The 60,948-nt window shown below is 40.4% G+C and overlaps 1 protein-coding gene across 1 annotated transcript; it reads right to left on the bottom strand.

Moving 5' to 3' along the window:
* Positions 1 to 741: 741 nt before the first annotated feature.
* Positions 742 to 15,710, bottom strand: LOC133648049 (NK1 transcription factor-related protein 1-like). Its single transcript, XM_062043828.1, has 3 exons — positions 15,142 to 15,710; positions 12,620 to 12,839; positions 742 to 1,623 (listed from the first exon to the last, which is right to left on the bottom strand). Exons 1-3 carry the CDS (start codon positions 15,421 to 15,423, stop codon positions 884 to 886), a joined length of 1,242 nt encoding a protein of 413 aa, XP_061899812.1. The 5' UTR covers positions 15,424 to 15,710; the 3' UTR covers positions 742 to 883.
* Positions 15,711 to 60,948: the final 45,238 nt, after the last annotated feature.

Here is a 60,948-nt window from a genome sequence, read left to right as displayed (position 1 = left end):
CTTCGCCCGAATGTAGCTGGGATAGGTTCCAGCCACCTGGAGAGAGACAACTGCTTGAAAATGGATGGAAGAATGGAGTTAGAGTGTCCGCCCTGAGATCGGTAGGTCGTGAGTTCAAACGCCAAAGACTATACAAATGGGATCCATTACCTCCCTACTTGGCACTCAGCATCAAGGGTTGGAATTGGGGGTTAAATCACCAAACTGATTCCCGGGCGCGGCCACCGCTGCTGCTCACTACTCCCCTCACCTCCCAGGGGGTGAACAAGGGGATGGGTCAAATGCAGAAGTTGATTTCACCACACCTAGTGTGTGTGTGACAATCATTAAAAAAAAAGAAAAGAGAGGTTGTAGGCCATTTTGGTTATGGAGTCTCATTTTTCAGGGAGATTGGACCAGATTATTTTTTCCATATTTGTTTTTGTTATGTTCTACTCCTGGACGTGTTTACTTCATCTTTAGAATGTGTTGCGGACCAATTAAAATCGAGCTGCAGGCCACGCTTTGGACAATACTGCTTTTGAACATCCTTGGCATTCGGTGTACTTTTAGAAGGTTGATGAAAAACACACATGCATCTTTTGTCGTTATCTTTGTTTATTATCAAAGATCAGTCGATCCTAACTTCATGTCAACAACTTGAAAAACAGAAAGGTGAAAGGAAAACACTGCTGAAGCAACACGGTATTTTTAATAATAGATCATTCCGTATCTAACATTTTATATTTTGTCACTATGGCAATCCAATATGTACAATATTCACATTCAGTCCAAACAATCAAAATTAAAGCTTTGTCTTAAAAAGGAGCTGAATCAGCATTTGTTGGTTGGCTGAAACACGTCAGTCCCTCGGCTCAGAGAGTCCTCGTGCATGTGCGTCTACCTACAGGTGTGAGCTGTAGAAGGCAGGTGCAGCGTAGCTCTGCGTCCCCAGCATGAAAGGAGACAGAACATGGCTGGTGGTGAGGAAAGGAAGTTGGACCAGGCTGCCCGCAGGAGGGTGATGGTGTCCAGTTGCGTAGCCGGTATGTAAGGCCAGGTGCCCGCTGATTGGGGGAGACGGACTTAGCGGGCTGAGGCCGCCCAGAGCGCCGCCCATTCCTCCCCCGCCTGCTCCGCCTCCTGCACTGGTAGGAGCCGAAGTGTCTGCGCCGGGGTTCTGTTTCTTCCACTTGGTCCGGCGGTTCTGGAACCAGATCTTGACCTGGGTCTCGGTGAGGGACAGCGACAGCGCCAGGTTGAGCCGCTCGCAAACAGACAAGTAGCGAGTGGACTTGAACTTGTTCTCCAGCGCCACCAGCTGCTCGTAGGTGAAGGCAGTGCGTGCTCGGCGGGGTTTGCCCGACTTGGAGTCCGTGCCTGAGCGTTTCCGTTTAGGTTTTCCTTGCCCACCGTGGCCCCCGTTAGGCTGCACGCTGATGAGCTGACCCGCAGAGCCTCTTCTGGGGCTTTTTGAGTCTTTGCTGGAGTCCTGAGGGCTCTGCTGGCCAACATCTCTGTCCCCGCTGAAATGCAGAGCCGAACTGCTTTCCTCGCTGCTGTAAAGCCCATCTGGTGCGTCGGAGTCTGGAGTACCAGCTTCGTTGTAGACGTCCTCATCTGGACTTCTGTAGCCAAAGTTTTCTGCAACGTAAGACAATGAAGATGAGACATTCCATATCTACACCAGTAGTAAAGAACACATTTAATCTGTAACACTCATCAACTGGAACAATTTATTCAGATTGTTTTGCATGTTTTTACAAAATGTACTTGTTGGTCGAAAGTTGATTGCCTCCAAAACATTAGTGGACATTTATCAGTCCCTCCGGGGATTTTTGTGATTGTTGTGGCCTAAAATGCTTGAATTTGCAGCAGCTTTTTTAGAAAGTTGTGTTAAAAGTTGCAATGTTTTGACGCTATTTAACATTGTATCAACTTGTGATTTCATGAATTTGCAATCATTGTTTTAATTATTCCTCGTAATTTAACCTAAAAAAAAACCAATTAGTGTATATATCAATAAATATAAATACTGTAGAAGGTGAAGTGAAGAAGAAGGGAAAGGTGACAGGAATTTGGTGCATGTGAACGACCTGGAAATTCATTTCTAAACAAATATTGGCCTACCTGAAGAAATTCTTCTTTTTTCTGATATTATTAGTGTCAGCGTCACTTACACACTTTCTGATGAAAAAAATCAGCTTGTTTTAATTTCAAAAAGCAAAAAACAATACCTCTACTTCAAAAGGTTGAAAGACAGAGTTTCATATACAATTACTTTGAGATAAGAGCGCTCTCTCGACTTCTTGTCATGCTTTAAGTTGCGAGCGTTTTCACCACTACTTGAAGTAATATTTGTAACAGGGTTGTGACGTTTGGGCAATAAGGAGTTAATGTATTGTTACACATTGTTGCTCCTGCTTTGTTTGCGCAAGAAGCAAACATATGTTTTGATTAGACGGTTGACATGCATGTTTAAACGCCGCTGGGAGATCGACATCCTGACCACTAACAATCGGAAGTAAGAAAGTTAGTGTGATGGTGAAGAAGCGGACCACAAAATTTGGCGTAATAAGCCAAGAGTGTCTAAACTCATAATAGGGACAAAATGTAGACTATAATATTCAATATAATATTGCAGACTTCATCCAAGTCTTGGTCCAAGAAATCGGAACTTGCAGGAGGTTCATTTAACCCTTCAATAATTACAGACAAATGTAAATCAGAATCACGCTGACTGAGTGACCGTGGCAAAGCTCCGAGTTCTGACCTCAGTCCAAACACTTCCTTCTGTGAGCAGAGCTCTGACTATGCTGTGTGCAGGTCAGCTGAGTGACACTTTTCTTTCTTATTGGATGTCTCCACCTTTTGGAGGGGAGACAAGCAGTATGCGCTCTTAAGCGGAAGGCATCGTTTTCTAGAGCTGCTGTGTGCAAAACAGCAAGCTTGGTCAAAAACAAACATACCAATGCATCAGGTGTGCACGTTTTGCATCTCTCCAAATGTTCAACAGAGATGTTATGTCTTTGTCACACTGACTGACTGGCATTGAAAACACTTAAAGGTGGAACTGCACTTTTTTGGGAATTTTGCCTATCGTTCACAATCATTATGAAGGACATGACGACGGATGGATTGTTTTAATAATGCATTCTAACTTGTAAATAAACATAAATAAAAGTCGGCTCTATTTGGCCCCTAAAACCCAATTGAAAAACATCCAAAAAGCGCCAACAATACTCCATTTACATTTCCTGATTTGAATATTAACCAAGTATTAGTGGTAATGTTATTAGAAGCGCTAACGCAGACAAACTATTTATAGCAGCGCGGTGATCACAAGCTTGTGTGCCTATGTTTACATCATCGAGTGGTCTGCTGCTTCCTCGTTTCCTTGCTCGTCAAACTTTATTGTAGATCTTAAATCATGCCTCTCACCTGGATTGGAGAAGGACTAGGATGTAATCTGACAAGTCGGTACACTTTGACAGCCAATTTAGACCCGGAAATGGCGAGAACGACACAAAAATATGCTTGTTTCTTCGCGAGGATTATGAGTCATTCTTCATCTAAACGGGAATATATGAACATCCTGTCAGGCGGCATCCTAATGACAGACGACATTGTACAGTAAGTGATGATTTATTATGTTTGTTGGCTCTCATAAAGTCTGCAGTGAGTAATAATCAGTGATGTTGTTAAAAAAAGCGAAGGTTGTAATGCGTTTTTAAAATGAATGCGCTGCGTACTGTATGCCTAAAATTATAAAAATATGTAAATATTAAATGTTGTGCATGAGCCTGTTACTACATTACATATATACTTACATCATGTATATAAAATCTTAATGGAAGTGTTTGTATGTTTCTAAGGGCTTTATAGGCAGAATAGGGCGGCTCCCATTGGAAGCAGACTTTTGATCGCATTTGTTTAATATTTAGAACACTATCCATCCATTTTCTACCGCTTGTCCCTTTTGGGGTAGCGGGGGGTGCTGGAGCCTATCTCAGGTGCATTCGGGCCGAAGGCGGGGTACACCCTGGACAAGTCGCCACCTCATCACAGGGCCAACACAGATAGACAGACAACATTCACACTCACATTCACACACTAGGGCCAATTTAGTGATGCCAATCAACCTATCCCCAGGTGCATGTCTTTGGAGGTGAGAGGAAGCCGGAGTACCCGGAGGGAACCCACGCAGTCACGGGGAGAACATGCAAACTCCACACAGAAAGATCTCGAGCCTGGGATTGAACTCAGGACTACTCAGGACCTTCGTATTGTGAGGCACATGCACTAACCCCTGTGCCACCGTGTTAACCCCTATTTAGAACACATTAAAAATAAATACATGTCCTTCATAATGATTGTGAACGATTGGCAAAATTCCCCCCCAAAAAGTGCAGTTCCCCTTTAAGTATTCAGTAAAGAAATTAATTGCTTTGCATGGACACAGTCCATACTTTAACCCAACCTGCTTGTTTAGAATAACAATTGAAAGAGTGTTATTGTTGGGAAAATATGCATGTTTTCTAGTCAAAAACACACTGAACAAGACTATGAAGATAATAAATTGAGCATTTAGTCTCTTAAGAAAGAGAAATGATTTACAGAGGAAACCAGTCTGAAAGTAAAGGCTTAAAAAGTAAGTGACAATATTAACATGTGGACGTTCAGTTCTTGTAAAGTAAGGTTAAAGTAAGTAATGTACATTAATGACGACAGGCTCTTCCTCGAGCTAAACACTGAGAACATTGATTGATTGATTGAGACTTTTATTAGTAGGTTGCACAGTGAAGTACATATTCCGTACAATTGACCACTAAATGGTAACACCCGAATAAGTTTTTCAACTTGTTTAAGTCGGGGTCCACTTAAATTGATTCATGACATCACAAATTCAAACGTCTTTCAAAAGTTATCATAATAATAATAGTTATTATTATTAATATTATTATAACATGGTAGCTAGACACCACAGGTGGCTATTGGATGAATAGTAGTGTGGGGTCAGATGCCCAGAGGTGGGGCATCGGAGCAACATCCCCTCCGTTACTACATTTGCTTAAGTCTTCGTTTGGATAAATTTGACTAGTCAGAGTAGTTTTAATGCAACAAACTTTTAATTTTTACATTAATATTTTTGTGAAAAAAAACATTACTTTTACTCCGTTACATTGACTTTCTTTTATATCAAATTATTAATGTATAACCTATTTAATACTGCTTGGAAAGACGCATTCATTTAGCTTGTTAGAGAGATTTCTTTGTGCGAACACGGTCACATGACTCTATTTCACCAATCAAACATAAGCACTAGTGACGTTTACTTTTTTTCATGTTTTAGCCCTGTTGTAGCGTCATAAGTGACTGTAAAATGAGCATCTTTTGTTGTACAGAACATGCTGTAGTAGGATTTCTGTCTCCCTCACAAATTGTACACAAACACATGCACACACACACACACACACACACACACACACACACACACACACACACACACACACACACACACACACGCACACACACACACACACACACACACACATACACACACACGCACACAAACACACTCACACACACACACCAACTACAAGTGTAGTGCAAGTACCATTAGAAATAGCTACTAAATAAATCAGAACTTACTCACCAGTAATCAGTACTTAAGCCGTTTTTCACTGAATATTCACTCCATTCAAGTAATTATTTGCATGACTACAATGCATTTTACTTTTACTTGAGTCATATTACTGTCTCAAAAAACTGTTAGACTCGGTGGACGACATTGGGCTAAATTAATTTGGCCGGGGGCAAGGCTGTACATACATACATATATATGTGTGTGTATATATATATATATATATATATATATATATATATATATATATATATATATATATATATATATATATATATATATATATATATATCCATCCATCCATCCATATATATATATATATATATATATATATATATATATATATATATATATATATATATATATATATATATATATATATATATATATATATATATATATATATATATATATATATATATATATATATATATTAATTGTACACATATATTGATTGTACATATATATATATATATAAATATATGAGTATATATATATATGTATTTATATATGCGTATAAGTGTATATTTATACATGTATAAACACACACACACACAGGACACACAGGTGAAACTAAATTTTTTTTGATATCATGCAATGGTTTGTTTATTTCAGTTATCCTAAAGATATTTCCAACCTTCTTTTGATAGAATCTCAGAAAATTTGGGGTTTACAAAAACAGTAAGCGTTGGATTGTTCACATTGTTTTTGACTCAATTTGTCCAATGGATTATTGTCGGGCCGTGATCTGTTAAAACATCTGGTCCGTATGGGCCGCATTTGTGCTCAGTTGTAGTCTACAAAATTAAATTCCTTATAGGTTAAACATACTTGTCCAATAAATCTGATTCTGATTCTGACTCTCTTTCCCACTATTTATGGCAGTAATGTGTCAGTCGGTTGACTGAGTGACGCATGACAAGCTCAAACAATAAGAAGAAGTCTGGAGCAAAAGTCATTGATAAATTCATTAAAGGGGAACATCACTTTTTTTTAAATGTTGCCTATCGTTCACAATCATTATAAGAGACAAGAACACACGTCTTTTTTTGGAGTGGAGGGGATTTTAAAGATGATAAAAGACGCTTGGAAGATGCGGCTAATGGGAGTCACTGTTGTAGCTTTCAAAGCCCTCTAAAACAACTTCAAAACCCTCCATCAACGTTTTATATACACACTGCAAGTATATATATATATATATATATATATATATATATATATATATATATATATATATATATATATATATATATATATATATATATATATATATATATTTATATATATATATATATATAAAGTGTAGTAACAGACGCGTTCATAACAATATGTAATATGTACAATATTTACCGTAATTTGGTCATTTTAATCATTGCCGTAACTAGTTCTGCGGCGCAATTATTTCCATTTCCATAGCAGCGCATTTCTGACATCTGGCAATAACCCCTGCCGGATAACAACACGCAAGTGTGTTCTAACCATGGCAGACTTGGTGACAAACAACAAAGACAACTACTGTTGGACAAATGAGGATTCACAACCTTATCTTTTTGAATCTTTATGGAGGATGAACTACTGCTTCTGGAAACCAGTGCGAAGGGAGAGTGAGACGTTGGATCAGACGGAAGCCGAGAGAATGAGGTGAAAGTGAATCAAAGCTGCAAAATGTGGAACTTGAAGCCAAGCTATTTTGACATAAATGGAGTGATTGCCCATAATTAACTGGAAAAAACGTCCCTGGCTAGCTGGACCAAAAAGACAACTGTCCATCGAGTGAGTCACACTTTATATTGATCATAATACACGCAGCAGGTCATGGATGTATCATGACAGACAGCATACACTGTCTGGCTAGCTATATACAAACAAAACATTAAATGTTGGCTAATACTTTACAGTTACTGTAATATGATTGTTCATGTTTTTCAGTCAGTACAGATTGGTGTTATATCAAATTGTGTTGTGCATTACAAACTCAAATGTGTTTCGTGCTGACGTAGTAGCTAACTTATCTCTTACCGTAGTTGGCTTCTACGGCTAATAGCGAAACACGCCGATGTATTACTACGCTGGAAAGAGAGTTCCTCAGTGTTCGCTCTTAAAATAACAATGTCGCTACAGTTTGGTTATTACACAGGTTCCGGAACGTAAATGAAGTATTGTTGACGGTTTTTGAAAGCATTTTTAAAGTGATTTAGTGGTAGAAGTGATTGCTCCCATTAGCCCATTAGCTGAATTGCTAGCCACCAAGAACGAGCCGATTTTTATATGTTAGAAAGCGAAAAAAAACTAAAAACTTTTGTCTTCTGGTCTCTTATAAGGATTGTGAACTATATGCAAAATTTCAAAAGAAGTGCAGTTTCACTTACAAAAAATTATAAATAATAATTTATGTAAATGTATTTTCATCAATTTTGTAAGAGTCCCTTTGTTTACAGTTTATTTGATCACTATTTATTTTGGTGTTCAATAAATAATAATCTTTGTGATAAACACATGCTTTCATATAATTTCTAAATGAAGACACCTGTTCAACGGTAAGTAGTTTAAATACTTTAAACAGATTCCTAAAAACAGCAGAGTGCTCCTGTCATATGGATAATCTTTGACTCATGTGTTTTTAAAATAGGTACTTAAAAATAAAAACAGCACAGTACTCTTGTCATAGAGAGGATAATTGAAAAGCGTAAAATATGACTATTTGTGACTATATTGTCCATTTGTCTTTTGACTGCCACTACTAAATAAATGAATGTATGGGAAACACAATACAAAAGTACTTTCATGACATATTTGGTTTAAGGATATATGAAATAATAAATTCTCTTTTCTTTGATAAATTGTCTTTTGACTCAGTATTTATCAAACACTTAACAAATATATCTCCAGTATACAAATAGTTTTGTTTATGTATAAAAGTGCCGTATGGGGCATGCCTGTGTTACAAAGGTAATTGATAAATACAAATAAACACATATCTAAGAAAGTTATTTCAAAACCCAATCAAAATAATTTGATGAAATCAGAAGACAATTTAAAGTACAAACATTGTAATATGTAAAAGCAGTAAGATGTCAGAGAGCAGCATATGTCTTGTATAATTACATAAATAAAACAATAATGCAACAAAGTTAGTAGTGTTTGAAAGCTAACACTGATACAAGTATCATTCCTTTACCACAAAAACTCACTTTTATTCTTATTCATTAGTCAATATATGTACTTTTTCATATCTACACTGAACCATCAAATTATTTACTTTCATACCAACATCATCATTTACATATTGTTTACTAAAAGACTATTCATTTGATATTTAAAAAAAAAAAAAGGTTCAGGCTTTAAGAAGTTGTTGTTTTTTGTTTGATGTAAGAATTGTTGCATACGTATGATTGGTACATGTGTACACCAATCAAATACCTTTACAGTACACCTTATTATTTATTTTAGTTGCCTGCCTCCTTACTTAAAGTACTGTTGCATCATTGACTGTATACATTATATGTTGCACCAAGATTGTACTGAATATTGTAGTACCCTCAAAGTGTCTTCATTGTACATGAGGGACATTTTCTTCTCAACTTATTTGTTTATTTAGGCTGAAGGTACTGAATACTGTATAGTACGTTTTATAGATAAGGTATACAAAATATTATTTGTATTTACCCAACAAAAACATTGTAATAAAAAGTGTTCTACAACTTTGAGCATCAAGTTCCTTAGTGAAGAAACATTTAGGAGTGCTCGTCATGTTACAGTTATATAAGGAGGGATATAACAATTACCGGTGTTAATGATAAACTGTGGTAAAACTTCCAGTGATTAATATTAATGTTTCATATGTTAATTACAATAATTTTGTGATCGATTTCCGCAGTTCGATAAACTCACAACACGGTGAAACAGCTCATTTCCAGAAGCAGCCAGCAAGCTAACAGCCAACATGCTGATCAGTACTGTAGCTAGCAGCTGACGCACTGATTAATAGCTAGCAGCTAGCACGCTGTTCAGTAGCTACCAGCTAGCCCACTGATTGGTAGCTAGTAGTTAGCGCCCTAATTGCTACCTGGCAACTACCGTGCTAATCGCTAGCTATGTTAAAAGCTAACAGTATCAATCAATCAATCAATCAATCAATCAATCAATCAATCAATCAATCAATCAATGTTTATTTATATAGCCCTGAATCACAAGTGTCTCAAAGGGCTGACAGTACAAAAGACATTAATGACTTTCCCCATTACAAACTTTATACCCCAATCTAAACTAGTAAAAACACATTGCTGTCTGAGCAACTAAACTATTCAATAACAATAATAATAATAGATTTTATTTGTATTGCACTTAACATTTGAATGACAAATATTTTGTGCAGATTGAACCCACTTAGCACAGAGCAATAAATATGAACAGGATTCCTTGAGCATTAAAATAAACCACACTCTAAAAACTTTACAAAAAATAAAATGGAAGAAGATAATTATATTTAAACACTACAACAATATGTATTTTAAGAACAATATTTTATGTTTATTCTGCTGAGGAAAGTCTTTGTGTCTTTTAATTTATTAGAAAATAAAATAAAGCTTGGTTAAAAGATTTCAGTGTGTGCATGTGTACTATATTTAAAATTACTATTATATAAACTTTTTAATCTACACATTTATAGAAAACAAGTTACAAAAATATCACTATGTTTAACGATTAAATTATTGAAAGTCTGATGTGACAACTTCATCACAATAACAAAAATGCAAATAATACACCAATAAATGTCAATGTTTCAGTGATTTGACATCAATATATGTTCTTTTTCAATTCAAAATACATTTGCACTGCATTAAAACATGTCAAATTATACATTTATCATGAACAATGTTGCATACTATATGTAACATATTTCACATCAATTAGTAATATTTTATGAAATCGTTATCATCATTATTTTACTTTAAATGAATGTGGATTCTAACGGGTCACATGACATGTTCAACACAAATTTCTGAACCTTTAATATTTTCTAACACATAATGGTAGATTCACTTTAACGCTACTCATGATGACAACCATCTTTTAATTGCAATTGAAAATGCAGCGGTGCCATCACGACTATTAAAATAGGACCGTCTACTAAGTTGTTCAAGTACTGGACATATAACAGTATATTAGTTATTCAAGTGCTAAAAATGTGACATTATGTAATTAATGCTATTCAAGTGTTGTACTTAAAATATGACCATATAAATTATGTATAACTTTATATCCTTTACATTATATGTTATTCAAGTACAACAATTGTGACAATATACAGTATGATATTCAAGTACAGAAAATGTGAGAGTACATTGCCGTTATTAAAGTAGTGTAGGCCTAGTTGAAATATGACCAGATATCACATATGTTATTATGTTATTCAAGTACTGCTAATGGCCCTGCGATGAGGTGGCGACTTGTCCAGGGTGTACCCCGCCTTCCGCCCGATTGTAGCTGAGATAGGCTCCAGCACCCCCCGCGACCCCGAAGGGAATAAGCGATAGAAAATGGATGGATGGATGGGGAAGTACTGCAAAAGTAATAGTATATCAAATACTATAAGTACTGCAGACAGTGTATTGCATACGTATATGTTATTCAAATATTACAATGTGACAGTATATTACTGTTATTTAACAACTGTACTTAAAATATTATATGTGACAGTATTTTGCATACTGTAAGTAGTAGAGAGGTGAATATATGTTAGTTAAAAAAGATGAATCATTCATTTGAGTTGAGTTTATTACAGCAATTGTTGTATTTTTTGTTAAAGACAAAATAAAGACTTGTTTGCGCAAATGATTTCCATACTGACAAATCAAAAAGATGTGTAAACCATTCTAATATTTGTTTTAAAGTTGTGCTAATGACTAATATATATATATAAAAAAACCAGTCTGCAAGTATACGTAACAATTGTATTATTAGTAACATTTCAACAGTTCTCCCTATATTATGTTTTTGCTTTTTTTCACACTTTTGCTGTATTTTTGTGTTAATATTCCTGTTTATTGTATTTTTAGACTATGCATTACAACGTGCACAAAAATAAAACAGCTGCAGTCCACAAATGGTCCCCACATTGCACTTTGGACGCGTTTGCCTTTCGTTATTGCTTTTAATTGAGGTTTTTAAAAAAAGTGTTTACAAGAAAATATCAACTAAGTTATGTTTGAATATTTGCACAATTGTGTTCTTCTAATTATATTGTTTTGTATTTGGTAATTTTCTGAAGTATTTTCATTGTATTTATTTTCCTCAAATATATCCCGCTTGTCCCGAAATAGATGGATGGAAGATTAAAAATGAAACCTGTCAAAATTGGCAGGACAATAATTGTTCATTAATATTTAACAAATTCATTTGTACTTAAAAGTAAACAAATGTGTGTTGTAGGCCCTACAGTTAAATTAATATAATGTTCTTCAAAATTACATGAAACATGAATTACTTAACAATACTGAATTGTCTGCGCTATTATCAATAAACGGCATCATAGAAGGGAATCAATTACTCCGAGTCAAATAAATTATATTTGAGATATATAATTAAATAAATGAATTAAATTGTGTACTTTCATACATGCATTCATCTACCACCGTTTTTAGTATTGCGGAATTGGGAAAGGCCGACGCAAATTGACTGCGTTTATTCTTTTTTTATTTTTAATTTTTAATATTGTCTGAAGACCGAACGAGAAAAAAACGGTTATCATTTTTACTGAGTACCAATAAAACGAAACTATCAATTAACTCATGCTGGTGTGGTGTCATTAGATGATTTAGAGGAGGCCTCATATAATATCATATATAATAGTGTTATTATATTTCACTGCCAGGAAAAGTACAATTTTTAAAATAATACTTTTATATTTCATTATTACATTAAACGAAAAAATATATAAGAATGATGGAATTATGTTGCGTTAATGTCATAAACGATTAAATCAATGTGACTTACTGTGATAACCCTGCGAATATGCGTCGCCGTTGGGCTCCAGGCCCGCTTCGCATCCTCCACTGGATCCTCCTGTGGATCCTCCACTGGATCCTCCACTGGATCCTCTCCGGTTTTCCTGGCCTTGCTCACCGCGGTGGTTGTCATGTCGCCGACTAGTGAACTTGTTTGGGTCCAGAATGTCCAGAACAGAGAAAGAGGTAGTCCGGTGACCGGCAGGACCCTAAAAAAGACTTTTTTTTTTATTTAAAAAAAACCCCCAAAACTTTTACGAAGCTTTTTATATCCACAACAAAAACTGTCGCCTGGTTAGATATGACACATGAATAAGTTCATATTCACTAGATATATTATCATTCGTAAAATTCAGATGAAAAGTTTCAATGCGGCCCGCAGCCTGTTTCTTATTGGCTCGCGGCTTACTTTAACATTCTAACCTAACACGAAAAACTAAAAAAAACAAAAACAAAAAAACAACAGCAGCTAAAATGGTGGGAAATGAGCAGTAATAATTATGAATAGTTGTAATTTTATTAGTATGGACTTGGTTTCATATGTATAATTAGTGTATGTGTCATTTGTTTAATGACTTGCAAGGAAGCTACAACTAAATGATTTCTCTAGATAGATAGATATAATATATAACATCTATATATAACATTAATTATTTATGACTCAGTATGTCTAAACTTAGTGAACAATAATATGGGAGTTGGATCATTTTCATTTTTGTCATTTAGTTGTTGTTTTTAAGTCTAAGAAATACATTTTATATATTTCAATGCAAATTTGAATTAAATAAGTCAAAGTGTATGTCAAGTGTCTTATTATTATTACTATTATTATTATTAGCATGTCTATTTTTTCTCCTCACATGACACCTTTTTGCTCTTTTTCCCAGTTGTGTTATTTAATTTTTTTTTACTCATATTAATAATAATAAAATGGGCTGCGCACCGCAAATGACCCTCAAGCCACACATTGGACACCCCTTACCTTATCTCCTATTGTATTATAAATACAGTACATTATACAGCGATCTCTAATGGACAAATCCATAATTATAACAAACATAATGAAATCATTGCATCATTAAATGATTAAAATAGAAGTTTGTATAATATATGCATCGTTATATGTACAAACTACTCACAAAGTAGCAGCAAATGCATGATCAACACATAATACTTTCACGATCGAATATGTTCATTTGCATTATAGGGACAATTTATAAATTAGGAGGCATATTGTCACTGTTTTTTATTCGTTTTCATTATTAGCATATTTCACGATGTGTCATTTGAGTCATGTATACATATATGTACTTAGTAAGTACAATTGGTGTGCATATATAATTATAACTAGCATACATTTGAACAATTGCACATTTATTGCACGATATTGATGAATAACACACACACGCACACACAGACACACACGTTTATTTTTTGCATTACTCTAAATTTCTTTCCTAAAATAGGACTTAAATGTAAGAATGCCTCGCATCCCTTTAATTGTTTGTTTTTCTATAGTTATTATATATTAATAGTAATATGTATTTATTTCTGTATTAGTTTTTTTTAATTGATGTTACCTGCATGAGGACAGCATATGTAAATCCGCAGTTGTGCTATAAACTGCCATATTTACACCTGTATCGTTGCAGATGTTCATTAATATGCACCAACCCTAAAAAATAAATGAATGAATTAAATAGTAATTATAATTATAAATATTACTCAATGATTCCCGTTATTTGTATTTTCGTTTCTAACAAACAAAACACCCGTCCTGCTCATTTGAATGTTTTAGTCATGTTTACATAATGTATTGTCGGTGTATTTTCAGGAATACTGAATAAGAATCAAGGGGGCAACATCTGAAAGAATGAATGTGCTTCACGACATGGAAAATTAATAGAATACGTTTTTTTATTATTATTGCGTCACACACAGGCTGGACTGTAAATTAACATAACTATTATAGACAGAGACTTCCCTTTATTGTCAGTCAAATTTGAACTTTACAGCACAGATAAGAAACGAAATTACATTGCGTTAGCTCGTTGTAGTGCAGGTATAAAAGAGCAATAAGGTGCAGATATAAATAAATAGATTACTGTAGAGATAAATATATTGCACTTTTGCATATGCATCCACGTTTATGGATGTCTTGTTATATTGTATTTATATTACAGCGAGTTTATTATATATACTTATTTTCTTGATAAGAAAAAAATATCTCCTTTCAAATATTTTCTTTATTAATTATTATTATTTTTCGTGGCTTCCACGTTGAACACTTGCGTGCTGTGGTAACACACACATTATTATTATTATTATTATTATTATAATTATTATTATTAATTGTGTGTGTTTTCCTCCGTTTCATACAAACGTGAATATTATTCCAGTTATTTTTTATTATGATTATTGATTTAATTGAATGCAGGTGTGTAGTATCCAGCTAATAAGATAAGAGGAGATAAGATAAACTAAAATACGATAAGATCTCTGAGGTCGTACCTGCAGCGGCGGTACCGGTACCGGGTTCGTGGGAGGAGGCTCCTGGTGGTTCTCGGCATGAGAGTCTCTAATCCCAGCCGCCGTGGAGAAGATGAGTTTGTCCCCAGAAGGAGCTTCTCTAGTCCGTGCGGGCTCCAAAGTGTCCATGAGCGGCACCAGCGGGTCCTGCTTGAAGGAGTGTATGTCTTCCGTGTCCAGGGAGGAGGACAGTGTCCCGGCGTGTGCCGCCGCCACGTCACTGCCCATGCCGCTACTCCTCTGTGGACTACTTAACGTCCACATCAAAACTCTTTCAACTCTCACACACTCTCTCGTACACACACGCGTGGAAATAGTCAGTGAGCGCTAACCTCCACCATGTTGTCCATGTTCATACTTCCACTGATGAAAAAGACTTCCGTAAAGACTCCAAGCAACATGGCGGCTTTAATTGTCGCCTCTGTCCGACGTGTGTGTCCTCGTCCTCTTCATCGTGGCTCCGTCAAACAACACACTTCATTTTCCGCACGTCCACATCCATCACTTTGTCAGCCTTTGGCTCCAAAACACTTTACTACAACGGCGACAAGAAGAAGAAGTGCAAGAAGAAGAAGGAGAAGAAGGAGAAGAAGAAGGGGCGGGAAAAACTCCCGCCACCACCCACCATCATCAGCATCATCTTCATCTTCATCTTCATCCACCATGTTGCTGCTGTCAGCACATTTGATACACTCTCCCTTTCTCCACTATTAACTCAAAATACTTTGAACTCACCATGATGCCCTTTATCAAACACGAAACAATAACATGAAGTCATATTTCTCCATTCAACTGTGTTATACATGTATTGTCTGTGTCATTACAATCGTTGTTTCAGTAAAAACGGCAGAAATATGATCAAATATTACATCATATGTTACTCAAGTAAATGTGACAGTATATTGCATGGCTACTAGAAATGGGGCAGTGTATTACATACTATACTGGGAGTACTGTACAAGAAATATGACAATATATTACACACAATACTGTAAGTGCTAGAGATGGGACAATAAAAAAGTACTAGAAATGTGACAATAGATTACATATTATAAGTAGGGATGTCCGATAATGGCTTTTTGCCGATATCCGATATTTCGATATTGTCCAACTCTTTAATTACCAATACCGATATCAACCGATACCGATATATACAGTCGTGGAATTAACACATTATTATGCCTAATTTGGACAACCAGGTATGGTGAAGATAAGGTCCTTTTAAAAAAAAAAAATAATAAGATAAATAAATTAAAAACATTTTCTTGAATAAAAAAGAAAGTAAAACAATATAAAAACAGTTACATAGAAACTAGTAATTAATGAAAATGAGTAAAATTAACTGTTAAAGGTTAGTACTATTAGTGGACCAGCAGCACGCACAATCATGTGTGCTTACGGACTGTATCCCTGCAGACTGTATTGATATATATTGATATTTAATGTAGGAACCAGAATATTAATAACAGAAAGAAACAACCCTTTTGTGTGAATGAGTGGGGGAGGGAGTTTTTTTTGGGTTGGTGCACTAATTGTAAGTGTATCTTGTGTTTTGTATGTTGATTTGAGAAAAAAAACAAAAAAAACAACAAAAAAACCAAAACGATACCGATAATAAAAAAAACAATACCGATAATTTCCGATATTACATTTTAAAGCATTTATCGGCCGATATTATCGGACATCTCTAATTATAAGTAATAGAAATGTGACAGGAAAATGACATACTACTAGAAATGTGACAGTATATTACATACAAGTACTAGAAATGTGAAAGTACTAGCAATCTGACAATATATAGATGCTATGTTAACTAAATGTGACAATATATTATATAAGTACTAGAAAAGTGACAATATATCAATCAATCATCCATCCATCCATCCATCCATCCATTTTCTACCGCTTGTCCCTTTTGGGGTCACGCGGGGGGTGCTGGAGCCTATCTCAGCTGCATTCGGGCGGAAGGCGGTGTACACCTTGGACAAGTCGCCACTTCATCACAGGGCCAACACAGATAGACAGACAACATTCACACTCACATTCACACACTAGGGCTAATTTTAGTGTTGCCAATCAACCTATCCCCAGGTGCATGTTTTTTGGAGGTGGGAGGAAGCCGGAGTACCCGGAAGGAACCCACGCAGTCACGGGGAGAACTGCAAACTCCACACAGAAAGATCCCGAGCCCAGGATTGAACTCAGAACTACTCAATCAATCAATCGAAGTTTATTTATATGACATACTATAAGTACTAAATGTGACAGTATATTACATATTATAAGTACTAGAAATGTGACAGTATATTACATACTTCTAGAAGTGTGACAGTATAGTACATATTAAAAATACGAGAAATGTTACAGTACTAGAAATGTAAGATTATAGTACATACTATAAGTACTAGAAATGTGACAGTATATTGCATAGGCTACTATAAGTACTACCAAATGTGACAGATTATAGTACATACAATAAGTGCTAGTAATGGGACAGTATATTACATAGGCTACTATAAGTACTACCAAATGTGACAGATTATAGTACATACAATAAGTACTAGTAATGGGACAGTATATTACATAGGCTACTATAAGTACTACCAAATGTGACAGATTATAGTACATACGATAAGTACTAGTAATGGGGCAGTATATTAAATAAGCTACTATAAATACTACCAAATGTATATTACATACTACAAGTACTAGAAATGTAACAGTATATTACACATTATAAGTACTAGAAGAGTGACAGTATATTACATGTATAAGTACTAAAAATGTTACAGTACTGGCAATGTGACAGTATACATATACTATAAGTATTAGAAATATTACAGTACTAGAAATGTGACAGTATATTACATACTTATAGATGTGTTACAGTAAATTACATACTACAAGTACTAGAAATGTTACAGTACTAGAAATGTAAGAGTATATTACCTACTATAAGTACTAGAAATGTAACAGTATATTACATATTCTAAGTACTAGAAGAGTGACAGTATATTACATGTATAAGTACTAAAAATGTTACAGTACTAGCAATGTGACAGTATACATATACTATACATGTAAGTATTAGAAATATTACAGTACTGGAAATGTGACAGTATATTACATATTTATAGATGTGTTACAGTAAATTACATACTACAAGTACTAGAAATGTTACAGTACTAGAAATGTAAGTGTATATTACCTACTATTTATTACTACAAAATGTGACAGCATATTAGATATTATAAGTACTAGTAATGTGACAGTATATTACATACTTCTAAAAGTGTGACAGTACAGTACATAACAAAAATAAGAGAAATGTTACAGTACTAGAATTGTAAGATTATATTACATACTAAAAGTACTAGAAATGTGACTGTATATTACATAGGCTACTGTAAGTACTACCAAATGTGACAGTATATTACATACTATAAGTACTAGAAATGCAACAGTATATTACACATTATAAGTACTAGAAAATTGACAGTATATCACATGTAAAAGTACTAAAAATGTTACAGTACTAGCAATGTGACAGTACACACATACTGTAAGTATTAGAAATATTACAGTATTACAAATGTGACAGTATATTACATACTTCTAGATGTGTTACAGTTCTTACATACTACAAGTACTAGAAATGTTACAGTACTAAAAATGTAAGAGTATATTACTTACTATAAGTACTAGAAATGTGACAGTATAATACATACGACTAGAAATGTGACAGTATATTACATATACTATAAGTACTAGAAATGTGAAAATACTAGAAATATGACAGTGTATTACATACCTTAAGTACTACAAATGTGACAGTAATTACATACTACTGGAAATGTGATAGTATATTACAAATACTATAAGTACTAGAAATGTGACAGTATATTTACACACTGTACTGTAAGGACTAGAACGGTGACAGTATAATACATACTGCTGGTAATGTAACAGTATATTACATCCTACAAGAACTAGATATGTGACAGTACATCACATACTACTGTAAGTACTAGAAATGTTAAAATACTAGAAATGTGACTATATAATACATATTATACTGTAAGTACTAGAAATGCTAAAATACTAGAAATATGACAGTATAATACATACTATACTGTAAGTACTAGAAATGTTAAAATACTAGAAATGTGACAGTATATTAAGTACTGTACTGTAAGTACTAGAAATGTGACAGTATATTACATACTCTACTGTAAGTACCAGCAATGTGACAGTATAATACATACCATACGTACTAGAAATGTGCCTGTATATTGGATAGTATACATGTAAGTACGGCCCTGTGATGAGGTGGCGACTTGTCCAGGGTGTACCCCGCCTTCCGCCCGATTGTAGCTGAGATAGGCTCCAGCGCCCCCCGCGACCCTGAAAGGAATAAGCGGTAGAAAATGGATGGATGGATACATGTAAGTACTAGAAATGTGACAATATATTATATAGTATAAGACTGCAGCTGATATAGGCTCCAGATAGGCTTATAACTCACTATGATAACATTTGATCAAAAAGAGGGATTACTGCATAATATTTGCAGAAACATTTACTGTACACCATGACTCTCTATTACATGCGGAATGTATTTAAGTAATAATTCAAGTAAAAATTCAAGTAAAAATTGTGTTACACACATCTTCGCCACTAGTTGGTGCAGCGACTGTCACAGTGAACTCTGTAAGATCCTACCACAACATCTGGTCTTACTCACTAGCATCAGCATATGGATAGAGATGGACATAACTTTGTTTTCCAACTATGGGGATGACGAAAGTAAGTGTGAAGGATATTTCTAAGAAGAATTAAATTATATTATTTGAATTATAAATGATAAATGGGTTATACTTGTATAGCGCTTTTCTACCTTCAAGGTACTCAAAGCGCTTTGACAGTATTTCCACATTCACCCATTCACACACACATTCACACACTAATGGCGGGAGCTGCCATGCAAGGCGCTAACCAGCAGCCATCAGGAGCAAGGGTGAAGTGTCTTGCCCAAGGACACAACGGACGTGACTAGGATGGTAGAAGGTGGGGATTGAACCCCAGTAACCAGCAACCTTCCGATTGCTGGCACGGCCACTCTACCAACTTCGCCACGCCGTCCCCAATTAATTAATTAAAGAATTAAAGAATGAAATCATCAAAAACATTAAATAGTTTGTCATCAACTCTGTGATAGACTGCACCAGACTGAAGCAGAATTTTTAAACAGCAGACATTTATCCATGAAAATATGGAGAAGCTACTGATGGCGTGTTCAATGGAGAAGCAGCTCGAAGGCGATACTGTAGAAGTCCACTCTCCAAGGTCAATACTGTACGTTATTATTACATTACTTCATAAAACTAATGTACTTGTTGGTGCTACGTTCTATTGTATTATTTTTTTTACACAATATTTATTACCTAAAAGTTTGTTTTTTGTTTTAAAAAAGCATGGTACACGTTAAAATTGGGCTGTTTTGGGGCTTTAGCACCAAATTAAGTTGACTTTAATTGATTTCAATGGGAGATTTGAGACACACATTGTTTGAGTTTCTAGCTTCGTCACAGCACGTAAATTGACATACAACTTTTGATTAAAATGTATTTGAAAATACAATTTTTACATAAGCACTTTTTTTAAATGTCCCGTAAACTGTATTAATTAAAACAGGATAATTTAAAATGAAATGGTCAATTGAAGTGAAAAAGCCAGCCGAGAAACACCAGTTTGTGTCACCAACACTTTAAAAGTGTGTACAAATCCATCACATGTGTCCTTGGTACAACGCCACCAAAATATTTATTATAGATGTGGCAAGCAATCCTGCACAAAATGTTCCACGTTCCATAGACGTTATGCGTCTTAAAAAAGACGCAACTCAACGATATACACGCTACGTACCATCAGAGCAAAGGTGAGAATTGTCCCAAAAATGTATGCAGTCCACAAACTCTTAAAGTGATAGAGCACATTTCAAGGTTCAAAGTTCAAGGTTTTATTCGTCACATGCAGAGTACACCACAGTGAAATGCTTTTTTCCATGCTCTTCAGATATTGCGTACAGTGGGATCCAAACACTAGTTGCAAAATCTAATGCACTAAATACAAAAAAAAATAAAAAAATTGAATAGCTCTGATGTACATTAATTACAAGACAATAAGTTGCACAATAAGTCCCAGTAGTTATGGTAGAAGTATCAGTACAAGTAGAATAACAGTAGTCAAATACAGTACCAGTGCAATATCAAATAGTATAACAGTATATACAGTATACACAGTATATACAGTATAGGAAGCAACACATATTAAGGTGTCTACAGTTCTTTGGCAGTTGAGTAGTGACAGTAGTATGAACAAAGGTAATGGAACAGTATGACTTCTTTATACTCTTGTTTTTACATTAAAATAAAAACGTTCTTTTTTCAGCCATGTGTATCTTCCAATGAAAATAAATTAGATACTGAATACATCTGCCAGGGGTAAATTACTTATAACAGCAATTATTCCCTGGATTAACTATTAAAACACATTTGTATAGCCAAATAAGGTGCCTACAGTGTGCGATACAGTTTTGTGCTTGATTAAGGTCTTAAAAGGAAACATTTAGAAGTGCTTCTCATGTGATTATTCCGGGATATTCATTTTTAAATTTTTTTTTTTTAACCATCCATCCATCCAACCAACCATCTTTTTTCTACTGCTTGTCCCTCTTGGGGTCGTGGAGGTGCTGGATCCTATCCCAGCTGGGTGGAAGGCAGGGTAGACCCTGGACAAGTTGCCACCTCTTCGCAGGGCCAAAACAGATAGACAGCCATTAAAGCTAATTTTAAATCCATTTAAACACTGTAATGCTTTAAAGAGGAACTGCACTTTTTTAAGAAGTTTGCCTATTGTTCACAATCATCATGAAAGACATGATGACAGATGTGCGGTATAGCTCGGTTGGTAGAGCGGCCGTGCCAGCAACTTGAGGGTTGCAGGTTCGATCCCCGCTTCCGCCATCCTAGTCACTGCCGTTGTGTCCTTGGGCAAGACACTTTACCCACCTGCTCCCAGTGCCACCCACACTGGTTTGAATGTAACTTAGATATTGGGTTTCACTATGTAAAGCGCTTTGAGTCACTTGAGAAAAAGCGCTATATAAATGTAATTCACTTCACACTTCACTTTAAAATGCATTCAAACTAGTAAATAAATGCGATCAAAACTCTGCTTGCAATAGAGCCTATGAGAGCCCCTCTATTCTGCCTATAAAGCCCTTAAAAACAACCAAACACCTCCATTGATGTTTTATATACATGATTTAAAGGCCTACTGAAACCCACTACTACCGACCACGCAGTCTGATACTTTATATATCAATGATGAAATCTTAACATTGCAACACATGCCAATACGGTCGGGTTAACTTATAAAGTGCAATTTTAAATTTCCCGGGGAACTTCCGGTTGAAAACTTCTATGTATGATGACATTTGCGTGTGACGTCAATGGTTGAAACGGAAGTATTCGGACACATTATATCACAATACAAACAGCTCTGTTTTCATCGCAAAATTCCACAGTATTCTGGACATCTGTGTGGGTGAATCTTTTGCAATTTGTTTAATGAACAATGGAGACTGCAAAGAAGAAAGTTGTAGGTGGGATCGGTGTATTAGCGGCTGGCTGCAGCAACACAACCAGGAGGACTTTGACTTGGATAGCAGACGCGCTATCCGACGCTAGCCGCCGACCGCATCGACGATCGGGTGAAGTCCTTCGTCGCGCCGTCGATGATCGGGTGAAGTCCTTCGTCGCGCCGTCGATCGCTGGAACGCAGGTGAGCACGGGTGTTGATGAGCAGATGAGGGCTGGCGTAGGTGGAGCGCTAATGTTTTTATCATAGCTCTGACGAGGTCCCGTAGCTAAGTTAGCTTCAATGGCGTTGTTAGCAACAGCATTGCTAGGCTTCGACAGGCGGCACAGCATTAACCGTGTAGTTACAGGTCCAGTGTTTGGTTCGGTGTCTCCTGATAGTAGTATTGTTGATCTTCTGTCTATCCTTCCAGTCAGGGGCTTATTTATTTTGTTTCTATCTTCATTTAAGCACGATGCTATCACGTTAGCTCCGTAGCTAAAGTGCTTCACCGATGTATTGTCGTGGAGATAAAAGTCACTGTGAATGTCCATTTCGCGTTCTCGACTCTCATTTTCAAGAGGATATAGTATCCGAGGTGGTTTAAAATACAAATCCGTGATCCACAATAGAAAAAGGAGAGAGTGTGGAATCCAATGAGCCAGCTTGTACCTAAGTTACGGTCAGAGCGAAAAAAGAAAGTCCTGCACTGCACTCTAGTCCTTCACTCTCACGTTCCTCATCCACGAATATTTCATCCTCGCTCAAATTAATGGGGCAATCGTCGCTTTCTCGGTCCGAATCCCTCTCGCTGCTGGTGTAAACAATGGGGAAATGTGAGGAGCCCTTCAACCTGCGACGTCATGCTACTCCCGGTACAGGCAAGGCTTTTTTTTTATCAGCGACCAAAAGTTGCGAACTTTATCGTCGATGTTCTCTACTAAATCATTTCAGCAAAAATATGGCAATATCGTGAAATGATCAAGTATGACACATAGCATGGATCTGCTATCCCCGTTTAAATAAAAAAAATTCATTTCAGTAGGCCTGTAAGTATATATGTTATGTAGTAACAGGCACATTCATAATAACATTTAATATTTACGTATTTTCATTTAAATCATTTTCATGATTTTCGCTTTTTTTCAACAACATCACTGATTATTACTCCCTGCAGACTTTATGAGAGCCAACAAACATAATAAAACATAACTTACTATCCTGCTGTCATTAGGATGCTGACTGTTAGGATGTTGATGTTTTCCCATTTAGATGAAGAATGACTCATAATCCTCGCCAAGTAAAGGGGGCTGAACCAAGTGTCTTTTTGTGTCGTTCTAGCCAATTCCGGGTCTAAATTGGCTGTCAAAGTGTACAAACTTGACGGAATACGTCCTCATCCTTCTACTATCCAGGTAAGAGGCATGATTTATGATCTACAATAAAGTTTGACGAGCAAGGAAACGAGGAAACAGCAGACCACTCGATGATGTAAACAAAGAGACACACAGTAGTGATCACAGCGCAGCTATAAATAGTTTGTCTGTGTTAGTGCTTATAATAACAATATTGTTAATACTTGGTTAATATTCAAATCACAAAATGTTAATGGATTATTGTTGGTGCTTTTTGGATGTTTTTTATTGGGTTTTATGGGCGGAATAGAGGACCTACCATTGGCTCCGCTGTAAGTGGACTTTAATTCACAATTATTTACTATTTAGAAAGCATACAAAAATTAAACACATCCATCGTCATGTCTTTCATAATGATTGTGAACGATAGGCAAAATTCCAGTCCGTCAAACACTACAATTTTATAGTAAATAAGCTAGAAAAATAGCTTTGAAATAGTTATGGAAAGCGTGAAGCTAATTCTAAATGTAATCTAGTTGTGACAGTTTGAATGCTTTTCCATGAATAATACATGTATACAGTATAGCTTGATGAGGTTGGAATTAGTGCGAAGTGTTACTTAGTAGCAGTGTGCCCTTTTAAATGATGTGTAACTGATGTGTTGCCTCTCTTGAGTTGTATTTGTGCACCTTATCTTTAATGCTGATTCCAGGCCAGGGCCTCTCCTCTAAAACTCAATTACCGACGAATAAAGCCGGTAATGTCCCCGCCGCAGTGAAATATTGATTCCTAATCCTTGGCGGTCATTATTATGCCAGAAAGTAATAGAGCACAGAATTGGATTTTGATTTAACACATGACGTGTTTATTCTAATGCTGGGATCTTAACATTCCAGTGACTTTTAAGCACAGAATGAAGGGCCGAGCGCCACACTTTTATGCTGTTGCACATAAGAAAAAGAGGACATCTTTCCCCTCGTTCTGCTTCTACACGTCACCACGTCTAAGTAATTGCCTTGCTCAATGAACCCCAAAAAGAAGAAATTAAAAGTTGGGCCAAATAATGAATGGAGCAATGAGATATGATTAGCCAGTTAGAGAGCTGTAACCATTAGGATATACTGCTTTGACGTGGGAGTCTGATGGCTTTGTCTTCAAACACTTTACTATTGTATATATTTAATGGTGGAGAAACCGCACTAATATTCATTGACACACAAAACCAGCAACTATAACTAATCCCGCTTAAATTAAATACAGATTGTATTTGTATTGTTATTTATTTGAAATCCACATATTGCATACTTTTTAATGATGTCATTGTTTTTGTTATTAAAATACTTCATTATGTATATATTTTATTAGTTATCTAATTAAGTGTTCATCCTATTCAGTTTTTGTTGTGTTTTGCATGTGTAATTCTTATATATTTCACACAGTATAATGTGCAGCTATTAGTGCAGTGTTTTAAGCATGTATTTGTGTATCATAATTACATTAAGTGTCCTCCCTTTCCCACACAAGACTAACATAAAAATGAGAAAAGTATACCCCTGCCCATACACACACACACACACACACACACACACACACACACACACACACACACACACACACACACACACACACACACACACACACACACACACACACACACACACACTGAGTAAGCGCGTGTGTGTGTGCCTTGATTGTGACTAATAATTATAATTAAGGTTAATGAGCTCAACGTAGCCTTCTCTTTATTGAATTAATCACAGACTGTAAAGAATCTTAATTAGGGTTGCAGCTTGAGCTGCCTAATCTCATAATGGCGACTGCAGCGAGGAAAGAGCTTTCATTACGCCTACAGCCGTCAAGTGTAACAATGATTTACTGCGCTGCTATCCAAAGTGCGCCCCGGGGGCCATTTGCGGCCCGCAGCTCGTTTTTCATTGGCCCGTGTCATATTGTACAAATACAATTAAAGCTTTACGACGTTACACACAGTTCAAAGAAAGACTGTAACTTTGTCAGTCAAATGTCACCTGCGAACCAAAATGGCCGACAAGGTGTGTAATGTTGGGTGTTTTCCTTGTATCCTGACAGGATAAACATACAGAATTGGAGAAGTTGTGTCTGAACGTCTCAATGGTGTCCTTTGACTTCGTTATGCGGAGACAGCATTTTTTACATAAAAATATTTTCCAAATATCTGTTGATTCTCGTCTGTACTTGGCAGAAAACTTGTTCTGAAGTCGCACACGACATTGACACTAAGACCATCGATATGCGTGACATTGTGCAAAACTGTAATGAGTTCAAATTAGTACTAAAGTAGTGGTAGTAAATTAGACACTCTCTCTTTGTCTTTCCTGCAACACTTAATATTATAAAGAAAGATTAGTTTTGTTGGTGTAACATTTGTGAGGTTCATTCCTATCATTATTCATTCATACTTGTATGATTTTGTACGTTTTCGAGTATTGACTTCTTAAAGTCTCATAATGCGATTACAATGGTTACTATATTTTAGATGTTATGGTATCTTTTAGGTATAATGGTATATTTTAGTTATTATCTGATATTGGTGCCAAATTTGTACTTTCCAATAGTACCGGTGCTGGCATGCTGCCCAAACCACTACTCAAATAAAGAAAAACATGCACATTTGGAATTGTGTGACATGCAAATTGAATATATTTGATTTAGTTACTTCAATAATGTCGATAATATAAAATTGCATCCTATTTTAGGCAACAGAGACAGGCAATAATTATTATGTGTATCATTTGTGTGTTCAAAGTAGTTGCAATTAATATCTTAGATTATATTTATTAAATAAGCAATCAGGTGAACACTTTTGTGGGAGAGGGTTGTGATCAGCGCATTGTTGGAGTAAAGGTCAGCGCATGTGCTGACTGAGAGACACGGCTGGCAGATGATTAGTTTGCGCAGGTGGTACGTGTTAGACTGATCATCTGTTGTCTTTAACAGTGAGCGGCCGGGTGCAGGAGAGGAGGAAGGATCGAAGAGACTGAAAAGTCAATTATGTATATATATTGAAAACAAAAAAAGAGAACATTATTAAACCCTGTCAACTCTGCGCAACTGTTTCCAGCGTGATTCTGTGGGACTGTGAGTAGAAAAGCTTACAACTTTGTATATTATCTTTTTTATTTCACACTTTTACGTTCAAAAGTGTACTCAAGTCCTGAGTCCTCAACTATGAACGCCGGTCGCAGCAAAGCATCAAAACATCAAAGGAAGTCACCATTGTAGAAGCATGAATGTTCACATCAAAATGTATGTCACATAACATACTGTGTACATCAGAATCAGTTTTGCTGGGCAAGTATGTTTAACACACAAACAATTTGACTTGGTAGACTGTGCTGTCTTTGTTCAATGCAAGCAACAAAGAAAAATGTAATAATATGTCACACAATGCACATGTAAAATAATGCACATATCAAAAATGTTCGCACACAATATACACCACATAATTTATATGTCACACAATGTACACGTAATTATATGGACAAGTCACCCAATGTAGGTGCATGTCACATAATGTACATGTCAAAATGTATGTCACACAATGTATACATCACACAATGTCTATCCATCAGTCCACCTATCCATCCATCCTCTTGCTTATCTGGGGTCAGGTCGCGGTGGAAGCAGCCTAAGCAGAGAATAACAGAGCGTCTCACCCTATCTCTAAGCGAGAGCCCCGCCACCCTTCGAAATAAACTAATTTCAGCCGCTTGAACCCGAAATCTTGTCCTTTGGTTCACAACCCAAGGTTCATGACCGTAGGTGAAATTAGGAATGTAGATCGACCGGTAAATTGAGAGTTTTGCCTTCCAGCTCATCTTTCTCTTCACTACCATGGACCGATGCAGAGTCCGCATCACTGCCGATGCTGCGTCGATCTGCCCGTCGATCTCACGATCCAATTTTCCCTCACTTTGAACAAAACCCAGAGGTACTTGAACTACTCCATTTGGGGCAGGATCTCATCTCCAACCTGAAGACAACTCTTCACCCTTTTCCGGACAAGAACAGAGGACTCTGACTTGAAGGTGCTGATTCTCATCCCAGGGGCTTCACATTCAGCTGTAAAACGTTCCAGTAAGGCTCAAGATCACGACCAGATGAAGCTTAGCAGGACCAAATCATGTGCAAAAAGCTGGGACCTAATCTTGCAGCCACCAAAGCCAATCCCCTCAACGCCGTGACTTTGCCTAGAAAATCTGTCCATAAAAGCTACAAGTATTGCCACTGGTAGCAATGCTAGAGTGAAAGAGTGCCCAGCTCCTCTGGAGAGGACTGGTTCCAGAATCCTTGCTGTGCGTCGAGGAGAGTTTGAAGTTCCTGCTGCAATTTCTCGACTACGCGCACCATGAGTGCTGAGCCCATTGGAGGGGGCATCCACGTTGCCTCTTGGTGTCCCAATGATGTGCAGACAACTTAGCGCCTAGGATCATTGGGACATGCTAACTCCCCTTCCATGTACAAGTCACACAATCTACATGTCACACAATGTACACATCACACAATGTACACATCACAGTGTACATATCACACAATGCACAATGTCTCTTTGACTCTTTTCGTCTTGTCAGACGGTCTATGGCAGCCGCTTTGTAAATTTGACCATTTTTCTGTTCTTTTCTCTTGTTTTCCTTTTCTATCATTTGCATGCTGTCTCGTGGCTGATCCTTCCAATGTTTGAAGAGAAGGTTCTGCCGCAAAATGTGCAAGTCAGAGCGATACCGCAGGGTTGGCAAATGTGTTCTCTTATGTTCCGCCTTTTAACTTGTTGACCTCTGGCCAATTGTTGATCTAGTTCAGTTATTCCCTGGATGACAGCCATCTTCCTTGATGTTCGGTTTTCAGGAACTGCCTCCCAGGTGGCAGGGTTGATGTTGCATTTTGTCATGAGGCTTTAGCAGTTGTCTTTGTACCTCAACCTTGGTCGTCCTCTTCTCCTTTTGTAAATGTTTGACAAGCATGAGAAAGACTGTCCAACATGTCTTGTTTTCTCTTTGTGCGCAACCAGAGCTGTGTTTGTTCCGCAAACAGGAGACCCCTGAAAAAATTGTAGTGGTTTTTGGTTTTAGCTCACAGACATTTAAGTGAAGAACAACATCACCGGGCAACTCTTTGAAAGTGTTCTGTAGAAGCACTGCAAACTACACTCTGAAGAGTGTTGGTGCCAGGACGCAACCTTGCTTAACTTCGCTTTTTATCTTGAAACTTTCTGAGGTGAATCCGTCAAAAAGTAATGTTTCTTTCATCTCATCATGGTAAGACATCAAGAGTTTGAGTAGAGTAAGCAGACATCTGACTTTTTGAAGCACCATTTACAGGCCTGAAAGTGAAGCCGGGAAGTGTTACATTTTGCTCACAGCACTTTTCTTGGAACTGTCAGAGAGGGAAGATAATGCCCATAGTTGAGCAATCTGACCTGAACCCGCATTGGCTTTCTGGGAGGACTCGTTCTGCCTTTTTCCGGAGACGCTTCAAGATGATCCGTGCAAATGCCTTCCCTGTTATGCTCAGCAAGATATGGCTCGATAATTGTTGCAGTGTATCTTGTCATCTTTGTTCTTGTATAGTGTTATGATGTTGGAGTCTCTTATGTCGTGAGGTATTTCACCCTGACTCCAGCATACAGTTAACAAGTTTGGGACGGCGTGGCCGGCATGGTAGGGCGGCCGTGCCAGCAACTCAAATGTTCCAGGTTTGATTCCAGCTTCCGCCATCCTTATCATGGTCGTTAGGGCAAGACACTTCCACCCACCTTGCTTCCAGTGACACCTACACTGATGTATGAATGTGAGTACTCCCTTGAAAAAGAGATTCTTAATCTCAGTGGGACCTTTCCCGGGTAAATAAGAGGTTAAAAAATAAAATAAAAACAACTTGTAGAGATGGGGAAGCAGAATGTCCTTGTTCTCCTTAGGACCTCTGCAGGTATACTGTGATTGCAGGGAGATGTTTCACTTGATTGCTCATCAATGGCTTGTGAGAGATCTTCCTTTATAGTCAAGATGTTTTGGTCTGCCATCATATAGAGTTGAGATTTTGATGCCGCTGCGTTGCTGCCCACAGTTCGTTCTTGTAGGTAGAGGTTTGAATACCGTTCAACTCTTCTGTTTATTTGCCGATTCTTGTTTGTGATCAACTGTCCTGTCAGGGGATAGGTTGATTGGCAACACTAAATTGGCCCGGGTGTGTGAATGTGAGTGTGAATTTTGTCTGTCTATCTGTGTTGGCCCTGCGATGATGTGGCGACTTGTCCAGGGTGCATCCCGCCGTCCGCCTGTGTGCAGCTGAGATAGTCTCCAGCACCCCCCACGACCTTCTAAAGGGACAAGTGGTAGAAAATGGATGGATGGATGTCCTGTCAGGGATTTGAGTGGTGCAACTTTATTAACTTGTGCTCCAAGAAAAGTCCCGATCTTCTCATACATTATTTTAAGTTTCTAGAGTCTAATGCCTGTTTTATCTCTGTACAGAGATTCACCCAGTAGTTGTTGGCACATCTTCTTATCTCCCGCTGTAATTTGGATTTAGCTGCTTTTAGGCGACTGAGTGTGCTGACTGTTGGATTATTTTTGTGGACCATGAAGACTGAATGTTTCTCCTCTAGTAACGGCATTAGTCTTGATGCGTTGATTTCGATCCAGTCCTCTTGTGCTGTTCTCGTTGTCCAGTAAGCGTAAGAAGCTGACACATGGATGGCTGTTCTTAACCCAGACCACATCATGTCAGGTGCAGAGTCATTCATGTCTTGTAACAATAGCTTAAATTGCTTTTCAACTAAAACCTTTGCCTTTTTGTTGCTCTTCTTATATTGATATTTGGCTTCCTCTCTATCTTTGTTTTCTGTATGTTTTTAAGCATCACTTTTGCCTTGGCGACAGTGATCGCTGTTGCAGTCTGCAATGTGATACAACCTTGTAAATTTCACAGTGTTGATGTAAGCTCTTTTAGCTTTTACACAATCAATGTGGTGCCAGTGGCTCGATCTTGGGTGACGCCATGACACCTTGTGGTGGTCCTTGCCATTGTAGGTGTACATAATAGAAACATTGTTTGCTGCAATGTATTCCAGCAGTCTTTGGTCGTTCTCCTTGATCTTTCTTACTCCGAACTGACCAAGGCAAGTTGGCCACGCCTGATAGTCTGCACCTACCCGAGCTTTAAAGTCACCGAAAAATTCAAGTTTGATCTTTAGCAGGAACGTTTTGGGTGCCTCTAAGGTCTTCATAGAATCTGTCTTTTTCCTCACTTCCTTTGGGTATTGTTGGAGCATAGACACTAATGATGTGGCATGTTCCTGTTGTATTAGCTACTTGCAAGGTGATCATTTCCAAAATACTTTGAGATGTGCTGGTCTTCTTCATTAGTCTGTTGGGCGCTGCAAACACAATGTCATATATTCTAGGTTCAGTTGTTCCTAGGCCCTTCCAGAAGAAGGTGTCATTTGATTCTTTTACTGAGCCAGTATCAGCAAGTCTGGTTTCCTGAAGGGCTGCGATGTCCATTTTCAGTCTTTTCAGCTTCTTGTCTATTAAGGCAGTTTTCCGTAAATCTTGGGTCTGGTCGAAATCGGTGTTGGAAAGTCAAGTGTGGACTGTTCTCATGTTCCATGTCCCCAGCTTGAGGGGAGTTGATTTTTTATTTGTCTTTGTCTTACCTGGTCATGCGTTAACGTCTGCCTTTTGGCTTTTGGCCTACTCTCTAAACAACCATAAGTGCAGGCAGACGTGGTGGATTAGCACCTGGCTGGCTGTGGGCTGCCCAGGTTGAGGCTGATCAGCGTTAGCTCCGTTTGCCAAATGAAGCCGGCTTATAACCCGTAAACTGTCAAGTCCCTTGTTTTTTCCTGCCGAGAGCAGGAACAAAGTGTCCTCTCCCTTGTCTAAAGCTGTGTAATACTGTGGAAGCGTGGGTTTACTATAAACTCCCGACATTTACACAGACTGCTAAAGGTAAGGAGAAAGCAACCTGGTTGTCTCCGAAGGAAAGACCAATTCAGTACGTTTGGCAACCAGAAAAGTTCCATGTGCTGCCAGAAAGCATATTTTTTTATTTCTTCCCGCTTTCTGCCTTAGGGGCCCTCCCTCCGGATTCTCGGTCAGGGTTTACTCCCTTAGCCTTTCACACTCCCGTGTGCACCTGCAAGGCAGAAAGAGAATACAAATCCTATAATGTACATATCACACAATATATTGTACATATCACACAATGTACATACCACAAAATATACACGTCATATAATGTATTGCTTGGATTTACATGATGTCTCGTCCGACTCACATCAGGCTCATTAAATATGCGTGGTGGTCAAGCCAGCGTCTGTTCTCAATGTGTGCTTGGCATCATTTAGCCTTTCTTGAAGCAAAATGCCCTATGCTTGTTTTCGGCTATACAAACTGTTCAAATCGCGAAAAGGATAAACATTTCTTGAGAGTTCCTCGAGAGGTAATCAAGAAGGGCGGAAGAGAAGAGATTTTACGAAAGAGGACGAGAAAAGTGGCATACACTCCAGTCCAAGAGTCGAAAAAATGCACAAGTTTGCAGTGATCACTTCGTTAAATGTTTGTTTGATAAATATATTTTAATATAATTTACTCATTTAGTATGTCCCATTGAAGTATTATCTTGATATGGTTTGTATTTAAATTTTTAACAAACAGAAACAAGAAAGTCAGGATCAATGATATTTTGTCAGGAAAAGTACTATTTACGTCTCCCCTCTTTTGTACACAAATGTGTCGTAGTACATATGATAACAGGACACAAATCGAATACGGTGATGATTTATCCATTTGTTGAATGGATATGCAGTCACAGGTGTCAGCTGTCAAGATTACATGGACACGTCCTCGCAAGACGCAAAGGTGAATGATGCATATTTATCCGGGAGAGTCTTGATATCAAAGTTCCTTGACCCAGCCACACACAAATTTGTATGCCTCTTTGATTTTCCAGTTTTCATCTGTTTTGCCGTTGTGGAGCATCACAATACCTCCGAACAGGTGAGACTGGGCAGAGGGCCAGCCATCACAGTGAAAACATGCATCAGGGGGTCAAACTACGCCACTCTTTAGGTGTGGTCATTGAAGGCAAATACATCCCTAATTTTATCCTCAATCAGGCTGATGTGTGGCCACCTGCCCCAAGGCAGCTGTGTCAGGTTGGCAATCACTGTTTGAGTTAAATAGCACCTCAGTGTTTGACTCGGTGTGTGGCTGGCTCCCTGCTGGGAAAGGTCTGCTTCCATCGGGCGGTAAGTGTGTTGCGCCACTGAAATATAGTTTGCTAAATGTGTAAGATGTTTGTTTCGTTTTAATGCAGTGATTTATTGAACTTTGCACTGATCAGTTTTCTCTGCTATATGTTCCAGGCAATTTAGGAGACATGATCAAGACTTGGAAAAAGTGACAATTTATTTGTTTCAATGGAAGCCCCAATCGGGAAGAACTTTAAGTTAACCTTTATTCAGAAAAACTGACTGAATAAAACAACGCTGCGGCGTTTGAACTTTAAACAAAACTGTCTCTAGGAGGTTGGTTTGTGACCGCACATCACAAATTGGTGGAGAATGCGGGCATAGAAGACCCTCCCCAACCACAGTATGGAGCAAGCAGTAATGGCGCTTTTGCAAAGCCAGGCGGAGTTGCAGAATGCGATGAAGGAACTGCTCAAGATGGTCGACAAAGACGAAGCAGTGGTTCGAGCCCCGGGGGGAGTCCTCACCAAACAAGGCCCCGAGGACGACGTTGAAGCCTATTTGGAGCTCTTTGAGCGCACTGCTACAAGGGAGCGATGGCCACCCGGTGAGTGGGCAGGAATAATTGCCCCGTTCCTCATTGGGGAGGCCCAGCACGCCTGCCGTGACCTGCCAGCAGAGGACGCACGAGACTACCCCAAGCTCAAGGCCGCCATATTAGCAAGCCATGGGTACAGCCTACCAGCTAGGGCTCAGCGATACCACGCCTGGGCCTACTGTGCCAGCCAGTCGCCCAGGGCCCAGCTCGCAGAGCTGCTACGTCTTACCAAGGGCTGGCTGATGAGTGGCGGGGAGACACCCTGGATCCAAAGATTGGTGATTGATCGGTGTATTCGAGCTTTGCCGCCTGATGCCAGAAAGTATGCTGCGCAGGTGAGCCCCACCTCCCTGGATTCTCTGGTAGCTCTGTTGGAGAACTACCAAGTTAGCAACGAGATGCTCCGAACCACCAGAGCTGAGCCAAGCCGCCCCACCCCTGCTGAAAGGATGGGTCGTGAGCGCCGGCGATCTCCGCCCCGTACTCCTCCACGTAATGCCCCAAGGGATAGTAACCCACCGGAAAGGTTGGCCCGGCCCCCCAGAAGGTGCTATGTCTGCGGGCGAGAAGGCCACATCTCCTGGGCCTGTCCGGAGCAGGACCGAGACGTCTCAATGCCCTCTTCCGCCAGCTCGGGTTCCCACCGACTAGCCCCTAATTGGTGGGAGTGAGCGAGGTACAACACCCGGGTGACAAAACTTTTCGGCACTAATAGTTGTTCGACAACTCCCCCCCCCCTTAGTTTTTTCACTTCGGTACAACAGACCTGCTTTTACCAAAAAATGAGGATAAGACACCCCACTCACCCCAGCGACCGTCTATGGTGGCGATGCTTTGGCGGGCCATTTCCAGGTTCTGGTCAGCCCATTGGGCTGTGGCGTACTCGCCTTGAGGTGGATTCCCCTCTTCCGCCCTCTTCCGCCAGCTCGGGTTCCCACCGACCCCATGCCTCCCTGCCGGTGCGGGTGGGAGGTACCGACGCCCATGCCCTGATTGATTCTGGCAGCGTCGTCACCTTGGTGAGGGCTGACTACGCTGGTCCTGTCGGCTCAGACACCGTCCCGGTCACCTGCGTCCATGGTGATGTCCGCCATTATCCGGTCAGCCATATCCGGGTCCAGACCCCCCGTGGAGACGCCGTTGTGGCTGCTGGGGTGGTCCCCAACCTACCTGTCCCTCTGCTGATAGGCACGGATTGTGTCCTCTTCCAGCGGTATTGGAACCCAGGCCGCCGCCGCCCACATCTTCCCCGACAAACAAGACGCCGGGACCGGCGCCCCGCAGCCTCGACCCCGCGGACCGCATTCCCCACCTTCCGAGCACCTAGAGGAACCTCACCAGGAAGTGGAGCATCTGAGAGAGACGCCAGTGGGGGAGAGACCCCTCCAGCCAGTGAAGACCCCTTCTCTGAGTTCCCGCTCATGCCGGTCGAGGGGAATCCACCTCAAGGCGAGTACGCCACAGCCCAATGGGCTGACCCGAACCTGGAAATGGCCCGCCAAAGCATCGCCACCATAGACGGTCGCTGGGGTGAGTGGGGTGTCTTATCCTCATTTTTTGGTAAAAGCAGGTCTGTTGTACCGAAGTGAAAAAACTAAGGGGGGGGGGGAGTTGTCGAACAACTATTAGTGCCGAAAAGTTTTGTCACCCGGGTGTTGTACCTCGCTCACTCCCACCAATTAGGGGCTCATCTGGGAGCCCAGAAGACTTACGACCGAGTGGTCGCACGTTTTTATTGGCCTGGGGTGAAACGAGCCGTCGAGGACTTTTGTCGCACATGTCCGGAATGTCAAAAAGCGGCACCGCGGCCCTTTCTCCGGAATCCCCTCATACCCCTTCCTATTATTGAGACGCCATTTTCACGGATAGCTATGGACATTGTGGGGCCGTTGCCAAAATCGTCTCGTGGACACCGCTATATACTTGTCATTGTCGATTATGCAACCCGATACCCCGAGGCCATTCCCTTGCGTGTTGCTACAGCCACGAATGTTGCCCATGAACTACTCATGCTTTTTAGCCGGGTTGGAATAGCAGACGAGGTTTTGACAGACCAGGGTACCTGTTTTATGGCCCGTGTAATGACCGCGTTGTATAAATGGCTTAAGATAAAACAGATCAGAACCTCCGTCTATCACCCACAAACTAACGGACTAGTGGAACGCTTTAATTCAACCTTGAAGACAATGTTAAGGAAACTGGTTGAAATTGACGGGAAAGACTGGGACCAATTAATTCCTTATGTACTGTTTGCTATTCGTGAAGTGCCACAATCCTCTACAGGTTTTTCCCCTTTTGAGCTGCTCTACGGGCGGAATCCACGGGGTCTGCTGGACCTCGCCAAGCAAGCCTGGGAAAGTCAGCCCTCCCCCCACCGGAACGTTATAGACCACGTGGAACACCTACAGGAGAGAGCCAGAAGGGTATGGCCACTGGTCCGGAACCATATGGAGAAGGCTCAAGCTGCCCAGGCACGAACATACAACAAGGGCGCCCGTCTCCGTGAGTTTAAGGTGGGTGACCTTGTCTTAGTATTGGTCCCGACGGCAGAGTGCAAATTCTTGGCTAAATGGCACGGCCCGTACGAGATCACTGAGCGAGTGGGGGCCGTCAACTACCGTGTGCAGCAACCCGGCCGGAGGAAAGGCTTGCAGCTGTATCATGTAAATGGATTGAAAAGATGGCACACTGCTGCACCTTTGCCTAGCCCTGCCCTTCTAACGGACCTCTCTTCCCAGAAACCCGCCGTCAATGTAGGCGTAGACCTTGGCCCAACACAAGTCCAAGATGTCCAAGAGCTCTTGGGCCGCTACCGGGACATTTTTGCAGAGATGCCCGGGCGCACCCATGTCATAGAACATGACATAGAGACCCCGCCTGGGAAGGTGATCAGGCAACAACCATACAGGGTCCCAGAAGCGCGGAGGGAAGCGATAAAAGAAGAGGTAAAAAAGATGCTTGACCAAGGCGTCATTGAAGAGTCCTACAGCCCTTGCTCCAGTCCAATTGTCATCGTCCCTAAACCAGATGGCTCCTTGAGGTTTTGCAACGACTTCCGAAAACTAAACGAAATCTCCACCTTCGATGCATATCCCTTGCCTAGAGCCGATGAGCTGATTGACCGCCTTGGACCTGCCCGCTTTGTCAGCACCATGGACTTGACAAAAGGTTATTGGCAGGTACCCCTGACCCAGAGAGCCAAACCAAAGACGGCCTTCTCAACTCCAGATGGCTTGTTCCAGTACACTGTCCTCCCCTTCGGCATCCACGGGGCCCCTGCGACCTTCCAGCGCATGATGGACCGAATCCTCCGTCCTCACCAAGCCTATGCCGCTGCCTACCTTGATGACATCGTGGTCCACAGCGCCACCTGGGCCCACCATCTGGAACACCTGGAGGCTGTCCTCAGGGCCCTTCGTCAGGCTGGTCTAACAGCGAACGACAAGAAGTGCCGGGTAGGATGGACCGAAACCGACTACCTCGGGTATACGATAGGCCGGGGGTGTGTGCGACCCCAAGCCCAGAAGGTGGAGAAGATACGGAATTGGCCCCGCCCCATCACTAAAAGACAGGTGCAGTCCTTCTTAGGTCTGATCGGCTACTACCAGAAGTTTATCAAAGACTTTGCCACAATAGCGGCCCCCCTCAACGACCTCACGCGCCGACGGTCAACCCACCGAGTATCTTGGACCACCGAAACGGAAGGGGCCTTCGAGAAGTTAAAGCAGGCTCTGTGTGAGGAACCCATCCTTGTTGCACCTGACTTCACGAAGCCATTCGTCCTCCACACAGATGCCTCTGGCACTGGGATCGGGGCAGTCCTAGCCCAATTGGTGGGCGCCGATGAACACCCCGTAACCTTCATTAGCCGAAAACTGCTAAAGCACGAAAAAAACTACTCGACCGTGGAGAAGGAGTGTCTTGCTGTGAAGTGGGCCATCCACCATCTCAGGTATTACCTATGGGGAAGACGCTTCACTCTGGTGACTGACCACGCCCCCCTCAAATGGATGGCCACCAATAAGGACAGCAACGCTCGGGTGACACGCTGGTTCCTGGAACTGCAAAATTATAAATTCACCGTCGAGCACCGCCCTGGAAAGGATATCCGCCACGCCGACGCGATGTCCCGCCGCTACGAAGATGAGGAACAGGAAGCTCCTCGTACCAACAAGGAGCTTAGGGGGGGATATATGGAGCATCACAATACCTCCGAACAGGTGAGACTGGGCAGAGGGCCAGCCATCACAGTGAAAGCATGCATCAGGGGGTCAAACTACGCCACTCTTTAGGTGTGGTCATTGAAGGCAAGTACATCCCTAATTTTATCCTCAATCAGGCTGATGTGTGGCCACCTGCCCCAAGGCAGCTGTGTCAGGTTGGCAATCACTGTTTGAGTTAAATAGCACCTCAGTGTTTGACTCTGTGTGTGGCTGGCTTCCTGCTGGGAAAGGTCTGCTTCCATCGGGCGGTAAGTGTGTTGCTCAACTGAAATATAGTTTGCTAAATGTGTAAGATGTTTGATTCGTTTTGATGCAGTGATTTATTGAACTTGCACTGATCAGTTTTCTCTGCTATATGTTCCAGGCAATTTAGGAGACATGATCAAGACTTGGAAAAAGTGACAATTTGTTTGTTTCAATGGAAGCCCCAATCGGGAAGAACTTTAAGATAACCTTTATTCAGAAAAACTGACTGAATAAAACAACGCTGCGGCGTTTGAACTTTAAACAAAACTGTCTCTGGGAGGTTGGTTTGTGACCGCACATCACACCGTGTAGAATGACGTCTGGAGCACAAGAGAGTTCGATGTGTGTGGGAATTCTATGGACGTATAATCCTTGATATCACTCGACAAATCTTTTTTTTGATAAAGTATAGGGATCTATTCCACTGCATGTTTTGATTTTTTGCTTCCCCTCGCGTACTCAGAAAGTGTGCGCACTGCTTGCTGCACATTAGCCATTGAGCCATTGGCTTGATTGACTACCACTTTATTCATTTCCGGGAAGAAGTCAAGTGACGGAATACAAGCAATACGTCACCCAATGTACAGGTCCCACAATGTATATGTCACACAATGTATATGTCACACAATGTATATGTCACACAATGCATACGTCACACAATATTTACGTCACAAAATGTAAACATCACAAAATGTAAACATCACAAAATGTAAACATCACAAAATGTCCATTTCACACAATGTACACGTCTCAAAATGTATACGTCACACAATGTACACGTCACACAATGTACACGTCACACAATGTACACGTCACACAATGTACACGTCACACAATGTTTGTTTCTATCAATGTACATATCACACAATGTACACGTCATCTAAAATATACGTCACCCAATGTACACATCGCACAATGTACATTTCAAACAATAAACATATTGCACAATGTATACATCACCCAATGTACACATCACACAATGTATATATCGAACAATTTACATATAAACAATGTACATGTCACACAACGTATACGTCACCTAATATACACGCCACACAATGTAAACATCACAAAATGTAAACATCACACAATGTCCATTTCACACAATGTACACGTCACAAAATGTAAACCACACACAATGTGCACGTCACACAATGTATGTTTCTAACAATGTAAAATAATTTTTCTTGAATAAAAAAGAAAGTAAAACAATATAAAAAAGATTACATAAAAAATAGTAATTAATGAAAATGTTAGTGGACCAGCAGCACACACAATCATATGTGCTTCAAGGACTGTATTGTTCTATATTGTAGGAACCAGAAGTTTAATAACAGAAAGAGACAGCCCCTTTTGTGTGAATGAGTGTGGATGAGTGTGGATGGGGGAGGGAGTTTTTTTGGGTTGGTGCACTGTTTGTAAGTGTATCTTGTGTTTTTTTTAATGTTGATTTAATAAAAAAAACAGAAAAAACCCACAAAAAAAACAATGTACATATCACACAATGTACACGTCATCTAAAGTATACGTCACCCAATGTACACATCACACAATGTACATTTCAAAAAATAAACATATTGCACAACGTACACATCGTCCAATGTACACATCACACAATGTATATATCAAACAATTTACATATAAACAATGTATATATCACACAATGTACACGTCCTCTAAAGTATGTCACCCAATGTACACATCACACAATGTACATTTTAAACAATAAACATATTGCACAACGTATACATCACCCAATGTACATATCACACAATGTATATATCAAACAATTTACATATAAACAATGTACATGTCACACAATGTATACGTCACCTATTACACACGCCAGACAATGTACACTTCACACAATGTGCACGTCATCTAAAGTATACGTCACCCAATGTACACATCACACAATGTACATTTCAAAAAATAAACATATTGCACAACGTACACATCGTCCAATGTACACATCACACAATGTATATATCAAACAATTTACATATAAACAATGTATATATCACACAATGTACACGTAATCTAAAGTATATGTCACCTAATGTACACATCACACAATGTACATTTTAAACAATAAACATATTGCACAACGTATACATCGCCCAATGTACATATCACACAATGTATATATCAAACAATTTACATATAAACAATGTACATGTCACACAATGTATACGTCACCTAATACACACGCCACACAATGTACACTTCACACAATGTACACGTCACACAATGTACATATAACACCATGTACACGTCACACAATGTATACTGTGTATATATAACACAACACAATTTACGCGTCACACAATGCACATATCACACAATATACACGTCACACAATGTATATATAACACAATGTACATATAACACAATTTACACGTCACACAATGTATATATAACACAATGTACACGTCACACTGTATACGCATCACACTGTGTTTGCGTCACACACTGTACATGTCACACAATGTATATATATATAACACAACACAACGTACACGTCACACAATGTACATGTCACACAATGTACACGTCACACAATGTACACGTCACACAATGTACATGTCACACAATGTACACGTCACAATGTGTACGCGTCACACTGTGTATGCATCACACACTGTACATCTCACACAATGTACACGTCATACAATGTTCATATCACACAATGTGCATGTCACCCAATGTACACATCACACAACATATATACACTACACAATGTATGTATCATACAATGTATACATCACATACACTATACACTTAAAGTGGGACTTTACACATATCATTAAATGAGAGGTTCATATTGTAAGAGAATTGCACTAAATTGCAAAAAATAGTTTATTTCACTTTTGTTGTGAACAAGAGAAACTCCCCACAAGAATGAACGCACCATCAAGCTGCATTCAAGAAAATGTACGGTAATTTCATATACTTGATGAGAAAAGCAATATTACATTTCATTAGTAATTAATATACTGTAGTAAATTATAATAATAAGATACATCAAATCAAACAACCACAGGGTGTTGAATTAAAAACACTAGCAAACAGCTGTGGCTGTAGGAAACCCCTTTTAAAAAAATCAACACCACAAGTAGCTGCATTTGATCAGCATGCGGTAGCTTCATCTAACTCTGCTTGCGCTTAAAAATGCTTCCACTCTGCTCTTTGTGTGCTCATAATAATAATAATTATAGTAGTAACGATAATGAAATGAAAATATTTGAAAGTGTATTCAGTGTATATTGCTCCAAATTATTTTATTCTACCTACTCTGTTTTCATTACCATTGTACCACATACTTTCATTTTTAGTGGCTATTCAGTGTCATACTTTACATTACACTGCTCGTCTTGTTTATTGCAAGAATCACACACACACACACACACACACACACACACACACATACACACACACACACACACACACACACACACACACACACACACACACACACACACACACACACACACACACACACACACACACACACACACACACACACACACACACACACACACACACACACACAGTGATCTGGTGGGTAAAGCAGTGTTATCATATGACCTGCTTAAATAATTACATGTGATAGTTGATTTAAAAAGGATAACTAATAGTGTAATATCTCAAAGTGTCGTCTTTAATAGTCAACATTGTGTGTGTGTCTTATCTACTGCAGACAGACGCTCTCACTATTGATTTCACTTCATTTCTCTTGTCAAGCACCCACTCAGCTCCGCTGAAATTATTTGGATTTTTTTCTCTCTCTTTATATTTGTCTTTTCTCACATGTGAAATGTCCCCTTTAGTGCGTGTCACATGTGTATGCATGCTAACACACACGTCTTCTATTATTCTCTTTTACACTCAACTACTTCCACATTTCTCACACCATTGAAACAACAGAACATTTTGCTCATTCAAAACCTTTAAACTATTAATTTTACACATTCCCAAACCTACAGCTTTTCTTGGAATTTTCCATTTTCTGGTCAAGTGAATTGTATTTACAGTAGAAATTATGTGAAGACACAATTACTTATAAGCCTGTGTACATGCACACTCCTCATGCATTAAAGGGGTCATATTAACATTTGTTTTCTACATTCAAAACACTTCCTTGTGGTCTACATAACATGTAATGGCGGTTCTTTGGTGAACATGTTGCAAAGATTATGTTTTACAGACCATCTTCAAGGTGCTTTCTGACAGTCTCTTCGTTTTGTGGGTGGTCTGAGTCTTATCCCCGTCAGTTGTAGTTTTTAGTGCTTCTATACTGATTCTACTGACAGATATAATAACTAGAGATGTCCTATAATGGCTTTTTTGCCGATATCCGATTTTCCGATATTGTCCGACTCTTAATTACCGATTTCGATATCAACCGATACCGATACATACAGTTGTGGAATTAACACATTATTGTGCCTAATTCTGTTGTGATGCCCCGCTGGATGCATTAAACAATGTAACAAGGTTTTCCAAAATAAATCAACTCAAGTTATGGAAAAAAGTGCCAACATGGCACTGCCATATTTATTATTGAAGTGCATTATTTTTTTTTAACATGCCTCAAAACAGCAGCTTGGAATTTGGGACAGGCTCTCCCTGAGATAATCCTGATACCCATTACAACTATGGGAAATATTATACTTTGACTTTCACAAAGTGCATTATTTAAAGGCCTACTGAAATGAATTGTTTTAATTTAAACGGGGATAGCAGATCCATTCTATGTGTCATACTTGATCATTTCTCGATAGTGCCATATTTTTGCTGAGAGGATTTAGTAGAGAACATCGACGATAAAGTTCGCAACTTTTGGTCGCTGATAAAAAAAGCCTTGCCTGTACCAGAAGTAGCGTGACTTCAAAGGTTGAAAGGCTCCTCACATTTCCCCATTGTTTTCAATGCAGCGAGAATGATTTGGACCGAGAAAGCGACGATTACCCCATTAATTTGAGCGAGGATGAAAGATTCGTGGATGAGGAACGTAAGAGTAAAGGACTAGAGTGCAGTGCAGGACGCATCTTTTTTCGCTCTGACCGTAACTTAGGTACAAGCTGGCTCATTGGATTCCACACTCTCCTTTTTCTATTGTGGATCACGGATTTGTATTTTAAACCACCTCGGATACTATATCCTCTTGAAAATGAGAGTCGAGAACGCGAAATGGACATTCACAGTGACTTTTATCTCCACGACAATACATCGGTGAAGCACTTTAGCTACGGAGCTAACGTGATAGCATCGGGCTTTACTGCATATAGAAACAAAAGAAATAAGCCCGTGACTGGAAGGATAGACAGAAAATCAACAATACTATTAAACCATGGACCTGTAAATACACGGTTAATGCTTTCCAGCCTGGCGAAGGTTAACAATGCTGTTGCTAACGACGCCATTGAAGCTAACTTAGCAACGGGACCTCACAGAGCTATGTTAAAACATTAGCTATCCACCTACGCCAGCCAGCCCTCATCTGCTCATCAACACCCGTGCTCACCTGCGTTCCAGCGATCGACGGTGCGACGAAGGACTTCACCCGATCACCGATGCGGTCGGCGGCTAGCGTCGGATAGCGCATCTGCTATCCACTTCAAAGTCCTCCTGTTTGTGTTGCTGCAGCCAGCCGCTATTACACCGATTCCACCTACAACTTTCTTCTTTGCAGTCTTCATTGTTCATTAAACAAATTGCAAAAGATTCACCAACACAGATGTCCAGAATACTGTGGAATTTTGAGATGAAGACAGAGCTTTTTGTATTGGATTCAATGGCGTCCGAGTACTTCCGTTTCAACGATTGATGTCACGCGCATACGTCATCATACATAAACGTTTTCAACCGGAAGTTTAGCGGGAAATTTAAAATTGCACTTTATAAGTTAACCCGGCCGTATTGGCATGTGTTGCAATGTTAAGATTTCATCATTTATATATAAACTTCAGACTGCGTGGTCGGTAGTAGTGGGTTTCAGTAGGCCTTTAATTTTTTTTAGACATGCCTCAAAACAACAGCTACAAAAACAATGAAGGCACACAGCTTCAGTCCAGAGTATACTAGAGTAATAAAGTAAACAATAACATAGTCCTCCTTTAGTGCAAGACTGCCTGACCTACTGTATAACAGGAAATTATAAACTGGGCTCAATCTGCCCTGCTCTAACGTATTTGTATGAGTAACACAAATGTGCTGCAAGCCAGTGGTGAGTGCTTGAAGTGGCCTAGCAGTCAGCCAGAGCTTCTGAAATGCTGCGTTGAGACAGGGCACCTCTGTTCACTGCAAGCTGCAAAGTGTGCGTCATGCAGGCCAGACTAGCCACACCAAACTCCACCGTAGCTTTTGCCATACTGCATGCGTTGTCCCTGACCACAACTTGGTTTTTGTTGCATTTTTTTTTGTTCTCGGCGGAGTCTTTAAGCAAAAACTGTGTGGTACTGCTTTTTTTCGGTGTTTGCTTTTCATCCATCTTCCGGTTGTATTAGGAGATCAAATTGCTCGTATTAAAGGAAGACGTCTTGGTTCCTCCTCGCATAACCAACTTTTTGCAGTCATTGCAAATTGCCAGTTTTTTATCCGTCATAGACACTTTAAAATAATCCCAAACCATAGACATGGTGTCGTTAGTCAGTTGCCGAGCAAGCTCGCTTGTTAGCCACGGCTACAGCACCGGCAACAACACACTCTTGTTGTTGTTATGCTCCGCTCGCGGCGGTTTGATGAGGTCATCAAGCGTCCCCAGTAAACCTCTCATGCTGCAGTTGTCCTGCAACTCCTGTGTTGTGTGTGGGAGAGGGGAGAGGGGAGGGGCTGCTGACTGGGAGACGCAACTGCTCTGTACTTATCCGTGTACCGCTCCGTACAGCGGCGTTTTAAAAAGTCATTAGTTTTACTTTTTGAAACCGATACCGATAATTTACGATATTACATTTTAAAGCATTAATCGGCCGGTAATATCGGTAGGCTGATATTATCGGACATCTCTAATAATAACTATACGCTACTTTGTTTTAGAAATGGCAACAGCGGTGGATGCATGTGCATGTACGAGACAGTCTGCCCCTTAACAAGAGGATAGCAAAAAAGGAGCTTATTGACTACGTCGGATAAAAATGGCTGAAACTTTACCATATATGAAGATATTCGCTGACGTCAACAATGGGAAAAACGTCCATAATGGAAAAAAATCCAAACGGATCGTTTTGAGGAAGTATGAAGGAAGAAGGCAAGATGGTTTTATTCAAATCTCTGCAACGCCTTCATGTTTTTAATTCAAATTTACGGGACTTATGCAGATCTCAAGTACACAAAACAGGTGCCGATAGGTAAGAAAAGTTGGTTTTGCATAATAGGTCCCCTTTAAAGACAACCAACTGAACCCACATGAGCAAACACTGGGTGACGGAGGGGAGGAAATACTCCTTTAGAAAAGAAACCTCTAGATTCTGTTGTTCTGTGTGAACAGAAACAGTCCAGAAATTTCAGTTGAAATTAATATTATTTCTACATTTCTTAACCCATTTGAACCAACCAGCATCAAATTATTCAATTAACCCAAGGGTTGGCAACCCAAAATGCTGAAAGAGCCATATTGAACCAAAAGTACCAAAAAAAAAACAAAAAACTGTCTGGAGCCGCAAAAAATTAAAAGCCTTTTAAAAGTGTTATAATGAAGGCAACACATGATGTAAGTGTCTACATGAACTATAATCCCGGCTGACACAAATTTTCGTTGACAAAAATGTTGAAATGTAATATTTATTCTACACATTTTTACAACATTGGAAAACATTACCAAAATAGAGGCTTCTCAGAAGGTGATATTACTCCTTGAAATGACTGGCTTAGAATGGCCAAAGGTATAGATGTGTGTGTCCAAGTTAAAGGAAACGGCAGGCTGTCTTCTTCTAATTAATTTATTACAATCTTTGCAAGCTGGGTAACGTTTGGTGCGATCTATAATAAACAAACAATGATTGGAAGTGCAGCCAATATTACATACAGATAATGTATGTATGTTCGCCAAATACATATTGATTGCAAATATACACTACCGTTCAAAAGTTTGGGGTCACCCAAACAATTTTGTGGAATAGCCTTCATTTCTAAGAACAAGAATAGACTGTCGAGTTTCAGATGAAAGTTCTCTTTTTCTGGCCATTTTGAGCGTTTAATTGACCCCACAAATGTGATGCTCCAGAAACTCAATCTGCTCAAAGGAAGGTCAGTTTTGTAGCTTCTGTAACGAGCTAAAAAGTTTTCAGATGTGTGAACATGATTGCACAAGGGTTTTCTAATCATCAATTAGCCTTCTGAGCCAATGAGCAAACACATTGTACCATTAGAACACTGGAGTGATAGTTGCTGGAAATGGGCCTCTATACACCTATGTAGATATTGCACCAAAAACCAGACATTTGCAGCTAGAATAGTCATTTACCACATTAGCAATGTATAGAGTGTATTTCTTTAAAGTTAAGACTAGTTTAAAGTTATCTTCATTGAAAAGTACAGTGCTTTTCCTTCAAAAATAAGGACATTTCAATGTGACCCCAAACTTTTGAACGGTAGTGTAAATTAAATACACAGAGGATACAAGTAAAGGACATTAAATTAGCTCAAATATTCTTACAAACGGGCAGCACGGTCGCACAGGGGTTAGTGCATGTGCCTCACAATAGGTCCCGGGCAGTCTTGAGTTCAATCCTGGGCTCTGGATCTTTCTGTGTGGAGATTGCATGTTCTCCCTGTGACTGCGTGAGTTCCCTCCGGGTACTCCGGCTTCCTCCCACCTCCAAAGACATGCACCTGCGGATAGGTTGATTGGCAACACTAAATTGGCCCTGGTGTGTGAATGTGAGTGTGAATGTTGTCTTTCTATCTGTGTTGACCCTGCGATGAGGTGGCGACTTGTCCAGGGTGTACCCCGCCTTCCGCCCAAATGCAGCTGAGATAGGCTCCAGCACCCCCCGCGACCCCAAAAGGAACAAGCAGTAGAAAATGGATGGATGGATGGAAACTTACAAACGAGGCATAACGATGCAATAGCATGTTACCATCGACCAGTGACCAAATATGCACTCCAACAAGTCAATAACATCATCAACGGGACGGCGTGGCGAAGTTGGTAGAGTGGCTGTGCCAGCAATCGGAGTGTTGCTGGTTACTGGGGTTCAATTCCCACCTTCTACCTTCCTAGTCACGTCCGTTGTGTCCTTGGGCAAGACACTTCACCCTTTGCCTCTGATGGCTACTGGTTAGCGCCTTGCATGGCAGCTCCCACCATCAGTGTGTGAATGAATGTGTGTGTGAATGGGTAAATGTGGAAATACTGTCAAAGCGCTTTGAGTACCTTGAAGGTAGAAAAGCGCTATACAAGTATAACCCATTTATCATTTATCATTTATCAAAGCTTACGTTTGTGCATTCACGCACAGCATAAAAAGTTTGGTGGACAGAATGAGATCAAGAAGGAGTGGCATAAAACACGTTTTTCTGTGGCAGCGTCGGAGAAACTTGTACATGTAAACAAACTACGGTGAGTTCAAGGACCGCCGAAAATAGTAGGACAAAACGGCGTTCGCCAAATACATATTTAATAAAAACAATTTCTAACAATTAATGAGGTTTGTGTCATGTTTGTCCTCCTATAGAAACTGAACTAAAACAAAAAATATATTTTTTCATTTTCATATATTTTTTAAAAACCTCCAGGGAGTCACTAGGGTGGCTTTTCTTGTACTTTCACAATTTCATTTAAAATCTTCACGTTGATATACAATTTGTACACTTAGGGCCGTATCAGGGGGAGACAGTGGGCTGGTCGAAACAGGCTTCAGTTGGGAGACATGGAAGGTGGGATGGACCCTCCAGCGTGCAGATACTTTGAGCTTAACTACTGTTGGATTGATGATGGAAATGATTTCATAAGGGCCAACATACCGGGGTGAAAGTTTCTTTGAGTCCACCTTCAAGGGAAGGTCTCTAGAGGAAAGCCACACCTGCTGACCTGGCTGGTATACAGGTGCCGGACTTCGGTGTTGGTCAGCATACCAACGATTTCGGTCCACAGAGCTGAGGAGGGCAGCACGAGCATCTTTCCACACCTTGCGGTAACGCCGCATCTGAGCCTGGACTGAAGGTACGGAGATGTCATCCTCCTCAGCAGGAAACAACGGAGGTAGGTAACCTAAAGATACCTCAAATGGTGACACTCCCGTGGCCGCACAGGGTAATGAGTTGTGGGCATACTCAACCCATACCAGGTGGGTGCTCCAGGAGGAGGGGTTCTTAGCAACGACACATCGGAGGGCCGCTTCTAGGTCTTGATTTGCCCGTTCCGTTTGCCCATTTGACTGAGGGTGATAACCCGAAGTCAGACTCACAGTGGCTCCAATGGCCCGACAGAAAGCCTTCCAAACCTCCGAAATAAACTGAGGCCCTCTATCCGAGACCACATCTGAAGGAATTCCATAAAGACGGAACACATGCTGGACCATGAGGTTGGCTGTTTCTAGGGACGTGGGGAGTTTGGGTAGAGCCACGAAATGCACTGATTTGGAAAATCTGTCCACTATAGTGAGGATAACAGAATTTCCCTGAGAAGGCGGGAGGCCAGTGACAAAGTCCAGTGAAATATGAGACCAGGGGCGGCTTGGGACTGGCAAGGGATGGAGTAGGCCAGCAGGTGGTCGATTGGAGGATTTTCCACGGGCACACACAGTACAGGCAGACACGAAGGCACGGGTATCAGCATTCATGGTAGGCCACCAAAAGTGTCGCTTGAGGAGAGTCATGGTGCGGCCAACTCCTGGGTGGCAGGCAAACAGGGAAGTGTGTGCCCACAGAAGAACCTGTGAACGTACAGCGTCAGGCACAAAGAGGCGGTTATCAGGACCATTACCCGGGTCTGGTTGGTCTTGCTGAGCCCTTCGGACCACCGACTCAATCTCCCAAGTCATTGCGGCCACCACACAAGACGCCGGAAGGATAGGCTCAGGACTGGTGGGACCCTCCGAAGTGAACTGACGTGACAGAGCATCCGGCTTGACGTTGCGGGATCCTGGACGGTAGGTCAGTGTGAAGCGGAATCGACCAAAAAACAAAGCCCACCGGGCCTGATGGGAATTGAGACGCTTGGCAGACTGAATGTAGGTCAGGTTTTTATGGTCTGTCCAGATGATGAATGGGTGTTCTGCTCCCGACAGCCAGCAGCTCCCTGTTACCTACATCATAATTGCGCTCAGCAGGTTGTAGCCGATATGAGAAGAACGCGTAAGGATGGAGCTTCTGGTCCTTGGCAGAACGCTGGGATAGTACAGCCCCCACTCCAGACTCTGAGGCATCGACTTCCAAGATGAACTGGCGTGAGGAGTCAGGATGAATCAGGACAGGGGCTGTGGTAAAACGTCTCTTAAGCTCCTTGAAAGCCGCGTCAGCCTCTGCTGTCCAAGTGAATGGGACCGACGGAGATGTGAGTCTTGTGAGGGGTGCGACCACTTGACTGTAGTTCCGGATGAACCGGCGATAAAAGTTTGCAAAGCCAAGAAAGCCCTGGAGACGTTTAACTGAGGTTGGTTGAGGCCAGTCTACCACAGCTCGCACCTTTTCGGGGTCTGCGTTCTCTTGACCACTCTCAACGATGAACCCGAGGAACCTTGTGGACTGAACATGGAACTCACATTTCTCTGCTTTAATGTAGAGCTTGTTCTCAAGAAGGCGCTGGAGCACTTGTCTGACATGAACCACATGTTCCTCCGAGTTGCGGGAGAAAATCAGGATGTCATCCAGGTACACAAAGACGGAGCGGTTAATCAGGTTTCGAAGGACATCGTTCACCAGAGCTTGAAAAACTGATGGGGCATTAGTCAAGCCAAAAGGCATAACCAAGTATTCGAAATGACCAAGGGGAGCCTTAAAGGCTGTTTTCCATTCATCACCAGCTCGGATTCGAATCAAATGGTAGGTATTGCGAAGGTCTAACTTGGAAAACACAGTCGCTCCTTGGAGGGGTTCAAAGGCAGATGCCAGCAAAGGCAGTGGGTATTTGTTTTTAATGGTGATATTATTCAACCCTCGAAAATCTATACAGGGACGTAGAGTGCCATCTTTCTTTCCCACGAAGAAAAAACCTGCACCGAGTGGGGAAGATGAGGGTCGAATAATGCTTGCAGCCAATGAGTCATGGATGTACTTTTCCATTGCCTCTCTCTCAGGGCGGGACAGGTTGTATAACCGACTGGAAGGCAGGGGAGCTCCTGAAAGCAGGTCAATGGCACAGTCATAAGGGCGGTGCGGAGGGAGGGACAGTGCGTGTTGCTTGCTGAAGGCCTCTTCTAAGTCATGGTGGACAGAGGGAACCTTGGACAAATCTGGGGGCTCTGCAACAACTGGAGAGACTGTGTCCTCAGCAGGGGAGCGGGCAGACCGCAGGCAGGTGGAGAGACAGTAGGAGCTCTAGCTCACCACTTTGGCTGCAGCCCAGTCAATGTGAGGATTGTGAAGCCTTAACCAGGGCTGACCAAGGACTACAGGAGCATGATGAGAAGAGATTATGTGGAATTGGATTTGTTCAAGATTATTACCGGAGACAAGGAGGTGCACAGGTTCGGATCGGTGGGTGACACGGGCAAGGAGTCGACCAGTCAGGGAATTGGCTTGCAAGGGTGAGGGAAGTGGCTCGATGGTAATGCCCACTTGGGAAGCAACGTCGGCGTCCAAAAAGTTCTCATCCGCCCCCGAGTCCACCAGAGCAAGGAGAGACAAGGACTGGGATTGCCAACGGAGAGTAGCAGAAAACTGCATTTGGCATAGGGACTTAGGGGAGGAGACAGCTTGGCTCACCAGAACCCCCACTGTTACTGGTGAGCCTACTCTTTTGGGTCGCATAGAACAAGTGGCAAGGAAATGGCCAGGTTATAAATAAATGATAAATGGGTTATACTTGTATAGCGCTTTTCTACCTTCAAGGTACTCAAAGCGCTTTGACGGTATTTCCACATTCACCCATTCACACACTGATGGCGGGAGCTGCCATGCAAGGCGCTAACCAGCAGCCATCAGGAGCAAGGGTGAAATGTCTTGCCCAAGGACACAACGGACGTGACTAGGATGGTAGAAGGTGGGGATTGAACCCCAGTAACCAGCAACACTCCGATTGCTGACACGGCCACTCTACCAACTTCGCCACGCCGTCCACAATAGAGACACACCCCTGCCCTCCTTCTGCGGAGGCGCTCTTCAGGTGTAAGGTGAGCCCGGCCCACCTGCATGGGCTCCTCAACAGGGGAACTGGAGGTTGAGGCTGTGCACATTGGCAAGTTGGGCTCGGCCGGCCTGGGTCTAAAGCTGGGGGGTTCCGATGACCTGCAAGGAACGGGGTCAGCTTGCCACTGGGCCATCTGGTCAGAGATGTTGATAGCTGCAGTAATAGCTTCGTCTAGGGACAGCTGCTCATTCCTCAGAGCAATCTCCCTTCCAATGACCCGACTAAGCCCATTCTGGAAAGCAGTGAGAAGGGCCTTGTCATTCCAGCCAGACTCCACCGCTAGGGACCGGAATTCACAGGCAAATTCTCATACTGAGCTTTTCCCTTGACGAAGTCGCAACAACTGCTGACCTGCTTGCTGCCCTCGTATGAGGTGGTCGTAGACCCGCTTCAGTTCTGCAGATAGAGCAGCAAAGGATTGGACTGCAGGGGATCCTTGCTCACGAAGGGCATTGAAATAGCTCAAAGGGGACCCCTGTAGCAGGTTGGCCACGTAAGCGATTTTGGCTGCCTCACGGCCAAAGCGAGAGGGCTGAGCATCAAAAGCAAGCTGGATCTGAGTTAAAAATTCACGACAAGTGCTAGGATTGCCAGAGTACTTATCAGGCGGGGTGTGTGTGGCTCTGCAGCAGGGACAGCAGGGGGTGCAGGTGGTGCAGGTGGTTCGGGTTGTGGTTGAGCTTGTTGATTGATGAGAGTGGTGAGCTGGGTGGAAACGCGTGACATCTGGTCAATAAGTTTCTGCAGTAGTTGGTCATGGTTTCCCAAACGCTGTCCTTGATTGGCAAGGGCCTCTCTCACACGGTCAAAATCTGCTGTGTCCATTGAAAAGGGACAGATCGTTCTGTCACGGTTGGTAAAACTGGTGGACCCAAATGCAGAAAAGACCAGCCGAATTAAAGTTCAAAGGTTATAATTAATAAAACCAGAGGGAAAGGAGGGAGCTCGTAGTCCTTGGCTTGGCAGTCCAGGAGAGCACACTGAGGCTAGCAGGCTGTGGCAAGCAGGCTGAGGCTAGTAGGCTGAGGCTAGCAGGCTGTGGCTAACAGGCTGTGGCTAGCAGGCTGAGGCTAGCAGGCTGTGGCTAGCAGGCTGAGCAGGCACACATGGCAGGTAGGGAACTGAAGGCAGAGGGAAAAAACAGGGGTAGAATGAGGAGCCAAAAAACACAAAAATGGCAGATTCGCAAGATATCCAAAAGTGCTAGAATACAAGAACAAACGGGCGAGAAGCGTTACCACATGTAGAAAGGTGAACGATCTGGCGATCGCGCCGAGTGAAGTCCAAACATTTGAAGGCTGCAGGTGATGAGTTGATGGCAGGCAGGTGAGTGATTAGGTTGCTGGGATCAGCTGTGCCAGGCAGAGAGCTGGAGCCACGCCTATGCCCAAAACACGCCCACTCTCCCAAAGACAAACAGACACAGACAGAGACTGTGACAAGCGGGTGAATAAACAGATTCAGTTGAAGCGTTTTTGTGTCTGCTGGCATTTTTAAAATGATGTTCGTTTTTTTCATATCAAAGATATATTATTAACATATCTCCTATGTGGAAAAAAAACTTCTTGCAATATGGATTTTCTTGCATTCTTCTTCACATTCGCAGTCACTGCAAGCCTCTCCCATGAGCGAACCTTTAGTTTGCAATAAAAACAAAAGTTGTTCCATCTTAGGTACACCGCAAGACTGATTTAAAAAGCCTATAAAAAGTGGTACATGTCTGCTGCTTGTTTGAAAATACCACAGGTAGAAACATGAAAACACGAATGTGCAATAAATGATCAAGTGTCTCCATAGAAAAATCCCTATGTAGAACACGAAAAAATGTCATCAAATACAACAATCTGCATCATTTTTAAACTGTACATGCTGTCTTAGTAGATCACATGCAACACGCCCACTAATAGCACCTCATTTTATAGTTTGCACGTGCTGTTTAGTATGCGGTATTTGGATATTGGTAGATCAGGCCTAAAGTACCTTCTACACAGGAGGACACTGAGGGTCTGATCTACTAAGTACTAAATAGTGTGTACAAAGTTTAAAATTGAGAGTACTATTAGTGGGCCTGTTGTGATCTATAAAGACAACAAGTGATAACAAGTACAACAGTGGTGCAGACTGACATATTTAAATGAGGATTTTGTGTGTATACCAGCTGTGCCCTGCATGGAAACATTTATTTCTCTCCACATTCATGACATCATATGCTCCAATGGACAAACCTGTGCAGTTTTGTTATGTTGTTGACATGCAGCGATATAAAAATGCAAGCTAGACAATATAACCTATTTTCAGCATGTCCAAGGTGCGTTCTTGAAGTGGTGTAAAAAATGCAGATTGCAAGAAGTTTGCACGTTTTAATACAAACAAGGCTTTAGTGCGAGGCTGTCCAAAGTTTTTGGCTGGGGCACGAAAACCAACTGCATGTAAAGTAACTATATATATATATAAATTAAAAAAAATAAAAAAAATAAAAAAAATATATATATAACATTATTTCCCCGCGACCCCGAAAGGGACAAGCGGTTGAAAATGGATGGATGGACAGTATATCATTAATATAATTGGATATTAAGAGTATGTGAAAGTTTGACTGCTACTTTGTTTACTTCCGCGACAACCTTCTTAAAGTTTTGTATTCAATCAAAAAGATCAAGCATCTAAAATGCGGCAAACATGGATAAGTGTGGAGAGTGTTTTACATTTTAGTATATTTTAAAATGGGTGTAATTTTTGTGTGTTTTTTTTATTTTTATTTTTATTTTTTATGGTTTACAATATTCAGTGAGCAGGTTGTGTTATGTGTGACCATGTGTGTTGACCTTTATGTTAACTGCATTTTTTTTTTACCATGACTCTGGAAAGTTGTTGGGATTGTGTCATATAAGTAAATGCTGTGCTCACTGTACTTTCAAGGGTCATTGGTCTGATATACTCACATTGTCCACAAGATGACAGCAAATATGTAGCATTCAGATAACGATTAATTGTAATGCACTTTGCTGAACTCCTGACTAACGGTCAAAATTGGAGAGGCTTGCAGACCACACTTGGCCCACGGGCTGTAGTTTGGAGACCCTCTTTTAGTGCATCAGACACTTACTATAACAACGTTATAAACACAAAAATGGCAGCACACTAAACACACATTGGGCAGCACAAAGTTCAACTTCCTAAAAGCAAGCCAAATGTTCCTGACCATCTCCTGGGGAACTTAATAGTCTCGAAATATTAATTTTTATATTACATTTTTAATTTATAATAACTTTTTTTCTAGTGGCTGCTGGTTGCAGGAGCTCTGTGCTCTTGTATTCTTCCTTTGTGTTTTATGTTTCCTTCTTGTTTACGAGTATTTTTTTGCCTTTGGGCGGGCCCCTTCGGGACTGCACATCAATGGGTGACACTTTCGTGACTTCTGGGCTGCTCTTTGGTGCTTTTTTAGTGAACTTTTGGATCTGTCTTGAAGAGCCATGGCCATGTCAGCGCCGGAGACCAGTTCCTGGCTCTCTACAACACCAGAGTCTGCGTGGAGAGACCGGAGGAGATGCAAAGGAAGAAACGGGGCGTTGGGTGGTCGGAATGGACGAGTTTCACGGAGCCCCTGGCTAAACGATCAGACACTCCCTGGACGCATTCTCCATCATTCGTGCGGACTGGACAATGACTGGACATTGGCTGAAAGCTAGTGGGCAGCCTAGGACGGAGTCGGCTCTTCACCTGTGGGATGTTCCAAATAAGTGTTTGATGAGCCTTCATCAACTTTCTCAGTCTTTTTTGCCCCTTGTGTCAGCTTTTTTGAAACATGTTGGAGGCATCAAATTCCAAATGAGCTAATATTTAAAAAAAATAAAAAAAAGTTTTCCTGTTCGAACGTTAAGTATCTTGTCTTTGCAGTCTATTCAATTGAATAAAGGTTGAAAAGTATTTGCAAATCATTGTATTCTGTTTTTATTTACGATTTACACAACGTGCCAACCTCACTGGTTGTGGGTTTTGTACAAAGGATACCACTTTTTTGGGAAGAACAATATACTAGAAAAATGCATATTGTTGGAAGTTTTTTTTCCCACATAAGAGATATGTTAACAATATATATTCGATATGAAAAAAACGTACATCATTAACAAAAAAATGCCAGCAAATACAAACATGCATCAATTGAATCTGTTTATTCACTCGTTTAAGTCACCCAGCAGCTATAAAATTATAAAGCAATATCGGTGATCAAAGAATAGATCTGATACTTTTATTTCTGACAGTCCATATATTTGTTGACAAGAATACGTAGGATGGAGCTGCAGCGCAATCGCCTCCTTTCTCACCGCCATGTGTGTAACTGTGTCAGTTTGCACATACTTTTCAGACAGATTATGTCAAGACGCAAAATAGCGCTCGCCGTTAAGTTTTAGTCTTGATAAATCAAACTGCATGTGCTAAATAATAAAATTGGCCTTTTATCCCCCCAGTAGTGGGGTTGTTCTCATAATCAGCACATATTCTACATATTTACGAAAACTGACAAGCTAAATGGATCGCGCTCCTTATTCTGCTCGTTAAAGAGATGTGATCCTCTGTGCGCACGTTTAGTAGATCAACTTTGCGTGCTATCCTGTTTGAAATTGAAGGATTAGTAGGGCTGCTTTGATACATTTTGTATATGGAAGATGCAAAAAAGAAACCAGTCAATATATGCTAAGCTATCTGAACAAAACAGCCATGTTCGCTTTGTGTTATAGGTAATACAAGATATTAATATAATACAATTTGGGCTGTCCAAAATAACAAGTTAACTCATGCGAATTGTTAGGAACTCGCATGGCTGCAGTATTTGTGACCTCAAGATGCGGGAACCAGGAGAGCGTTGATCAGGTAAGAGGATTTTAATATACAACACAGAGAAGGAAGCAGTCGTGCATGTAAGGTTCTTTTACATAAGCAATCCTCGAGCACTGAGGAGCAGGCGAGGCAGGCATAAATGGAAGCCTGCTGATTAGCACCAGGTGTGGACCAGCTGCCAACCAACAGCAGCTTTTACTCCCTTCGAGGTCTTGATCAAGGCTCAAGTTGTAGACATTTATTTCAGCCACGCCTTCTTCTCGTTAACAAAGATAACAAATATAATGCCGTCAGAACTAATAAAATAAGAAAAACAGAACTTACAATTAGTATGACATCAAATAAAAGAAAACACATTGATTTCATATACATTCATCAGAAAGATTCATACCTCATCGGCCTCACAAACTCCAAGGGAATAAAGTTTATTTTCGATCCAAGACTCCATTACCGTCTTCCATCTAAAACTTGTCGTCTAATGCTGCCTGCCTTATTTCGTCACATATTAATTGTCCCCCCAACAATGACCAAACCGGAACAAAAAATATGTTCCCCTCCAATTTACATGGGTTTTGTAACAAAAATAAAGTTAACATATACTTGCATGAATTAACAAAATGAAATACATTTTTAATCACATTATATGTAAATACGAACTCATATGTATACATTGTATTCATTTATCTTAACCAACTATGAAATGATATAACATATATACAATGTGCTTCTGTCAGCAGCTACAGCAGGTAAGGGGAAAACAGCGCTCAGCTGAGACATGCAGAAAATGGAAACCAAAATAAGAGCCCTGATAGGAAATAAACACAAAACAAGGAAGCACAAACAGAAATGAAGTGACAGATTGTCACACAAACAAAAATTGCATTAATCATGGCAGCATGCAGATTAATCACACACTTTATTTTGCTCCTTTACCTTCTAATCTATTCTAACAATGACATTCTATTTGTGTCCAAATACTGTGGTCTTTTTTAGATTAATTGAAATTTTGCAATCGAGTAATACTACTAGTAATACCTGTGATTAATCGTGATTAATCCCATGTTAAAAGGTGTGACTAATCTGATTTTGAAATTAATCATTTGACAGCACTACTTATAACATATTTCAATAATAATGAATTCATTTAATTTTTACAATTTGTTAAGGACTAATAAAAAAGTGACCCCTGCGCTTTGAACACCCCTGATTTCTATACTTCTGCTCCGGCACCCTGGAGGATTTTTATAACTCATCGGGGTTTGCAAGTTAAAAGTTTGCACACCTGTGATATAGTGCTAGTTATGGTGTTTGCTTTGGGGAGGTCAGTCTTCAATGTGACTGTCCAAAAGGTTTTAATGTCCTTACAGTGGAGCACCTTGTTCACACACACACACACACGCACACACACACACACACACACACACACACACACACACACACACACACACACACACACACACACACACACACACACACACACACACACACACACGCACACACATGCACACACACGCACACACACACGGACGCACGCACACACACACACACACACACACACACACACACACACACACACACACACACACACACACACACACACACACACACACACACACACACACACACACACACACACACACACACACACACACACTTACAGATATCTTGGCCTCTATAATTATTGTAATAGGATTTCCTTTCAATTCAGGCCATGCTTGTTGCTTTAATAACACCATTACAACCTCAATGTAACCTCAATATATTACTACCTGATATCGCTGGCGCCCGCCTCAGAGCCTTGTGTGTGCGTGTGTGCGTGGGCGTGTTGGTAGGTTAATAAGCTGCGGTGTGTTTTAGAATAGGCACTTGGCCCCGCTGCACTCTTTCTCTTTGTCTCTGTGTGTTGAGTGACTGCAAACACCGACGACAGCAGAATGAAATCTCAATAAGAAAACACAAATCATTGTTTTGCTTGATTTAATTCTCTTAACTCTACATCCGCTCTCCTCCCTTTTTAATTTGATATTGAAATGAAGTTGAATTGAGAGAGGTGATTAAACACATGTCTGTCACAGAGGAACACGTTTCTCTTATCTATATGCGTATTAAAGCGTCTCCCGCCTACAGACTCCATTTCTCCTGTGTGTGATTCACTTCCACTTTAATTCACACATCTGCATTTGAAGAGGCCGTGCAATTTTTTTCTGAACATGCTGCAGCAGTATTTGGAATTGTATATCTATTTATATTTGTTTCAAGTATGCCATTAAATTAAATGGGTACCGTGTTATTGTGTAATACTAAACTATTCTAATATAGTATACCTAGGATTTCTCAACCGTTCCTTGAAAAACGTATTAAAACATATTTAGAAACAAAAGTACACGTTCCATATTCAGCTGTCAAGAGACACACTTTGTTCGGTATTTTTATTACCGTGAGAATAAAAAAAATAAAAAAATATCAAAAGATTCTATCGAATGACAACAGATTTGCAAATTTTCCACAGGCAAGTTAATCAATGCCAGAGTGCCTGATAACTCACCTATCAAGCTCATTGCAGATCGACTTTTCTGCCATCTGGGAATTAGCTTTGCCTTTACTGTCAGTCACTCTGCCTAAGTTCAGCGGCAGCTAGCTAGCTCGAGTTAACTGCCAAGTTTCTGGCAATCGTGACTTTCAATAAGACTTTTTATGGCAATGACATTTTTCTGTACAAAAGGAAAAATTGTAAAAGTTCGGAGATCGTTTTTGTCCGACGGAGAAGCTACATGTAGCTATCACATCTGAAATGTACGTGCTCTCTTGTTTTCCTGTCCTCAAAACTAGAGATGTCCGATAATGGCTTTTTTGCCGATATCCGATATTCCAATATTGTCCAACTGTTAATTGCTGATTCCGATATCAACCGATACCGATATATACAGTCGTGGAATTAACACATTATTATGCCTAATTTTGTTGTGATGCCCCGCTGGATGCATTAAACAATGTAACAAGGTTTTCCAAAAATAAATCAACTGAAGTTATGGAAAAAAATGCCAACATGGCACTGCCATATTTATTATTGAAGTCACAAAGTGCATTATTTTTTTTAACATGCCTCAAAACAGCAGCTTGGAATTTGGGGACATGCTCTCCCTGAGAGAGCATGAGGAGGTTGAGGTGGGCATGGGTTGGGGGCGGTGGGGTTAAGGGGGGCGGGGTTGAAGTGTGGGGGGGCTAGGGGGTTAAGGGGGTGTATATTGTAGCGTCCCGGAAGAGTTAGTGCTGCAAGGGGTTCTGGGTATTTGTTCTGTTGTGTTTATGTTGTGTTACGGTGCGGATGTTCTCCCGAAATGTGTTTGTCATTCTTGTTTGGTGTGGGTTCAAAGTGTGGTGTATATTTGTAACAGTGTTAAAGTTGTTTATACGGTCACCCTCAGTGTGACCTGAATGGCTGTTGACCAAGCATGCCTTGCATTCACTTGTGTGTGTGAAGAGCCGTAGATATTATGTGATTGGGCCGGCACGCAAATGCAGTGTCTTTAAGGCACGCCCCCAATATTGTTGTCTGGGTGGAAATGGGGAGAAATTCGGGAGAATGATTGCCCCGGGAGATTTTCGGGATGGGCACTGAAAATCGGGAGTCTCCCGGGAAAATCGGTAGGGTTGGCAAGTGTGACTGGGAGACGCAACTGCTCTGTACTTCTCCCTACGTCCGTGTACCACTCCGTACAACGGCAATAACCGATCATTTCCGATATTACATTTTAAAGCATTTATCGGCCGATAATATCGGCAGTCCGATATTATCGGACATCTCTACTCAAAACACTTGTTTATTTTGTCATACGTGTTATATCATGGGCAAACTTTAAAGCTCCCTCAAATCCTCTTTTTTATGGGTACAATCTTCTGAAGCTTACGGAGTGCAACAGATTCCACAGTGCTTGTTTTATGTATAACGTAGTATATGGATACAATTCTAGACTCTGCCAGCTCATTCCAGTGACCACTACTTCTCATAGATATAACACTAGAAGTAAACCTTTATTAAGAGGGAAAAATCGTCATCTAAGTGTACAAGCTTTAGTATAGCCTGTGGCCCGATGATCTGGAATGAGATTGATAGCTCTATGAAAGAATCGAATTCTTTAAACATTTTTAAAAAGCGTTTTAAGCTAAATTTATTGCGACGTTATGCTTCGTACTTTTAACACACCCCTTATGGTTGAGGAATTCACATTAGTCGCATAATTTTGGTCTTGACCTCTGTATGTATGATGACATTATCGCAGATCTTGAAGATGCAACCTTTTAATCAAATTTGAATAATAGGATATTGAAACTAATTTGGTGGATTTAAAGATTCATTTTTTTAA

Source organism: Entelurus aequoreus, linkage group LG04 (assembly GCF_033978785.1).
Source record: "Entelurus aequoreus isolate RoL-2023_Sb linkage group LG04, RoL_Eaeq_v1.1, whole genome shotgun sequence".
NCBI lineage: Eukaryota > Metazoa > Chordata > Actinopteri > Syngnathiformes > Syngnathidae > Entelurus > Entelurus aequoreus.
This window is presented reverse-complemented; position numbering and strand designations above follow the sequence as displayed.

What these genes read in the sequence shown, in the direction of transcription:
- LOC133648049 (XM_062043828.1), bottom strand. Translation starts at nt 15,423, where the DNA reads ATGTGGACGTTAAGTAGTCCACAGAGGAGTAGCGGCATGGGCAGTGAC. An exon ending in TACCGGTACCGCCGCTGCAG is followed by an intron (nt 12,840 to 15,141) that starts GTACGACCTCAG and finishes AGTCTTTTTTAG; the next exon opens with GGTCCTGCCGGTCACCGGAC. An exon ending in ATATTCGCAGGGTTATCACA is followed by an intron (nt 1,624 to 12,619) that starts GTAAGTCACATT and finishes CTTACGTTGCAG; the next exon opens with AAAACTTTGGCTACAGAAGT.